At 51.9% G+C, this 65,866-nt stretch overlaps 9 protein-coding genes across 9 annotated transcripts; 4 read left to right on the forward strand and 5 right to left on the reverse strand.

The window, feature by feature from the left end:
• Positions 1-18,115: 18,115 nt before the first annotated feature.
• MIND_00928700 (uncharacterized protein) lies at positions 18,116-18,945 on the reverse strand (the record flags this gene model as incomplete). The annotated part of the gene is made up of 4 exons (XM_037365913.1): positions 18,116-18,557; positions 18,602-18,718; positions 18,766-18,876; positions 18,923-18,945. The coding sequence occupies 4 exons, from the start codon at positions 18,943-18,945 to the stop codon at positions 18,116-18,118; spliced, it is 693 nt and encodes a 230-aa protein (XP_037217325.1).
• A 1,774-nt stretch (positions 18,946-20,719) lies between these two features.
• Positions 20,720-21,670, reverse strand: MIND_00928800 (Kinase-like protein; the record flags this gene model as incomplete). Its single annotated transcript, XM_037365914.1, has 1 exon — positions 20,720-21,670. Exon 1 carries the CDS (start codon positions 21,575-21,577, stop codon positions 20,720-20,722), a length of 858 nt encoding a protein of 285 aa, XP_037217326.1. The 5' UTR covers positions 21,578-21,670.
• An 11,725-nt stretch (positions 21,671-33,395) lies between these two features.
• Positions 33,396-34,276, forward strand: MIND_00928900 (uncharacterized protein; the record flags this gene model as incomplete). Its single annotated transcript, XM_037365915.1, has 4 exons — positions 33,396-33,490; positions 33,538-33,801; positions 33,855-34,178; positions 34,249-34,276. 4 exons carry the CDS (start codon positions 33,396-33,398, stop codon positions 34,274-34,276), a joined length of 711 nt encoding a protein of 236 aa, XP_037217327.1.
• A 1,170-nt stretch (positions 34,277-35,446) lies between these two features.
• Positions 35,447-36,117, forward strand: MIND_00929000 (MFS multidrug transporter; the record flags this gene model as incomplete). Its single annotated transcript, XM_037365916.1, has 5 exons — positions 35,447-35,638; positions 35,695-35,755; positions 35,802-35,889; positions 35,945-35,965; positions 36,015-36,117. Exons 1-5 carry the CDS (start codon positions 35,501-35,503, stop codon positions 36,115-36,117), a joined length of 411 nt encoding a protein of 136 aa, XP_037217328.1. The 5' UTR covers positions 35,447-35,500.
• A 154-nt stretch (positions 36,118-36,271) lies between these two features.
• MIND_00929100 (SWIM-type domain-containing protein) lies at positions 36,272-38,484 on the reverse strand (the record flags this gene model as incomplete). Its single annotated transcript, XM_037365917.1, has 5 exons — positions 36,272-36,535; positions 36,594-36,947; positions 36,996-37,841; positions 37,891-38,300; positions 38,346-38,484. 5 exons carry the CDS (start codon positions 38,482-38,484, stop codon positions 36,272-36,274), a joined length of 2,013 nt encoding a protein of 670 aa, XP_037217329.1.
• Positions 38,485-41,376: 2,892 nt separating this feature from the next.
• MIND_00929200 (Vacuolar membrane amino acid uptake transporter fnx2) lies at positions 41,377-42,900 on the forward strand (the record flags this gene model as incomplete). The annotated part of the gene is made up of 5 exons (XM_037365918.1): positions 41,377-41,480; positions 41,529-41,672; positions 41,725-42,392; positions 42,441-42,616; positions 42,676-42,900. The coding sequence occupies 5 exons, from the start codon at positions 41,377-41,379 to the stop codon at positions 42,898-42,900; spliced, it is 1,317 nt and encodes a 438-aa protein (XP_037217330.1).
• A 441-nt stretch (positions 42,901-43,341) lies between these two features.
• Positions 43,342-44,441, forward strand: MIND_00929300 (uncharacterized protein; the record flags this gene model as incomplete). Its single annotated transcript, XM_037365919.1, has 5 exons — positions 43,342-43,472; positions 43,523-43,639; positions 43,692-43,743; positions 43,805-43,884; positions 44,042-44,441. 5 exons carry the CDS (start codon positions 43,342-43,344, stop codon positions 44,439-44,441), a joined length of 780 nt encoding a protein of 259 aa, XP_037217331.1.
• A 7,428-nt stretch (positions 44,442-51,869) lies between these two features.
• On the reverse strand, positions 51,870-52,400 carry MIND_00929400 (uncharacterized protein; the record flags this gene model as incomplete). Its single annotated transcript, XM_037365920.1, has 3 exons — positions 51,870-52,049; positions 52,094-52,223; positions 52,270-52,400. The coding sequence occupies 3 exons, from the start codon at positions 52,398-52,400 to the stop codon at positions 51,870-51,872; spliced, it is 441 nt and encodes a 146-aa protein (XP_037217332.1).
• A 3,567-nt stretch (positions 52,401-55,967) lies between these two features.
• On the reverse strand, positions 55,968-56,750 carry MIND_00929500 (C2H2-type domain-containing protein; the record flags this gene model as incomplete). Its single annotated transcript, XM_037365921.1, has 2 exons — positions 55,968-56,440; positions 56,486-56,750. 2 exons carry the CDS (start codon positions 56,748-56,750, stop codon positions 55,968-55,970), a joined length of 738 nt encoding a protein of 245 aa, XP_037217333.1.
• Between the last annotated feature and the right edge of the window lie 9,116 nt (positions 56,751-65,866).

The following is a 65,866-nucleotide window of genomic DNA, read 5'->3' on the forward strand; positions in this document are numbered from 1 at the left end:
TGACGAAGAGCGACGCGCTCAATGTGATGCGACCAGAAGAGCCACCGTTCTTTATCGCCAATGCGGCCGAATTGGTCGGTCTGCAAGATGGCTTTATCGCGCGATTCGCGACTGAGCGCCTGCTTGCCCCTGGAGGGGGAGCAGAGGCAGGGAGGGAAGAGGAGGAGGGGAGCAGTGAGCGGCCGCTGCAGCAGAGAGCCGTGTTTGAGCGGTGAGGGGAGGTTTCGCTGTGGTGAACTTTGAGTCGCGTAAATTCGCGTTCCTTCCGCTTGTAAGCTCAGTAGGTCATATCTGCGCTCTTTCAAAGCGACATATTCACGTGAGGACAGAGTTGAAGTAGCTCTCGCAAGACAGCTAGCTGTCTCATATCGATTGAGTCGATCATGAGAGGCAATCCAAAACTCTGCGCGGTTGGGAAGAGCCTGGCACCCAGTCTGCGATTTAGACCGCTACAGCCCACGGCTGCTTATTTTGCGCACATCGCCGGCCCGGATCGCAAATCGCAGTAATCGGCCAGCGCTCCAATGGTTCGCCAGCAATTGCGACTGCCGTTGCGACGTAACATTCTCATGTCCTGAGTTGGTGACGAAGCCTAGTCCGGTACCAATACTCGAAGGCCCATCTGCAGTTCGCAAGGAACCAGATACTGCCGGCGCCGGCATGCGCACGACGGCCGACTCGGGGCGCGGCGTTTCGCTTTTCTCGAGGTTTTCATTTGCAAATCGTCTGCAATGATCCGTGGGTGTATCGGAATCGGGCTCAAATAGAGTCACGCGTCACACGTTACTGATCGTGATCTCTTCGTCTTCTGTGCCACGACGACCGTCAAACAAGGTCCTGAGCGGGCGTCAATAGGCGTCAATGGGCGTGTATACGCAGCAAAAGCGCTGAAGGCCTGAGGCCCTGGTCGATGAAACACAGGAGCAGGGAACCTTTCGTTCGTAACGCACATTATCCGAGATGCCTCATGCGGGCTGGCCCAAAGTCTTCCGTGGTGTAACGGGCCCGCCTGCGCGGATCGGATCAGTGGGCACGTCGGCGCGCTAAAGAGGCGTCGTGTGTCGCTCTGTTGCCGATCCGCTGGGCACTGACCAAGTAAGTAGTACACGGAAGTACTTACTAAGCCAGTATGGTGCAGGCCTGCAGGACGTCGGCGGCATCGGTGCGTCACATCGACGACACATCGTAGCGCGCGAGCGCACCCAAAGCTTACCATGCATCTTCAACCTTGCTCTAATGTCGTGCGCAATTGCTCAGGGCCTCCGGCTGGACGCTGGGCGAGACTCAAGTGGCTAGCCGAGCGAGCTACTAGTACCTTATTGACGACTTCACCGGGTCATCTGCCGGCATTCTCCCCTAAACGAACAAGTCCACACCGCACCCGGGCCCCCCGACCGCAGTATAAAGCAGTGGCCCCACTGTGGTCAAGTTGCAGCGAATTTTTCGACTCTCCACCATGTTCGCTGCTACCTTCCTCATCGCGCTCTCCTTTGCCGCGGGCCTCTCGGCCACGCTTGTCGACGGTGTAACCCCGGGCCCGTTCGTGAAGCGCGGGTCCGGAGACTGCCCAGCCCCCCCGGGCCCCCCATCCTGCGCACCGGCAGGCTCGTTTACGTTCCGGTCCTGCGACTGTCTAGAGCAAGAGCAGATCATTGCCGCCGCCGCTGCCGCCCAGAACTACGCCGACCAGGCCGTGGAATACATCCAGACCACCGGCGACACGCACCGCTACCTCGAGTGGTTCGGCGAGTTCACGCACCCGCGCCACACCGTCGTCTGGCACAACTTCCAGCGGATGGCCGCCAGCCGCTTCGACACGTACACGGTGCGTCGCCGTCCTCTGTAGAGAAAGGCATCGCTGACCGCCTACTACTAGTACGACTGCTCGTGCAAGATGCCGACCTTCGGGGATGTCGACCCGCAAAGGTTCCGCGAGGTCACGCTCTGCGCGGCCTTCTGGTTCGCCCCCGCCGCGGGCGCCAGATCGCAGGGCGGCGCGCTCGTGTACTTGTCCTCGCTGTTCACCGACATCGCCGGCACGCAGTCGAGCGTCAACGGCCTCGAGGATGTCCGGAACCTCGCGCGCGACGACCCGAACCAGGCGTACGTCCGCTCCACTGATAGTCTGCGCGTGTTCTGACCACTTCAATCCTACAGCGTCAACAACGCCGGCAATTACCAGTACTTTGTCGAAAACTAAGGAGCCTGAATTTGGCTGCAAACTTGAATGTTCGAGAGGCACTCTGTACATATAACTCGATCATTGTAGAGTTGAAAGCCCATAGGATACAAGAATGAACAAGACATTTGAATCTCGTCTCCTCAGTACCGGTACCTCTCCCCATGCCGTCGGCTTCGCCATCTCCGCGTCGTGATCGTGGTCGCGCATATCGACGTGCGAGTGTATGTCGACCGAAATACCCGAGAATGCGGGGGCAGCGGCAGACGACCCTTCAGATGGGCTGGACAGAGGGGCTGGATGCTAGTGGATCTGCTCACCTTGCGAAGAGGGAGTTGGTAAAGACTGGAAAGCGTACTAAGCAGGAGTGTATCTTATTGGTCAACAATAAAGCTCCGCACGAGTGTCAACACCCGCGGATGTTTGCACAGGTACCTGCAGGAAAACATCCGCAGGTTTGACATCCGCGGATACAGGTATCCGTTTCCCACGGATGCCAAGAGTACAGTGCAGGTATTGGTTTTGAAGCCTAAATTACCCGCAGGTAGAGTACAGGTATTTATCCGTGACACTCGTGAGAAGCCTTAGTCAACAACAACATTCAACGCACCAACCCAAAAACACATCCCGATGACGGACTTTGTAAGTTCGTATTAATCAGTGCTTCAGAACACTGGGCACAAAATACACTTCACGCACGATTGTTGGGCATCTAGTGGAACTAGCATCGAATATAAGAAAAGGAAAGCCGCAGGACAAACAGACACGCACACAAATGAGGATAACCCTGCACTGCTGCACTTTACGCCGCTGTCGCCATAGCAGGTACACGCAAGGGGGGTCAAGATCCGAATCACAGATATAGGGTCGGAAAGTTTTTTTCCGACCCTCCGGGGACCCCCCCCCTCCCCCCTCCTGCCATATAGGGTAATATGTTCCCACGATTAGCATCATGTGACCACTGATGCGATCAAAAATTGGCATAAAAAATTTAATCTTTCTGAAACTTTTTTTTTTCAAAAAAATTTATGTATTTGTATATGTATGTGTGTAGGTATCTATATACCTGGAACCCTTGAATACACATGGCAGGCCATATCACTGTTCAATATGTTCACCTCTCATCCATTACCTGATGATGGGCCTGTGATAGGGTGTGCTATCCAGGCTCATGGGCCCGAAAGTATATAGATATAAGTATGGGGGTTGTGAACTATAGAAATAAGAGTGTATGCACTATATTTTCAGTGTCTTTACACCCGTATAAGGCCCAAATCTTTTATATATAAAAAGCTTTTTTTACCCCCTGGGGCCCCCTCCCCCCTACCCCATGTGCCTGATAAGGATCTTGAACCCCCCTTGGGTACACGAGCGCGAACGTGATCCTGAGATCGCAGGCCGCCATGAGGCCCCACATCGTGGGCAGCAAGCGCGCGTTGAACTCGGCGATGCTAGGCACCTGCCCGTGCAGCGCGCGCCGAGCGCCGAGCGCCGAGCCGACTCGGAAGCCGAAGCGCACGTAGGTCAGGTACGCAACGAGCCGGCACCGCGAGAGGACGTGGATGCGCCACGAGAAGAAGCCTGCACTGTGGTGTGTTGTAACTTGTCAGGAGCCAGAGGCGGCGGGCAGAGCAGGAGGGATTGACGCACAGAGGCAGGAAACTTGAACGGCGGTCGTGACGATGATCGCAGCGCCGAGCGAGACCGGGCCTTAGCGAGGAGGCGCTCAGGTTGGCCCTAGTCAGTCACACGCCCGGTATACAGGTTGTGGCTGATCTTGTGTGCTTAGATGTAGACTTGGACGGTGGAGAATATTGTCCGTGATACGGTTCCGGAAGAGACAGAGGCCCGGCAGCACGTAGTGTTCCTGAGGACCTGACGCAGTAGACTTCCGGTGAGTATCTGATGGATTGCGGCGTCATGGGGAGCAGAGAGAAGTGTGAGTCCACATCACTGATGGTCTTGATTGCTGATCGGCGGGCCGGTGTCCGCCGGGCCGCAGCAGAATGAGGCTCAAGGACAATAAATATCCCTCTCGGCTCTTGTGCGCAGGTTTTTGTGCCTACAACGGACTTGAGGAGAGTGCGCTGGGGTTAGCATGTGCACCAAACACACATGATGACTAAGTAGTGCTGGCCACAAATAAATATCTTTCAATAAATATTGAATGTATTCTAAAGATTATGGGTATAATATGATTTCAGTGCAGACTTTGAATATTAATATACTTGATTATAATTCAATATATCATAAATACATTATGTTACTGCTGAGCAATATTGGAGCAATATTCAATTATACTCAACTATTCAACCAGTCCTGGTTTTAGTGCATCTATAGAATACCTACTGTACTGTTGCAATTAATCTTATCATGGTCACAGTGTCAGGGGATCTTCCATCCTCGGCAAGGACTCGGACTTGATCTCTGGCCGCCGTGGTGCGGCACACTGCGGTACATGCTGCAAGGAATGTCCTGGCTCCAGTGCATGCGGCTGGGGGCAGCGTTGCCATAGATACAACCCAGCCCATCTGCTCCAGCGCTCTTGTCTGTAAGGGCAACCCCAGAGGCCTGAGATCAAGGTCCTAGCATGGGAGGATCCAAACAGAAGAAACTCTAAGGGTCGGCCTGCTAGGTAGCTGACTATATACTGAGTATATACGAGAATAGTAGGACTGAGACTCGCACAGTAGGACTCAGTCCTACTTTGATGGGTCCCAGTCCTACTCCCGCGGCCCCGGAATGGGACTCGCTTCCCGCAAATCAACCACACGTTGATGGATCGACAACTGTTGCATCAATAGGGTTGCGGCGGCCGGGGTTTTCCACCCCGGACCCCGACCAGGGGCTTCGCCCTGGACCCACCCTGCCAGGGGCTTTCGCTCGCCCGCGGGGCCCGCTGCGTGGAGCGTGGGACCTCCTTCCGGCGACTTGTTTGCTGTTTCAATGTCATAAGCACCTTTTTTAACGGGGTGGTGGCGCCGGCCGCGACGGCCGGGGTTTTCCATTTGCCCCGGACCCCACGCTGCCGCGGGCTGCCGTTCGCCATGGAGGCCCGCTGCGCGGAGCATCATTCATTTGTGTTTGAGTGATTTTGTGATCTTGAGTGTCGTTTTATCACTTGGATATGCACTGTTGGCAGCGTCCACATGCCATCTATCATATCAAAGTAGGACTGGGCTCATCAAAGTAGGATTCAGTCCTACTTGGTGAGTCCCACTCCTACTATTCTCGTTACTGCTCCTATATACTGCTCGTCTGTAGCTAAGGCTTCTCACGAGTGTCACGGATAAATACCTGTACTCTACCTGCGGGTAATTTAGGCTTCAAAACCAATACCTGCATTTGCAGCATCCGTGGGAAACGGGTACCTGTACTCACGGATACGGGTACCTGCACGGGTTATCCACGGGTATTTTGAATAAAATATTGGGATACTGAGGTATATTGACAATATTAAGAGCTTATATAGGATATAGTCTCAATGTTATATCCGTGCCGACTCCGGCATCCGTCTCCGATATCCGTCTCCGGTATTTGGTTTTTACGCAATGAAGATTTACTGAGCGTTTCCAATTACTCCGACTTATGATCTATGCAATCATCTATGCCTTGTTCCTCGTATGCAACTCCTCTTCTACTTTACTTGACTTTGTTCTAATCTTGTTACTTACTTTGTTATACCTTATTCCGTTTCCGTTACTTCTCGTACTATAAATACTTTGATGTATTATCACGTACTTCAGTTTGTAAATTAACGTTGCTGGTCTCTATCTCCCAGCGTCGTCTCGACTCCGCTCTTCCCTTCTTGTCTTGTCTTGGTCAACTGGAAGCCCCGGTCACCCAAACATCCTTCTGTGGTGTTCCGCCCCAAGTGCTCTACGACTTCGATTCCGTTTCCGACTTCGACTCCGTCTCCGTCTCCGTCTCCGTCTCCGTCTCCGTCCCTCTGGTCGACACGGCACTTAACAGTATTTACAAACTCACTTCCTTTTGACCATGTCAAACGTACGCCTCTCTTCTGGCAACATAGACCCCGCCAATACTGGTCAACGGCGTTCATCCCGCTTCTACGAACAAATGGTTCCTCTCACTTCGCCTATGGCGAACTTCACCACCAACGCTGGCGCTCCCGTCACCGGTTCCTGTTCCCGTTCCTCGGACACCTACTGGCACGACCAACCCTTTCCGGCCTGGTTTTGTCATGTCTCCGCAGGATCCTGATCCAAGTACTATCCCTATGCCAACGACTCCGCATCCAAACACGGGTCGTTTTTCTAACGTCAGTTCCCCTCCCGTCTCTCCTACCTTACGTTACCGACCCCTCACTCCCACACGCCTTCATGACATCGAAGAAGAAAGCGAGCCAGTCCCGATGTATCGGCACGCTTTTAGCAGGCCCATGAGCCCTGCTCAAGGTCGCTCCCGGAAACGGAAACGATTCCGGTCAAGGTCAACCAAACCGCAACCCCTCTCCGACTTTTAGCGGCAAGCCGAGTCCATTCTTGACTTCGCCCTCTGGCTCCCCTCCTGGCTCTCCCAGAGGCGGACCTCCTGGTGGTGGTGGACCTGGCGGACCTGGTGGTGGTGGACCTGGTGGTCCTGGTGGCGGCCCTGGTGGATCTGGAAATCCATTCTGGGGTCCCCCTAGAGGTGGTGGTGGCGGAGGAGGCGGAGGAGGTGGAGGTGGAGGTGGTGGGCCACCTGGTGGAGGTGGTGGTGCCGGAGTCCCTCGAGCTGGCTCTCCGGGCCGTGATCTTCAACGCGCTATGATTGGCGCTCTCCAAAATTTCCAACATTTCCTCACCAACTTTCCTCAGCGCAACAACGCTGCGCCCGTTCCAATCGGAGTCTTCTCCGGGCACCGGACACGTTCGACGGTTCCGAGCCCATGGCTTCGTCCCTTTCCTCACCCAGTGCTATATGCACTTTGCCGGCGTGAGCAAGATTTCTCTACTGATGACGAGAAAATAATCTACATCACCTCGTATCTGCGCGGAAACGCATTGGCGTATTTTACGCCTAACCTGTATGCCATGAATCAGGGCCAGGCTATTGCGATTCCGGCTTGGGACGGCAATTTTCCTTTGTTCATCAAGGAACTCCAGGACAACTTTGGTCCTCAGGACCCGGTTGGCGGCGGAGGACAAAATCCGGAATGTGACGATGAAGTCCGGTGATAAGATCACCACTTACATTATCCAATTCGACACCCTCGCTCTCATCACCAATTGGGGTGATTCCGCTCTCCGACACACCTTCTATTCCGGTCTTCCTAAACGTATCAAGGACGACATGATGCACTACGTCTACGCTAATACGCTGGACGGAGTCAAGCAAACTGCCCGTCTCATCGACGGCAAGTATTGGAAGCGTGAAGTGGAGAAGCAGAGGGAGCGGGAGTTAAGAGATTCTCATGGTGGTGGATCTGGTTCTGGTTCGGGCTCTGGCCATTCCGGTGGCCATTCCGGTGGCTCGAATTCTGGGTCTGGGGGTTCTAAAAAGGACTCCTCTTCGAAAAAATCGTCTGGCTCTTCTGGCTCCTCTGGCAACAACTCCGGAAACGGAAACGTCTCCGGTGGTAATTCAATTCTGGCAACAAGGGCTCCAACAGCTCTCAGCAACAGGCTTCCTCGTCGTCTTCCAACAATAACGACAAGACGAAGACAGCCAAAGCGCACGCTTCCCTTCTTGGTCCTGATGGGAAGTTGAAGCCAGAAATACGCGAGTTCAGAATCAAGAACAAGCTTTGCCTCTTCTGTGGCAAGTCTGGGCATATGGCCAACGAATGTCGAAAGAAGAAGGCTATGTTGGACGCACGCGCCACTACCATCACTCCGGTGGCTGCGTCTCCGACGGTCGCCACTCCGGTCGACAACACTGAGTCAAAAAAATAGTCAGCGACTCGGTCCCTCTTGCAGCCGAACCGAGCCGCGTTGACTCCAGGTTGCTACCGGAGGTACGTCTCAACGCGTCCGCTCTTTCTTCTCATGCCCTCTTCCTCGATCTTCACGTTTCCGCTCTCGTCCCGTCTCCGGGGGTCCCGGACTCGATCCTGTCAGGAATAGAGTCTGGTTCAACCCCAACTCTTTCCGTCGTACAACGCATAGCGGCGGGATTCAACTCCCGCTTGAGGACTCTTATCGACTCTGGATCATCTCATTGTTTTATATCTGCCTCTATCTGTAAAATGAAGAATCTTTTTGCCCTATGCTGTTTCGCCTGTCAAGCTACGGTACCTCGACGGCTCCTCATCAACCATCAACCAACAAATCCGTCTTCTCATCCGCTTTCCGTCTGGCGAAGTCCACCTTGTGGAATTCTATGTTACCCATCTGGACTCTCCTTGCGAAATGGTTCTTGGATATAGTTGGCTCAACCGCTTTAATCCGTTGATTAACTGGTCTGAAGCCACCGTCTCTTTCCGTTCCAACACGTCTAGGGAGTCTTTGTCGACAAAACTGGCTACTATCACGCCTGCTCCTGTTGCGATCAGCTCCTCTACGGCGAGGACATTCCGGAATCGGAATCGATTCCGCCCTCTCCGGTTGCTCCTATATCGCCCCCTTCGCCAACAAATCTTGGTCCTGTATTGGACGATCCGTCTCCGGTTGACACTCCGTCTCCGGCCATAACTCTCACGCGCAAGACTCCTCTTGTCGCGCCCCAAATCTCTCTTGTTTCTGCTGCGGCTTATCGCTGTGTTATTGCGGATAAAGATACGTATCAGTACACTCTTCGTGCAGTCCCTTCTGACGAAGCCTTTGCTCGAGCAGCTCAAGCCGAGCCTGAGGTTAATCGTCTCCCACCCGAGTACCAAGACTATGCCGATGTGTTCTCGGAAACAGAAGCCTTCAACCTTCCGCCCCATCGCGAATTTGATCTCAAGATCGAGACCGTTGATGGTGAAGAACCACCCATCGGACACGTCTATTCTCTGTCTCAGAACGAGCTGGAAGCTCTCCGCAAGTTCATCGACGAGAATCTCCGCTCCGGGTTCATTTATCCTTCGCGCTCTAGTCATGGCGCGCCTATTCTCTTCGCCAAGAAGAAAGATGGCAGCCTTCGCCTTTGTGTTGACTATCGCGGACTCAATCGCATCACGAAGAAGGACCGCTACCCGCTTCCGCTGATCTCGGACTTGCTTGACGCACCGGGAAAGGCACGTATCTATACGAAACTTCGATCTGCGCCACGCCTATCATCTTCTCCGCATCGCACCCGGAGACGAACCAAAAACGGCATTCCGCACTTCGCTATGGCTCTTACGAGTTCAGGGTTGTACCTGAAGGTCTTACCAATGCTCCTGCTGCGTTTCAAAGATTTCTCAATAGTCTTTTCGCCGACTTACTGGATGTTACAGTTATCGTCTATCTTGACGACATCCTAGTCTATTCAGACGACAAGTCGAAGCATGTCGAGCATGTTCGGGAAGTCCTACGGCGTCTCCCTGGCCGGACTCTACTGTAAGTTGCCAAAGTGCGAATTTGGCGTCACGACTACCAGTATCTGGGCTACATTCTCTCCCCTGACGGCTTTCGCATGTCTCCGGAGAAGGTCTCCGCGATCACGGACTGGCCTACGCCTAGAAAGGTTAAGGATATTCAATCCTTCCTCGGTTTCTGTAACTTCTATCGACGTTTCATTTTCAACTACTCCGACATCACGATTCCGCTCACTCGTCTCACTCGTGCCAACGTCCGCTGGAACTGGTCCACTGAGTGTCAAGAGGCTTTCGACTACCTCAAGAAAGCCTTTGTCGAGGCTCCGATCCTTCATCACTGGGTCCCAGACCGCCAAATCACCCTAGAAACGGACGCCTCCGACTATGCTATCGCCGCGATCCTTTCCGTCTCCGGCGATGATGGTGAAATCCATCCTGTGGCTTTCCGGAGTCGCTCTCTGGGGCCATCAGAGCTCAACTATGACACACACGATAAGGAATTACTCGCTATCTTCGATGCGTTTACTCACTGGCGTCAATATCTTGAAGGCGCCCCGATTCCGGTCGATGTGGTCACTGATCACAAGAACCTTGAGTATTTCTCTACTACCAAGGTTCTAACTCGGCGCCAGGTCCGCTGGTCCGAGTATCTTTGTCGTTTCAACATGACAATCCGATTCCGCCCAGGTAAACTTGGGGGTAAGCCTGATGCGTTAACTAGACGATGGGACGTCTACCCAAAAGAGGGAGATAAGTCCTATGGAAAATTGAATCCGCAAAATTTTCGCCCTATTTTCACGTCTGAACAACTCAACGCCTCTCTCGCGCTACCTTCCTTGAAGAACCTGTGCTTCGCGCCTCCGTCATTCTGGATGTCAAGAAGCTTCACGACGACATCCGCTCATATCAATGACGATCCCGCTGCCGTCTCCGGCCTCTCCGCCGCGAAATCTGGCAACTCATCGCGCTGGAAACTTCGATGACACTGGTCTCTTACGCTATGACGATCGAATCTGGGTACCACTCGTCTCCGGTACGTCTCCGGAGTTGCGACTTACTGTACTCCGACACCATCACGACCATATCCTCTCCGGTCACTTTGGCCAAAACCGTACTCTCGCTCTTGTCCGACGCGAATACACTTGGCCAGAACTCAGAACCTTCGTCAAGGACTACTGTGCATCTTGTATCACATGCAAGCGCAGCAAGAAGCCAAGGCATCGACCTTATGGTCTGCTAAAGCCTCTCCCCGTTCCTCTCCGTCCCTGGGATTCTATCTCTATGGACTTCATTGAGCAGCTCCCCACATCCGGTGAATTCGATACCATTCTAGTCATCGTTGATCGTGCCTCCAAACAGGTCATTTTGATTCCGTGCGACACTCACATTTCGTCTCCGGAGCTCGCTCGACTTTTTCTCATTCACGTCTTCTCAAAACACGGAGTCCCTTCCCACGTCACTTCTGACCGCGGAAAGGAATTCGTGTCCTCTTTCTTCCGTTCCCTTGGAGAACTACTCAACATGGAACTCCATTACACTTCGGGTTATCATCCTTCAGCTGATGGGCAAACGGAGCGCATGAACCAAACTGTTGAGCAATATATTCGCATCTATTGTTCTTACCAACAGGATGATTGGCACGAGTTACTGCCGATCGCAGAGTTCGCACTCAATAATGCTCCTAACGCTTCTACTGGCATATCACCCTTCTTCGCGAACAAAGGCTACGATCCCTCTATTACGATTCATCCAGAGCGTGATGTGGCTAATGTTTATGCTAAGGACTACGTCGTCGATCTCCAAGAGCTGCACGAGTTCCTCAAGGAACAGATCAAGTACGCTCAGGAGCAATACAAAGAGACTGCGGACCGGAAACGCATTCCGGATCCGTCTCCGTCTATTGGTGATGAAGTCTTTATCTCGACCAAGTACATCAAGACCAAGCGTCCGACTCCGAAGTTCTCGGAAACGCATTTTGGTCCCTTCGAGATCATCGGAAAGCCCAGTGCTGCGTCCTATCAAGTCCGTCTCCGAAATCCCTTTCTCAAGTTCATCCCGTCTTTCACGTTTCCCAAATCGAAATCCACACACCCAACAAATTCCCTGGTCGTGAAGAGCCACCACCTGCGGCAATTGAAGTCGATGGAGAAGAACACTTCGAAATCAAACAGATTGTTGACTCCAAGATTGATCGCCGTTTCAAGGGTCCGGCTCGACTCCGCTACCTGGTCGAATGGCTTGGTTACGAAAACACTGATGAACAATTCACTTGGGTTGGTGCACCTGACTTGGAAGCTGAGGAGTATATCGAATCCTTCCATCGTCAATACCCCAACAAACCCAAACTGGATTAACGTCACACCGGATTGCGAGATAAGGAAAATTATATTCTATTTTACATTAACGACTCTAATCTTCGTCGTTTTCTCGATTCCGTCTCCGAGGCGTCTCCGTCTCCGCTACTCGGCTCTTCCTTTCCCTTTGTCAACCCTCGCCGGGGGCTCCTCGTCGACATCCATTGCATCCTCTTCTTCAACCTCCTCCTGTTCCTCCTCGTATGGCTCACCCTCTGCATCCTCCGACTCCGACTCATCCGCGTCTCGGCACAACTGACCTTCCCGCTGAATGAACACATCCCAGTGTTTCAGGGTCTTGTCGATCCCCTGGATGCGTTCGTCCAGCTGTTCGGGTGTGGTCGCCGAATTGATTGCGCCAACATTGAATCGCAGCTCGCGACCAAGGTTTTGTAAACCCATGATCACGCGGTTGAGTTGCCGGTGATCAGTTCGCTGACGCATCAGCAGATTGCCGATTGTGGCGGCAACCCCCGCGTTGCTGAGCATCAGGCCTGACGACTCCGCTGGTGTTTCCGCTGGCGTCTCCGCTGACGTCTCCGCAGGAGCCTTCTTCGCAACCACTCTGGGCACCACGATCCGTGGCCCCGCAATCTTCTTCTTGCCCTTCTCTTTGACCATCCCCGCTTCCTTCTCGTCTTTGCGGAATCGCAGGGGCGGGTTTCCGTCCTCGCAGCGGATCTTGAGCTTGCGGCAATTCTCGCAAGACAGCCTCCCGTGCCAAGTCGTATTGGGTTTGGGCTCGACCCACACGCAGTCTTTCCCCGACCTGATGCATTTGCGACATTTCTCTGCCAAATCGGGTTAGGTGTTTAACTCAAATCAAAATCTTTGCACTTACTTTCGCCTTCTTCATCGCCTCCCGCATCGGACTTGGCAGCCTGGGCCTTATCGGCGCTCTCGGCGTTTTCGGGTCTTCCCGCCTTCTTGGGTTCTTCGGCTACATCAGCCGGCTCGGGCTCCGCGGATGACTCAACGCGTTGCACGACCCGGCGGCCAACCCGGGCATTTGCCTCGGCCGTCTCGGCAAGGGTCAGCGGTGCGAGTCCGCGTTCCCGGCGAGCCCTGACCCGCGCTCTGGCCAACTCGGCCTTTCGCCTCTGCTCATCGGCCTTGCGCTCGGCCTTTTCTGCTTCTTTCCGCTTGGCCTCGGCCTCCTCCTCTTGTTCCTTGAGCACCCTGGCTCGCTGCTGCTCGGCGCGGCTCCGATGGTACTCGGCCGCTCGTTCGATGAGCTCCGCTTCATCGTCCGGGACCACTGCCAATGGGGCTATGACGGAACCGTGCTCGGACTCCTCTTCGTTGATTGGCTCGTTGTCAACCGGGTCTTCGGGATCGTACGACTCCGACCGACCACCCGGTGACGGTGCCCTTGGAGCCATCTCCCGCGAGCTCAGCACGCAGCCTCTCCGCTCTCCGCTCCAACTCCTCCAACTCCCTCCGCATGTCTACGCGTCGGTTGCTACCCGACGGTAACGCGTCAGCCAAGGGGTCTCTGTCTGTCCCCCCAACCCAGCCACCGACCCTCTCCGTCTCCGACAACTCCTCGACCTGCTCCACCGCGTTGGTGTACAGGTTCTTGGTCTTCTTCGTGTTTTTGGCGTTTTGGCGTTTAGGTGGCATGGTGGGAAGAGGAGAAGTTAGAGAGATTGATGTCAAGCGGTGACGTGCTTCTTGTCACCCCTTTCCTTTTTCGTCCTCCTTGCTATTATCACGTTCTCACCGGCTTCCTCGGTGATCTCGGCCTCTCCGGCTTTCGACTCAAAATTTTCACAAGTCCAACTCTGACTCCGACACATTTCGATTCCGACTCCTACCTCTACGACCATTGCTCCTGTTTCTTGTGGGCAAGAAAGCGCAAGAGGGGGATACTGTTATATCCGTGCCGACTCCGGCATCCGTCTCCGATATCCGTCTCCGGTATTTGGTTTTTACGCAATGAAGATTTACTGAGCGTTTCCAATTACTCCGACTTATGATCTATGCAATCATCTATGCCTTGTTCCTCGTATGCAACTCCTCTTCTACTTTACTTGACTTTGTTCTAATCTTGTTACTTACTTTGTTATACCTTATTCCGTTTCCGTTACTTCTCGTACTATAAATACTTTGATGTATTATCACGTACTTCAGTTTGTAAATTAACGTTGCTGGTCTCTATCTCCCAGCGTCGTCTCGACTCCGCTCTTCCCTTCTTGTCTTGTCTTGGTCAACTGGAAGCCCCGGTCACCCAAACATCCTTCTGTGGTGTTCCGCCCCAAGTGCTCTACGACTTCGATTCCGTTTCCGACTTCGACTCCGTCTCCGTCTCCGTCTCCGTCTCCGTCTCCGTCCCTCTGGTCGACACGGCACTTAACACTCAAGTAATATACTAATATGGACACCACAGGGCATAAGAAGACTGTAGTGACTGGAATATATGGAAGATAATGAAAATTGAGATCTTCCAGAGTCATACCTGTACTCTTGGCATCCGTGGGAAACGGATACCTGTATCCGCGGATGTCAAACCTGCGGATGTTTTCCTGCAGGTACCTGTGCACTCATCCGCGGGTGTTGACACTCGTGCGGAGCTTTATCTGTAGCTGCTGCTGTCAGGCACAGAAGAAGGCCTGGGCGGCGTCATAGGCAAGGTCCCAGGGCGACCGTTGGGAGGGCGTTGACAGATCGGTCATTGTGCGGGCGAGATAGAGGGCCGGTGTAAGGGCAACCCTGGAGACTCCGACGAAAACCTAGCAGGGGAGGATCCAAAGCGTGAATAAAAGCTACGGGAAATACACGGAGGGACCGACCTAGATCCAAAGAGAAGAAACTCTAAGGGTCCGCCTGCTAGGGCGCCAACTATATACTGGTCGTCCGTAACTGCCGATGTAGAGCGCAGAAGGCCTGAGCGGCGTCGCAGGCTCTGTCCCAAGGTGATCGTTGGGAGGGTCTTGACAGATCGGTGATTGTGCGGGCGAAGGAGGCCGTGGACGATGGTCGGGGTGGGTCGGAGCGTCCGAGGGGGCGCCGGTCGGATGCGCCTCGGATGCGTTCGGAGGGTCCGAAGGAGGCCGGAAGCGGGGGTTCCCCTGACAGCCAGACTGGAGTTGGAACAAGAATCAGGCCGGAATTCCAAGGGGCCGAAAGGGAGGTTCCCCTGACAGTGTCGGGCCACCGAGGGCCTGCAACACACAGTATGTTTCGACAGGAAACAGGCGCACCCATAGGAGGAACACACACATGGGAACACATGACTGAGAATGATGTGTAAAATATTTTCTACTCCTGGCAGACTGAAATCAATATTAACAGTGCGGCTCAAGTATTTCTGGGCTTTAGAACGCCTTTGGTATGGTATTGAAAATCCCATTTCATGTCTCCAAAGCTCAAATGAGATCTTCTTACTACTTGACAAAATTTTGTGATTCCTGATTTGGTAATGTTAAATGTCATCAACAGGAAGCATATTTTGACATTGGCATTGGATTGAAAAGGCTATTATGATCATGTTTCCCCTTTGTTAACATACACTAGGTCACAAAGGCATATGGAACAACTTGACAACAGACTGCCCAAGTTGTGTCTGATTTACCAGAACCATTTATAAATACTGTTTATGTTTGTGTTTCTATTTATTTAATATTTTCACCAACAGAAATAAAAATGGCTGGAGCCCTAGAGCCAGGTGCTGTGCTGTGCGCAACAAGAAAAAGACAAGAAAGCGGGGGTGTTCATATGGCTTCGGGCTGTAATTTGACAATGTCATTTGTTGACAATTCTTTGGAAAATCTTGGGAAAATCCCCGTTGATGAGAATTATGGCAATTTACACCGGGACAAGGTGAAAGCAAGGTAATGTATCCGTAGTAACATTATCAAAAGTCTGCGGCAAGTAGCCCATTCAAGTTAGTTTTCGACGAAGAACTGGTAATTGCCGGCGTTGCCGATGCTGAAGGGTTGAAGTCAGGACACGTGCACGGGAGGGGGGGCACACGTACGCCTGGTCAGGGTCGTTGCGGGCGACGTTGCGGGCCGCGTCGATGCCGGCGAAGCGCACGTCGGTGCTGGCGACCGCGGTGAACTGCGACGCCATGTGCACGAGCGCGCCGCCCTGCGAGTTGGCGCCCGCGGGGGGCGCGTCCCAGAAGCCCGCGCAGAGCGTGACCTCGCGGAACCTCCCGGGGTCGACCTGCCCGAAGTACGGCATCGTGCACGAGCAGTCGTACTGCGCCGCGGTCAGCGACGCCTCTAAATACTCGCAGAGCAAAAGCGGACGACGCACCGTGTACGAGTCGAAGCGGCTGCCGGCCATCCGCTTGAAGTTGTCCCACACGGTCGTGTGGCGCGGATGGGTGAACTCGCCGAACCACGTGCGGTAGCGGTCCGTGTCGCCGGTGGTCTGGATGTATTCCACCGCCTGGTCCGCGTAGCTCTGCGCGGCGCCGGCGGCGCGGTTCACCGCGTCTTGCTGGGCGCCGGAGCAAGCCCGGAACGACGCGCGCTTCGCGAGCGGGCCCGGGGCCACACCGGCGACGGGCGTGGCGGAGCTCAGGCCCGCGGCGAAGGAGAGTGCGATGAGGAAGGTAGCAGCAAACATGTTGAGTCGAAGGGTTCGATGGACCTTGACCGCAGCGGGGACTCCGCTTTTATAAGTACTGGATTTGTTTGTTTAGCCGGTCAAGTCGTCAGTAAGGTGGAGCTCGCCCGCGCTACATAGCCACTCGGGTCTCGCCAGGTCCTAAGCAACAACTGCACACAACATCAGGGCAAAGAACTGCGAGGGGTGAAGGCGCAGGGTGGGTCTTCAGCGGCTTCGTCGCACACGAAGAGCGCGCTACGATAGTGGTACAATGCACCGAGTCGTCGATGACGCACCGATGCCGCCGAATATACTTCTGTCTGCCGGGTGCCCAGCGGATCCGCAACAGACGCGACGCACACCGCCGACTTAGCGCGCCGATGTCCCCGCTGATCCGCGTCCCGTCGTTAGCGCCCCCGTTTCACCAAGGAGGACCCTCTCGGAGATAGTCATCGCTTTCGGCGAGCCTTTCGCTGCGCATGCAAGCCCATTGGCGCCCGCGCACTGCGCAGGACAAGCGCAGGACCTTGTTTGACCGTCGTCGTGGCACAGAAGAAGAACCGATCACGATTGGTCACGCGTGACGCCGGCATTACTGTAGTATTTTACTCAATCCGAATGCCATTTTTGGCGTGACATCGCATACGAAATTCGCAATTCGTATGATGGCATCAAATTGCCTAATTAGGCAACTTTCGGCGCCGCAGGCGCGGAAAATTGGGATAAATTACCATTTGGGGAAGGGATTTTGGAAGATTTGGTGTGACATACGAAAAAATTTCGCATAAATTGACAGGTGTGACATGTGACATGCGAATTGAGTAAAATACTACAGTAGTTAGCCGATCGCCTGCCCACGCTTCTCACCCCCACAACTCAGAAGAAACTGGAGGACTTTTCAAATGTTAATGAAGGTAATAATGGCTGAAAAATGGTGACTTTTATTGATTAAAAACAAGGTTTAAACAATGTCAACTACTTAGATAGAAAGGAAATGTTTATTCGGGCCACCCACCCGGCTGCGCCAAGCACCCGACAGCTGCCATCACAATGCAATCGGCACCAAAAAGCCCTACCGTGCGCCGCATCGGCAGCCGTGCTCCGCGGGTTGTGCGCCGCACGCTGCAGCGCCCGGCAAGCATCCGGGCCCGCGTGCGTCCTCCCGAAGACGGCGTGGAGCCTGGCCGTGGGGCGGTGCGCTGCAGCCACGCCGGCACACTACGGCTGGGCTGCCGGCTGTACATGCTGCAAGGAATGTTGTCCCTTGGATGTGTGCGGCTGGGGGCGCGTGGGGCGTGTACCGTGCTGTGGATACCTGTCAGACCGACATTAATATTCACGGGATGGGGAAACCAAAAAAAAAAAAACTCGTCCCGGGCCGGCGCATACAGCAGTCTCGAGATAACCAGCAAAAAGAAGGACATGGACTGTAAGTGTGGGATGGCCTTGGACTGTCGCGAACAGGCCCATTGGCCGCAGGCTGAGTGACTACCAGTTGCACGTAGTAGTAGTCGTAATTTTCACCCTCTTCCTAGTCCTACTGTCCATACATATAAGTCCATTTATCATACTACGACCCTACAACAACGCCGCGCCAGCGAGCACCCCGCCGAGCACCGCCATAATCGCGACGCCCACACCCGGGCCGACGAGCCTTACCGCGGTCGCGGCGTTCCCCGAGCCGGACCCGCTCTGGCTCGCGAGCACGCTGCTGAGCGACGCGGCGACGGAGCTCGAGTGCGACAGCGCGGTGGAGAGGTTCGACTGCGCCGCGGACTGCGCGGAGGAGAGGGAGGCGAGCGCGGAGGACGCGGCGGCGGAGATGCTCGACTGCGCGGCGGAGACGCTCGCGGAGAGCGAGGAGGCCGTGCGCGACAGCGGCGGGAGGGTGCTGCTGCGCGAGGAGGACGGGGCTTGGCGCGCGGCGAGGTGGAACGGCGGCGAGGCGGCGAGCGCGGCCCGGGGGAGGGGGCTGCGCGAGAAGCGCGAGGGGACGGGGAGCAGCGAGATTATGTACGCGCTGCGGGGGGTCAGGTCAGCTGGAAGGGGGGAGGGCAGACGCACCCCGGGAGGACGTCGGGCAGCGGGACCGTGACGGCGTTGGCCTTCGGGTGCACGTTCTCCGCGACAATGTAGCTTTCACTCCCCGCGGCGCTCATCAGCGCGACGTTCATCGGGGCCCTACTCCTTCGTCAGCTCGTCTCCAGCAGCAAGTAAACGCGACGCACGAGTCAGCCGCGTCCGACGTCCAGCTCACGGCCATCGTGTGGCCCGTCACCGGCGCACAGCGGACGTTCGCGACAGCCACGACGGAGGTCGTCAGCGACGCGAGGATGGTACTGCTCCAAATAAGCCCACGACAACGGAAACGAGCAGGACACGTACGCGAGTGCGAAGAAGGGTGCCATGGGTGGGATTTCAGCAGCAAACACTCTCGGGGCCGCGTATTTAACGCCCACGACGCGTACGCGATGACGTCCGAAATCGTGTCAACAGCACCCGCGTTCACTCCAAAATTGCGACGCCAGGACGCACATGCATTGGCGTCATGTGCACGAGGCCGGGCAGGCGTCTAGCGCAGGGTGCCCGTCGCGGTGGCGTCAAGTCTGTGGAGCAGCGCACGGGTCCAGCGGCGATCGTGTGGGAGGAGAGAAGAGAGCAGGAGGTGATGTCACAGGTGATGCGGTGGCGTGATGCCGATGGCGTGATTTGATTTCCAGTCATGATGCACGAGATTAGATTAGATACACATTCGTACGGTACTCAGGCATGCAGGGACATCGTGACGCGTGACGCGTGAAGCATGCAGAAAGAGCTAAGAAAGAAAAATCATGAGTGGAAGCTAGCTCATGCACTAGCAGTCTGGCAGTGCCAGCGAAACTGGAACCGCGCGCGCGCCTCCGAGTCCGCCCGGGCGAGCGCGAGGAGGACGCAGCGTGCGGCCGACTCGGAAAGCGCGTCGATGTCGTGGTCCTCATGCGTGCGTTTGGGTTGCGGGATGCCTCGGGCCGGCGCATTCGCCGGCCCGCGGCCGGAGTAGCACAGCTCTTCTGCTTCCTCTTTCAGAAACGCGGACAGCGGCGGCAGCGCGCACGCCGGCGGGGCCGCGCTGGCGTGCGGCGTACATGGGTCCTCCTCAGGGAGCGGCGGGAGCGCAGAGGGCGGCGGCGAGAGGCTCGGGATCTCCAGCACCGAGGTCGGCGCGCGGTAGGAATGCTCCGCCGTCGGCCGCGGCAGGGGCGGGAGCGCACGCGCGGGCGGCGCCAGACTCGGTATCTCCAGCACAGCCGCGCCGGCGCATTCGAGTGGGAGCGACAGGGGCAGCGGCGGGAGCGCCGACGGCGGCGGCGCGAGGCTCGGGATCTCGAGCACGGACATCGTTGGGGTGGCAGTGGCAAGGGTATGGGAATGGGGCCTCCCCGGTGCCCCTGCAGGCCCTTTATATATACCGGCCGCACAAAGAGCCAAAGACGCTCTTTGTCGCTTTCACGTCGCCGGCCGGCGGGGTGTGCCGTGATCATGATGTGCTTTGATCATGGTGGCCTTTGTCCTGCCAGCGGGGCGGGCCGCAGACGTCCGAGTCGCCGGCGCATATGCATCGCAGTCCCCGTTCTATGTGACATGGTGCCCGTAGATCTCTGACTTATAATGCTTTGAAGCAATTTTTGCGGCCGGTTTCCGCTGCCATCTCTTTCGGCGCCAACGTTTTGCACACGTGTTTTGAAACCGGTTTCGAAACCACGCTTACTCACAGCACCCTAATGCAAAGTTCATGTCTTGCTCTGGGCATTCTTTTATGCTTGCCTTCAAACCTCTGAGGGACAGCTGAGGCTGAGGAATTTACAATTCCTTTCCAAGCTGTTTGCAGCTGCAACATCCGACCTGGTGGGAAGGAGATGGAGATGGCACGCCGCGACTCGGACTTCAATTGGACTTCAAGGCTCAAGCACAATGGTTGAGGTCATTGAATCTGGGGGAGCGGCCGAGGCGCAGCGCTGAGAGCTCATTAGCAGCCTATATACCATTATTCACCTGTAAAACATCAATATACACTAATATGCAGCATGCAACGAAAAATTGCCCGGGCCCGGCCTCGAAGAGCACTACTCAGAATCAAGCCGCGTGAATGTCACTGAATGAAAAGCATAGGATGACCAAGTACTAGTCTAACAGCAGAGTTATCTAATACCGAGTACACAGCGCAGACATACAGCATTCAACATCAAACTCAGCGGGATACTGCTCAGGAAACCCATGCTCCTTCATCATGTCCCAGAATGTCGGTATGCTGCTGTTCGTGAACGCGGCGGTCGTGTACTCCCAGTACTCGGGCATCCACGCGGCCATCTCCCAGTCCAGGACCGCCACAATGGTAGAGCCGCGGACGATGATATTGCGCGGCGCCAAATCACAGTGTGTGAAGACGGTGCGATACGCGCCGGCCGCTGCGCGTTGCTCGCAGAGCCGGAGCGACGCCTCGTGCTGTGGGAACTGCCCCCGGTGCGTCGTCATCAGCGAGCGGTAGCCCAAGAACTCCTGGTACTCCGTAACGGAGGGGAAGGGTCCGAAGCCCGTGCTGTTCGGCCGGATATGGAAGTCCTTGCAGGCCGTGCCGTCCACAGCCTCGACGGCCCCGGGATGCGGCGGCGGTAGCGCACGGAGCTGCGCGAGGAAGCCGCGCAGCTGGCGGACGACGTCGTGCTGCTGGTCCGGCGTCATCTGGTCCCAGACCTTCTCCAGCTCATCGCCCGCGACGTAGTCCATCAGGATTCGGAGGCGGCCATCACGGTTCTGGAAAACACTGTGGACGCGTGGGACCGGAATCGTCGTCTTGGCGGCGATGTATTGCATTGTAAGCGCCTCAGAGTGGCGGATTTCGGGCCCACATTTGAGCACCAGCTTGGGGCTGATCCGGGTAATGGATTCATAACTCCCGTAGATGCGTTCCCCCAATCCCAAGCGCATAGACAGGTACAGGGAGGCCAGAGGACCAGATTCGATATTCGACTGAGAGTTGGAGTCTGTTTTGCGAAGGGCCATTGTCTACGAAGGCCAATCTCAAAGCTTTCGGTGAGTGACACTGGACGAGCCCACCTTACCACGTTGAATGACGGTGGTGTTAAATAGCTGGGAGAGACAGCCACGTCACCGTCACAACGTTTCTCTGCCGTTGCCGTCACAGTGGTGGCACACGACAGATTGAAATCACCCACATTTGATTGTTCTTTTGTATTGACCAATAACTATCGAGCTCCTTGTCTTGAACAAGCCCTGAGTGGCCCAGAATGGATCGTTGTTGCCACACAGACAATAAACCCAAATAGAGCACATGGACATTTCTATTGTAGTTATTCTTCATGACCTTCTGTTCTCGGAGAGTAACCTGATAATCATGCTGATTGTGTGTACCGGTTGTCAGGCAGTGACCCACATTGAAGAACAAGGCATAAAAGTATAAAAGCGGGGGCAGGGGCTTTCACCAAGTTCTCACCAGTACTATCCGACAGCCAGCCAGCGCCACTTTCTTGGACTCCTACTACGAAAGATCCACCACTCCCAACATGAATATCTTCGGAGAAAACAAACCACGCCTCTATCTTGCATTCTATGAGCGATCCATGCACGATCATCTCCCACCGGTACACACCACATTGCTCCTGGCACCGAAGAATCCCAAGGCAAATCCGGCTGACAAGAACTCCACCCTCTACCATGTTGTCGATTATGAACGCGCCGGGACCAACCGAAAGGTCTGGGAGTACGAGCCAAAACCGATCGCATACCGGAGCAACAGACTCGTGTCCCTTGCATTTCTGGGGAAAATTGCACACTCAGATGTCGAGAAGCTGGGGCAAATTGCACTAGCCACTCCAATCATTCAGGATGATCCACAATGGCGCTGCCGGAACTGGGTCGATGCAGTGATCCAGGTGTGTAAATTTCATTCCTGTATAGAATACAGGCTTAAAAATACACTTTTCAGGGTTTGGTGGAAGGACAAGTGCTTCCCGATCTGGGAGCCCCTGCCACAGTCATACGTACTGCTTGCATGGAGTTTGCAATCACAAAGAGGATCCTTCCGGCTTCACAGAGGATAAATCTATACTGTGATCTTGAGGGGAGGGAGCTCACTGGCGATCAACACTACTAGTAGTTAGTAACAATTAGTGCCAAATATGAATATGTCTCAAGTCACGGGTAAGGGTACGGGTAGGCCCTTGGATACCCGGGGGTATACCCGTGCCATTCCCTACTCAAGTGCTGTGCAAGGACTGAAGAGAACACCTATAGTGCACCCTAATATGGTAGTAATACCCTCTAGTTAGAGGGAGAGAGTACCCCACTCTCTCCCTCTAACTAGAGGGGGTTGAGCCAGTAGCGGGCACCCCTGCTAAATACGGCTACTAATGCCGGTCTTGGTAGCGGAAAAAGAGCCCCGGAGGCTGCCATCACCCTCCCGACTGCCTCCCCGCTCCCCGCCCACTGTGCGCACTGCCCGCCGCCGCCCCCAGGCCTTGATGTCGCCGTCACGATTGTGACTTATGTCACTGATCGCTGATTGATGTCGCCAATCGCCGCCCACTGTCGTCGGCCACGGAGCTTCTTGCCCGCCGGTGTCAGGCACCCCCTGTCAAATAGTCTGCCGACGTCGTCCTCGATGGTGAGCCCAATTCTTCATCATTTTCCATTAAATAAATTGATTTCTGATCAAACTTGATGATCCCAACACAATGGCAGTGTCATTGATGGGCTGAAAGGGAGGTTCCCCTTTGATCACCCCCCCTTTTTGAATGCGGTGTCCCGACGCATAGACTGGAACAGAATCGAGTCGAAGGTCGCGGAGGCGATGTGTCGTGGCTTGCCAGGGTACTTACAATAGAACTCCGCAATTTTCTCCGGGGCGAAGACGCGGTCGAAGCGGACCCACTGGTCGTGCGATGCGTCGTAGCCTTTCCATCTGACGAAGTAGTTCAGCCGTTTATACCTCACTCTTGCATCCAAGATTTCCTCTACTTCCCACTCCGGGACTCTGTTCTCGAGGTCCGTAGCCGGGGCTGGTCGTAGCCAGGGCGTCCGTCAAAGGGGTCGTCCTGGGCGAGCTCGAGCTTGACGATGGGGAAGACCGGGTGGAGCTTCGAGTAGCGCAGAGGGAGGTCGAGCTTGTAGGCACCTTTGCTGATCTCTGTGACTATCTTGAACGGTCCCAGGCGGCGGTGGGAGAACTTCTCCGAGGGGCGAGTTGTCCTCACCTCAGGCTACCACCCCCCTAAACCTCTTAGGGTTAAATACCCCCCCCTGACTTCTAACCTAAGAGGTTCCCCTGCATGGGTTTAACCCACAGGCTATGGCTGTTCCCATCACCATGGGTGTTTCCACCTCCTGTCACATCACACTAGCTGTTTAGTGCCCGTGGTTCACCCATCCTGAGCAAATGGTATTCAATTCATTTTGAGCTATATACTCATCGGAAAAATATATGAAAATTATACATATGCTCTGACTAGTCTAAGGTAATATATTATGGTCATTAGGCGACGGGAAAAGACTTTGCTTGGTGTGGGGGGGGGGTATGGTATGTAGGGGGGTTTAGGGCTCTGGGCTAGAGGGGGGGGTCCAGATGGCTATAGAGTGACTAGCATAAGTAGATAGAAAGGTATTCTCTGCTCTATTATAGTCTAGGGCAAGGAAAAGAACTACAGGTATGTGGGTTGGCTTGCAGGGCTTCTATACATGATATTATCTTATATATTTATCCAAAAGAATAATAAAAGGGGGATGGAGAACAAGTCTGAGTCTAGAAAGTAACTAGTCTAGAGGTGGAAGGCAACAAGTTATGCTATAAAGGTCCAGACACTACTGACTACACTGGGTGCAGATGCCGAGCATCGACACATATGCTGCATGATGCTGATGGCATGTTCAACCTAGGCAACACCCAAGGCTTGATTGGGTATACCCAAACACCTCCTTTGAACCCGCCATGGTGTACCCAATCATGCCTTACAGGACAGGTGTGGGTGTATCCACCCATTAATGTGGGCACACCCTGGAACGCCCACCTGAAGTGGAGGGCATCACCCATATCTGATGGGATCACCCGGACGGTTTCTGGCCAGCGCCCATGGGTGATCCCATCATCAGGCATATGGTCATGCCCACACCTGCCTAAAAAGGCAAGGTAGCACCCACCACAGGTGGCTACACCCAGCATGCTTCCCGACAGGGTATGTGGAACACCCACCCCACTGTGGGTGAAGTCTAAGGCCAAATTTTTGCTAAGTCTAGTATATAGGGGTGAATAAAGGTGAATAATATGACATAGCCTATAGGTTATCTAGGCCAAGTCTCCCGGAGTCATACTATGTGACATGTTACACAGTGTCTCAAAAAGAAACTTTCATCAATAGACACTAGAGCAGGTAGTTTCAGTGACTGTATCATGTGGTTATATACTGTAATATAATATGATACACATGATACGTTTCCAAGACAGGAAATTTCCGTGATTTGAGAATGCAATCATTACAGAATGTCACAACACCAAAGTTGTCTATATAAACAACTTTCATTAAGTAACCTATAGTGGCATTTGATTAGCTGTGTCCACACTAGCCAATCACTAGCTGATCTATCACTGATAAAATGATATCTCAACAACTAGCGTGGCTTAAAGTTCTACTAAGGACACCTGACTGGTAGGGTCAATATCCCTGTCAATATGATCTTATCAGTATATCCATACTATCCAATAATTGTGCATCAGACTTATTAATCTAGCTATATCTCTGCTAGTTCTCCATGGATTCAGATGATTGTTACATTAGTAGGCAGGTAGTCATATTGTCTTGATATGGTCCTATATGACCATAGTCTCATACCTTTGAAATATACTGTTATATCATGTTTCTGTGGGTTTTTCTGTTTTGAATTTTATCCAGCACAATGAGGCCCTGACATCTGGGTGAGGAATGCATGGATAACCATGATTTAAGTTGTGTTACAGTCAGTTGGACATCCATTATGGCTCTGAAAGACACACATATTTTTAGACACCCTACACACCTGTATATATGGCAAATATCCTGTTATTCAATCTCCCAATAACTCACCTCTAAGTCAGTTATTGACTGGCGGTCCAGGGTTTGGCTAAAAGGGGCCAAGAACCGGACCGAACCGGACTTAGCCATCACTACTTAGAGGTACAGGATTACTGATGAGATGAAAGTAGGAAGCATACAGAGGGGTCCACCTAAAAGGTGGTATGCTCCCCATGATCCTTTATTTATGTAATTGCTTGTTCTTCTCCATTATACATATGACTACTGTTACACATGATATTGACAATACAGCCATGATGTGGTAGGTGATTATGGATCAAAATATGTCAAGTTCAGTCAATAAGGTATATGCAGATCCCCCCATCCTTTGATTGATCTCTAAATGCTGATGGAGGATGAATTTGGATGGACATTCAAAGACCAGTTAGGTATGAAACTGGTTTACATGAATAGTGGGGTATATAGACTGAGTACTGGACATTGAGATGCATGTATGGGGGTATCTGGATATCTACTAGGACCCTGTACTGTAATTAGTTGTGGTTCTGGCATGCGTTATAGAAGGTAGCTGAAGAGGGGGTAGGTACCCATAGAGCAGAAAAGAGTGTCTTCGCTATTACAACTGGTTAGAAATTAATTTCAAGTATGATACAAGACTTGGACATAAGATAGTATAGACCTTCAAATAAACCTATCTCGCACTTGAATCAACCTTATAGCTATTCTAGATCTTTCACAGTACTATTATCAGTGTTATTTATTGCAAAGATGATGAGTTCACCATGCCATGGTCTTTTTGAATCTGAGAAATCAAAGTATATAGACCAGTAAGAGTATGGTCCACATCTGAGAAAGTGGTGCCCCTGCCCCTCTGGCATCCTGAGTTATATAACACCAAGAGTCTCTAGGAATTGACTGACTCTAACACTTGCTACATGGTTGCCTATGGGTAGGATTATAGTAGACCATTATGTGGAACTATATCAACTTGGATCATGAGATTCAATGCATGGGGGCCCAAGACATCAGCAAAATGCTCCTCAACTCTAAATTCAGTGATACTTGGCAGTCAATAGATTAATGTGATGGTACATGATGAGTGAGGTAGATTAGGATGATATACCCTTGAAATGAGCTCCCTCCCAGCCTTATCCACCCAGGCTAACTAAATATCCATGGTTATCTTTCAGAGTTGATGGAGATCAAATACTACTGATGAGTGAATGCCTTGCCTTCTCAGTGTTAAATTCACTTGGGACTGTAAGTGGACACACTAAAGTCTTACTTTGGAGTCTCTGGAAATATAGGTCATCTACCTTATAATGTTGGAGTACCAGATATTCCCTTTTATATGACTAAACAGTAATTACAGTGGTCATATCATATGATGGTGATCAGGAGCCATGGACTATTGAAAATACTCTTGAGAATCTTCCTAACAGTACTTAAATCATATATTTCCATTAAGTAGTTATGAATATAGAAGCTCATCAGTTATAGATCTGCTAGTAAAAGGCTAGTACTGGCATTACTATTCAGCTACCACTATAGATCACTGAATGGAAGTTGTCAGTATACAACATTAGTTTTGTGACACATCACGATCTGTGACATTGTGTGATGAGTGTATCCTCATATGGCAATAATTTCCGTTTTGGATATTCTGTCATATGTATACCTCTATGTTACAGTATATAATCACATCACATAGGCACTAAAACTACCAGCTTCAGTATCTATTGGGAGGCACATGGGCATGCCCATCCTGACTAATAAGCACGTGGGTGTACCTGGCGGGTTCCGTGGGAAGGCGGGGAGGACCCACAGTGGGGTGGGTGTTCCACATACCCTGTCGGGAAGCATGCTGGGTGTAGCCACCTGTGGTGGGTGCTACCTTGCCTTTTTAGGCAGGTGTGGGCATGACCATATGCCTGATGATGGGATCACCCATGGGCGCTGGCCAGAAACCGTCTGGGTGATCCCATCAGATATGGGTGATGCCCTTTGCTTTAGGTGGGTGTTCCGGGGTGTGCCCACATTGATGGGTGGATACACCCACACCTGTCCCATCAGGCATGATTGGGTACACCACAGGGGGGTTCAAAAGAGGTGTTTGGGTGTACTCAATCAAGCCTTGGGTATTGTCCAGGTTGAATATGCCGTCGGCATGGCGTGGCATATGTGTCGATGCTCGGCATCTGCACCCGGTATAGTCAGTAGTGTCTGGACCTTTATAGGATACCTTGTGGGCTGCATAGCGTGATATAAGGGCACTGACTGTGCGCAACAAGGGCCTGCAAACTTTATTATTATTATTATTTGATGTGGTCGACCAGTAGGCGGACTAGCTGCCAGCCTTTCAATGCTTTGTTGACCGAATTGGTTCTATTCTTCTTTTTACTATTCTTTTCCAAAAGAAAATATGTAATAGTATGAACCTACCTTTAGTGCTTCTTCTTGCCCTCCATTACATAGCAGAGAATGACTCCCAATACCCCTGCATACCATACCCCACATGCTATTCAAAGTCCTTTCCCCGTCCCCTAATTACCATAATATATTACTCTAGACTAGTCTGAGCATTCACATAATTTTTTTATAATTCTCCCATGAGTATACAGCTTAAAATGAATTTAATACTATTTGCCCAGGATGGGTGAACCACGGGCACTAAACAGCTAGTATAATGTGACAGGGGGTGGAAACACCCATGGTGATGGGAACAGCCATAGCCTGTGGGTTAAACCCATGCAGGGGAACCTCTTAGGTTAGAAGTCAGGGGGGGGTATTTAACCCTAAGAGGTTTAGGGGGGCGGTAGCCTGAGGTGTTGTCCTGACATCAGAGGCATCCAGCCAAACACGGTCGCCAACCTTAAACTCCGGAGACAGAGTGCGTCTCTGGTCGTAGTAGCGCTTGTGCTCCTCCTTGGCTTTTGTGAGCGTGGCCTTGGCTTCAGCAACACCAGTGGTGATCCGGTCGCGGAACTCGTTCACTGACTCCATAGCGGAGCGGACTCCGGGTTCAAAGCACATGCGCGGGAGCCGGCCTGAGTCCATCATGAACGGGACTTGTTGTGTGGAGGAGTGAACATGGTTGTTATAGGCAAACTCCATGGCCGGAATCAGCTCATCCCAGTCATCCTGCTGATAGTTGGTGAAGATCCGCAGGTACTACTCCAGCTCCTGGTTGACGCGCTCTTTCTGCCCATCCGTCTGCGGGTGATACACGGTGGATGTGGCGGGCTTGATGCCAATCAGGCACCAGAGTTCGAGGCATTTCCGTGGGGTGCAGCTCTCCGTGGGGCAGTCTCCGGAGTGCCTTAATGCAACAGCACAAGTCACGGGTTGCAACGTACCGGCCAATATGGCGAGACATCTGGGGCCACCAGTAGTTCCAGGAGACCAACTCCAAGGTCTTGAAGTGACCTGCATGTCTGGCAACTCAAGTGTCATGGCAGAGCTCAATGATGTTTCTCCGAAGGTCCTTATCCTTTGGTACAACGATCTTCCCTCGGAAATGGAGAAGACTGCCGGAGACGGCCCACTCGTCAGACCGTGAGGAGCGGGGGCCTCGAGCTTGACCTTGAACCTTAAGAAGTTGCCGGGCCGCTAGTGCGACGGGCTCCTCCAGGTCAGGCTCACCGGAGAGGGCATCACAGATGTCGCGGAGGAGTTCAGAGCCAGGACTGTCAGGGGAACCCCCGCTTCGGCCTCCTTCGGACCCTCCGAACGCATCCGAGGCGCATCCGACCGGCGCCCCCTTGGACGCTCCGACCCACCCCGACCATCGTCCACGGCCTCCTTCGCCCGCACAATCACCGATCCGTCAAGACCCTCCCAACGATCACCTTGGGACAGAGCCTGCGACGCCGCTCAGGCCTTCTGCACTCTACGTCGGCAGTTACGGACGACCAGTATATAGTTGGCGCCCTAGCAGGCGGACCCTTAGAGTTTCTTCTCTTTGGATCCTCTCCGTGGGGTAGTCTCCGGAGTGCCTTGGTGCGACAGCACAAGTCACAGGTCGCAACATACCGGCCGATATGGCGAGACATCTGAGGCCACCAGTAGTTCCGGGAGACCAACTCCAAGGTCTTGAAACGACCTGCGTGTCCGGCAACTCGGGTGTCATGGCAGAGCTCGATGATGCGTCTCCGGAGGTCCCTGTCCTTTGGTACGACGATCTTCCCTCGGAAATGAAGAAGACCACCGGAGACGGCCCACTTGTCAGAATGTGAGGAGCGGGGGCCTCGAGCTTGACCTTGAACCTTAAGGAGTTGCCGGGCCGCTAGTGCGACGGGTTCCTCCAAGTCAGGCTCACCGGATAGGGCATCATGAATGTCGCGAAGGAGCTTTGAACCGGGGCCTGAAACAGAGACGCCCGCGAGTGCGCGGACGTGGAAGAGTTCAGGTCGCAGAAGGACGACGTCGGAGTTGTCGGAATCAACTCCGTGATTGGGTCTCCAGGAGAGGGTGTCAGGTCGACCCATGTTGCAACCAGGCTTGTGGTGCAGCGTGAAGTCGAACCGGGAGAGGTACAGGGACCACCGGGCCTGTCTCCGGTTGAGGTGCTGTGTCTTCCTGAAATACTCCGGATTCTTATGGTCAGTCCAAATCTCGACAGGGTGCGTGGCACCCTCAAGGAAGTGTCTATTACTCCTCGAGTGCGCGGATGATTGCGAGCATCTCCTTGTCATGGACTTCGTAGTTGCACTGGACATCATTTAAGCTTTTGGAACAGAATGCTACAGGGTGCCACTTCCCGTCTGGGGCGGATTGTGAAAGGACCGCCCCCATCACATAATTAGAGCTGTCTGCCTCAAGTCGGAAAGGCTGTGCGTCGTCCGGAATTGCCAAAACCGGTTCTGAGGTGACCACCTCCTTGATAGCCGGGTGTCTACGGTGGGAGTGACTCCGGACAGCATGACGGGTGCGGGGACCACAGGAGTGGAGGAGGACAAGTGGCAGAGGCGGTGACAAGGATGGAACAGACTCATACTCTGAGCCTGAGTCAGTGCCGAACCTGGCAATCCTGTCTGGTTGATCCCATAGAGAGTTTCTTCTGCTGTAAGGGCAACCCCGGAGGCCTGAGATCAAGGCCTAGCAGGGGAGGATCCAAAGAGTGAACATTTGTAAGCAAATACAAAGGAGGCTGACCTAGCAGGGGAGGATCCAAATTATATTAGCATTGGGGTGATGGCTGAGTCTTACCATAGCTCTGCTCGCAGTCTGAGCAGAGGCATCAGTTGGGATAGAAAGCACATACTGACCCATTTCGATCAATTCAGCGGGCCCGTGACCCATGACCATTTGGCCGAAATGTCCAATTCGGCCTGCAGCCGAATTTCGCGTGACATATTACCCGATTAGGAAGTTCGGCGCGCTGCAGGCGCCGAAAATTTGAAAATCTTCCCGATTGGGACAGTTTGGGACCAAAAGATTTAGCTGTGACCTGTGACCCGCCGAAATATTTCGGCCAAAAAATCTGATGTGACCGTGACCCGCCTAATTGAATGAAATAGGTCAGTACTATATCTAAGCCAAATTACTCTTATATTAAGCAGATGTTGTGTGAGTGTACACACATGTTTGATACTGGCCTTAGCAATTTATTTGCTCCAAATTTCCATTGTTGGGGTCACTGCTGTTAAAGCCACAAATTGGTAACAAAAGCTGTAAAATGTGATCCTAATTGGGATACAAAGCCATACATGATATCTTGCACTCAGTACTGTACAAAAATTAAAGCTTGCTTCCCCATTCCCATGTCACTCCCCTACCCTCTAATTTGTGATGGAGCGTTGATGGGGCGGAGCCTCGCTTACAAAGCGATTTGTCAGCGACCACGAAGCGGTTGCGCGAGCTTCTCCCCTATATGTGGCTGACAAGCCGCATCAATAAATCATATTGTCTAGGGCTATTAACCATGCTAACACCTAAGTGTGTGTACTAAGTATTCTGAATTTGCACAAATCAATAAATAAATATATAAAGTTTACTGACTTGGGTTGCAATCTATGTAGATAATAATAGACCAGATATTTAAGAGGCTTGTTGTGCACCTGTGTGTTATTCTAGAATTAATGTCATTTTTTGTTATTCAGGAATTCACTCGCTGAAGGCCTTTCTTAAGGCCTTTGCCTTCCGGCAAACACTGGTTTGAGATTCTCATTAGTTTTGAAGTCAACTCTTGAGAGGCTTCAAGTTGGGAGGCAATAATCATCCCTATCATGTGTTCCATCAACAAGGAACCCGGTTTAAAAATACTGTGAGAGTGAAGCCCGGAACAGCCCATCAACTTCGGATGCGCTCTGGGAAATAATAACATTCAAATCCGCATCAACCATCATCAGCGGAGATTAAAATACATCCGTCTTCGCCGACGCCCGCCGACGCATGTCCACGGTCTGGAATTTATTCGTCGCTTTTCCGCCCCAATTTGTGCTCTAGAGGCGCTTCTAGCCCCCCAGAACCTCCGCAAGCGGGATGCGCGCGGCATAGATCGAAGCGGCCATGCGGAAGCCACGCGATTCTCGAGGATCTGCGCCACGTCCGCTTGGCGACGTCAAGCCGCTAAGACGGACAGACGGGTCTCGGCAGAATGAATTTTTCGCTGAGTCGCCGGAACGGCTGCGGTTTGAGTTGCCGTGCCTCTGGGTGCGCGTGTGATATCGATTCAGTTCGTGATTTCAGGCTGAGCCTCACCTCCAATGAGATAAAACATTGTGGAAGTACGTGTGTATTCCAAGATTGCAATATTCATGGCGCCACATGCAGCAATCGCGCAAGTCTGGTTGGGTTGGCGCCACCAGTGGCCAAGTGACCTTGGAATCCTTGATCCCCGTCGATACAGATGAAGGACGTTCGACGACCACCGGCCCGGTGCCACAGATTCTCCAACGAAGCGCTGGTGCGTGTGTGCGGAATGCGGGACCCTTGGGAATGCAGAGAGCCTGAGAGAGGGTGACAAGTCGCCGAAGGAGTTGCATGCATATACTTAGCGCATCCTCTGGGAGATAGAGAATCGTCGGCCAGATCGGCGAACTAGTGCGGGGAAAACTTCGCCCACGGCGTGTTCCCGGGGAGACGCGAGACGGGGCCCGACGGAAGATCTGGCGTGGGCTCACCTGTCCCAGAATGGCAAAAGAAACTGCATACCAAGAAGAGACGTGATACCAGTTGTGAAAACGAAACGCCACAATGAAACAACAAGAGAATGGATATTGAGTCTGGACCGCAGAGAAGGAGAGACAGCGGACATCAGGAGCCGCGCAAGGAATTCGGACATTTCCAATTTGCAAGTCTAGGGAGGGAGCCGCGGTGACGACTTGGATGAAGAAACTGGTAGCGGATGAACTAGGAGTATCGGGCGGGCACATTCTATCTGAGTCGTTGGCCAAGGACTGCATAACCGAGAGTCTTCAAAAATGAAGGAAGGAATGCCTTCCGCGTCGGAAATGAATCGGCGATTGTGCCTTGCCAGTGCTCGGGTACAAGTAATTCGAATTTCGTTGAGAGCGTCGTTTTGGAGGATGCTATGGGGGGTAGTCGATTCAGTGCTGGGCGCCGTGTCGGAAGAGCGCTCGTCAGAACGGTAAGAGGCGCCTTTCCACGAGGCGGCAGTTCTGATCGAACGACGGCCGGCGTCTCACACATCACCGGCCTTGTGCACCTGCCACGAAGTGTGATGCTCTGCTTCTGCCGTCATCGTCAGAACGAGAAATTTGCGCTTTTACCCATGTAGCACCCACTAGCGAAGGTATAAAGCCCGCCGCCCACTAGGAGATAGAAGCATAATCGTCATGGCCTCCCCACCCACCCCCTCCGGCTCCCGCCCCGCACTTGGCCACGTCAACCTCATGGCGGACACACTCATCGCAAATGCGACCCCAGACGAGTGCGTCATTACTCTTCGCTTTCTCAGACACTGACGCAAGAGGGCAGTCTTCGTGCTATCATACGAAGTATGGTCTCCTCCGCCACACCTGGAATCGCCGCAGCTCTAAACGCTGCTGCTCGGGAACGTCTGTCGCAAACAGCCTACACGGGCATCCCTACACCCCCCTCCTCCGCGGGCTCATCCCCTCGAGAAGCCGATATCTCCGCATTCCCATTACTTACGCCGTATGGGCCGACACCGCATATGCAAGAACTTCTTCGACGAGCGAGGGCACTGTACGGGTCGGGAATGGGCTTTGCTTCCCTTGGGTGCGTATATGCCTGTTCATCCAACCATTTGCGGGTATTGACAGCCAGAGTAGGCTCCTTGCCCATGCGGCCCGCTCAACCCTCGGTCTACGTTGGGATGCCGAAGGAGAAGAGCAACTTACAGACATTCTTGCCCTGCTTGACGCCGATATGGCGCAAGCAGTCCAGAGTTGCAAAGAAGAGGTGGATTCGGGCCGCGTCCATTCATGGGAAGAGGCCAGTTTTGCTGTCAGTGACCTGCGCGCTGCTCTTCGAGAATGTGAAGCCGACTGTGCTTCTCGCGCCAGAAGACAGATGGTTTGCAGCGGCGAAAAGGAGTTCGCGTTTGAGCGCGCAATGATCAGTTTAAACTACTGGGAGGTCCCCGTCCTAAGGTCGTGAGTGCCGTGGCGATACCTCGCGTGTATTTTTTTCCCGAGTAGATTCTATATTCTCACCTGTACACAGTCGATGTAACGAGATTAAAACGAGATAGAACTCTGCCGCTCGACGGTCCGCGGCCATAGTTAAGCGTTGTACATATCAAGACTCCGAATCCGTCCGGGTCCGGGTCCGTCTCTCGTGACACCCAAAATAGAATCATCGGCGCATCAAATCGGAACACCATCGAAGCTTTCATGAAATTGAAGAATTTTCTTCTCTCCAAACCTGCACTGTTCTGCTCTGCTTTGGTCGACCAGGAGCTCAGGTACGTGGCCATACACGTTTGCCAAAAGTCTATGTAATAACATTAGTACAGATACGTTAAATTTAACCCGAAACTCGCCAATACTCCGAGTCCGACAAGTGCGCAATGTCCTGGGTGGTACACATAGGTGGCTTCAGGGCTAGGAACGTTCAGCACGTCTCTGAGTGCATTGAGCACGCTGGTATATGCACAATCTACCCTGCTTAGCCCGACTCAGACTCCCTCGGTCCACAGCCTGAGGAGCAGTACTAGTATAAAAGCTGGCAATTCTGCAGGCAACAACTAAACCGTTGTCGAGTTCCTTTCCCTTGGTCATATCCTTAATCTCTCCACCCTAATATGCGCAACATCTCTCTTATCGTTGTGGCCGCTGCTGCCACCATAGTAGCATCTGCTCCCGTTGACAAGTTGTAAGTCCACTCATTTATTCCTCAGTGCATGGAATGCTTATGCAATCAAAAGAAGACGCATGTGAACAGCGCAGAGGTCGGCGCGCCGACCGTCGCAGCTACTACCTCTGCGGATGTCTTCCAGACCGTTGAGATTTCGATTCCTGCCCCTGTCTCTCCTGCGGCAGTGAGTTCAGATGATAGCAAAAAGACACATTGTAGTTGCTAATGAGTTATATTTCAAAAGGACAAGCCTCAACCTAAAGCATCCGCAGCAGACAACGAAACGCCTTGCGTTATAGCTTGATCAAACGGATTCAAGCCGGGGTTTACCATTATTAGATTTTGTACATCTCGAACGCGGAACCACATTATGAGTACAGAATTTATTTGTTTGATAATGTCATGTCTTCCTCAACTTTCTATCTGAGGGAGAACGATAAATCAGTCAAGTCTTGTCTCTATATTAGAGGAGTGGTATATTTGGCGCTGTGGAAAGCATCCGGCGGAGACGCCTTCTCTTCTTGATCTCGTAATCTTAACTTCGTCATTCATATGTGCTTACTCTTTTTTCCCTTCGCCTCCCTTCTTCTTCTGCACCCACAACTCAAACCATATCTCAATGCCACACGAAGACTCGGCGTCGGAGACGTCGCGGCTGCTTCCTTCTGAAGCTTCCACACAATATGGAATGACGGATACCGAATCCGCGGCCCAAAAAGCTGGAGAAGAGAAGACGACCGCCGCGTTGCTCTCGGTGGTGCGTGGCTCGCGAGCATTGGAACGGGCGATCTCTGGGGCTGAAACTGGACCCAGCTCCTGCCAATGGGCATAGGGGTGTTCTTCTGCGCGATGGACCAGACAATTGTCGTGTCTTGTGGGTTGCCCCGGTTCTGTGCGAGGAAACTGACGCCGTTGGGCAGCTTACGCGGCCATCGGAAATGAGCTTGAGCAGCTGCAGATGACGAGTTGGATTGCGACGGCGTATATGCTTACGCTCACAAGTTTTCAGTGCGTCTCAGTCTCGCGTTATTGTCCCCTTCTTCTCAGCATGATGCCCTGACAGACCTTTGTACGGAAAAATGAGGTGAGTTTCACCATAACAATAACACAATAACCTCATCGGCCCTTCTCAGCGATATATTTGGCCGAAAAGCCTGTCTACTGTTTGCATACACGGTTTTCGCGTTTGGGACACTGTGTTGTGGTCTAGCGAGGACAATGCCTGAGCTCAACTAGCCCTTATACGCCCACCAGTGTCGCAGCGTCCGATGATCGGACATCAGCGGACATCAGAGCCGATTGCCGATGACACGACAATATTGTGTCAGCGCTCGTCGTCGTCGCCAGCGCCAAGTCATAACATAGGTCGTGTACGGTAAATGTTCTTATATTAGATGTCACATCCCATCGTATTTGCTGTATATTTTGCAGCTTTCCCACGTCCCCATGTAGAAGGTCGTCGATGACCAGTTGATGTCGAGTGTCGAACGTCGGCGACCATCCGGGCAACATCGGCCCCGATGTTTTGGCGCTTGACTGACCGGAGCCAGACTTTGGCTTGCCCAGGATGGGCAGCTCGCTCTCGCATGACTTCGATGGCAGATTCCAGTGTTGCAATGCGCTCGTGTACCCAGTCAACGGCCTCTGCTGTTTCCTGTAGATAGATAATCAGTACTTGGAATGTCGAGAGGAGTATGAGGTACTGTGCGCACATCATCATATTCATCTTCTGCAACAGGGGAGGATGAACGAGAGGACACACTGGCAGTCAGCAGATCCGTCACCGCGTTCTCCTCCATGACCTCATCAGAGGCTGACACGCAAGACGGCTGAGCGCGAGACGGAGATGGGCGACGTTTGCGTTTGATTCCGCGAGTGGCCGCTGCCAGTGGCTCAGCAGGAAGATCGCCATCCGTGATACTGCCGGGTTCCAGATCATCAGTATCGATGCTGAATGATCCGTCCTTGGCTATGAGCAGTGGATGGCGGTAGAATGGAATGACCCGACGGCGCACAACCTGACGGAAGAAGTTGCCGTGTGGAGGCTGGACTGCCTGCACCAGATGCTTGCATAGAATATAAGGGTTGTACTTTTGTTGGCCACAAGTACAAACCCAGCGCTCGATGTTGGTGTCGTAGGCCTGAGTGCCCAGCGTACGTTTTGACAGCATCTTGAAGTTCTTTTTGTAAGCCTTCTGAAATGGCGTCAGTGGCTTGACACGACCACGGAGATGATTGGGGTCAAAGAGTTGCATCTTTGCCTCTGTTGTGGGAATGACATTGGTTGTGATAAGGAAAACGAGTTGGTCGAGACGTGGATGGAGGAGGTGATGGAGGATTCCGTGCTTGAGATTGCGCCAGAAATTTTCGACAGCCATCGTTGTTCGCCAGTGACCAATGAAATTAGGCTGTGTCGATCGCGCCCAGAGCTTGTACTTTGCGGGACAATACCATGCACCCCACATATATGCCCACAACTCGCGCAAGCCCCGTTGCTTACAGAAGGTGTACATCTCATGTACAGCATCCTCGCGTATCTTCGCCGCGGTCCGAGTTTTTCCACGCCGATCGGGGAGCAACGGGTGCTCGCAAAAGTGCCGGATGAACATGTGGAGCACCTGCTTGCGATGCGGCGCACCACAGAAGACATAGGACTTGTCTTCTGCAAACGCTGTTTCCCCCGGCTCAAACCAAGTTGCCGGACCGTCAAAACGATCGATGCCGTCGCGGTCATCAATATCGACGTCCAGGCTGTCGGGGTCATCCTCGTCAAAGGAATCCAAGACACGCTGGAGGGCGGAAGGCCCGTTGGACTCGCGCTCAGGGTCCACTGGGGCTGCCGATTTTGCAAGTCCATTAAGATTGATCACAATCTTTGGCCGCGAGGGGGCGACAACAGTTTGCCCGTTGAAATGGACCTTGAAGATCGGGAGAACAGACTGAGCAACTTGAAGATTTTCCTAATCGTTCAATGAGATACAATGCATTGGATAAAAAGAGGAGACCTACCGGTGTGCGAAGCTTTGGGTCCATTTGCGCAATCGGAAGAAACCCGCGGTCGATCCAGTCAAACTCGCGAAATGCTTCCTCGGCGTCATAAAATGCGGGCCGGCGGGCCAGAACACATAAGCGCCCTTTTACGATTCGGATAGCGTGCCAAAAGCAGACTTGATATTTGGTGTCCTTCGGGAGCTCAGCCAGCAACGCATTGATCTCGGTAATGTCTTTGTCGGTCAGACACTGATGAACGCGAAGACGATGTCGCTCGAAAAAGTGGCGGATGAAGGCGCGCAGATACCGCTCTTTTGCTCCTGGATCAGGACTTGTTGACTTGAGCAACAGGAAGCCCAATGGTACGCCAGAGCCCGATACCTCCCCAAGGAGGGCATAGCACTCATACCCTGAGCGCGTTGTTTTGACTGATGGATATTAGTTGGTTCTGTACTGTTGGTATAATCACGTACAAGTCGAGTCAAGACCAATCTCACGGATAACACCAGACCATCTGTTGATAAACTTTGGGATTGCGAAAGCGAGCGCAACACAGCCATCGTCGGGGACATCTGGGAGATCAATTGGTTCCAGCTCTGGCCGTGATTCCATGAAAAGCCTTGCTGATTTGAGCTCATCGGGGTCATTCTGCCATTGATGTCGATGTTCTTTTGCGTAGAAGTTATAGACTGTGTGATATTTGAAGTTAGGTAAGGGATGCAAGTTCTTCACAATATCGGCCCAGAGCTATAAACCAGTTGAATACAGTATAAGACAAAGACAAAGCAACATTACCTGAGGAACACTCAGACTAGGATTTTTCTTGATATACTCCTTCACATCCTCCGGTAACTCGAGCGACGCGTATGGCAGATGGCAGTCACGATGGCGCAGACGTACATAACATCAGGAAAATAACAAATCCTTGTAGGAGTCTTGTACAAGGAGCCCTCAGCCTTGTGAGAACTTGTGAGAATTTGTGGGCCTTGTAGATTCTTGTGGAACCTTGTAGGTAGTCCTTGGAGGGGATCCTTGTACAAGGTCACCTATAATGATATATAAACACCTTCTATTAGCACTCAGGCATCAGAACTCCCAAGAAAAGACAAACTGTATAAGGTACCAGAGTAATGCATAACTACCCAGTAGTACCTGGAGCTAAGAAGGATATCTTTTTCAAACTGTAGTCATGTAGTACTGTACAGTAACACCGCGGCGGAGATGCTTGTGGACAACTCGCGGAAGGCGAGACGTAGTGCGCGAGGGGGCGGGAGAGTGCTGCTGCGCGAGGAGGCGGGGCCTGCCGCACGGTCAGCTGGAATGGTGCGGAGGCGGTGAGATTTTCCTCAGTCTAGCCGACAAGCTGACAGAATCAGGCTGACGAAGTGGTCGGCTATGATCCGTAACAGCACGGAAGACTTTCTCCGGTGTGACGAAGCCTGTCACATCCCTCTTTTTTCTTCTTCTCCCCCCATTTTCGCCATTCGCCTGGCCGCCGCCGGTGTCCGCCCTGACCAAGGTTTTCGAAGTGCTGCCGCGCCACCTGAGTCGACAAAGTGGTGGAGAACAAGGTGCGTCTTGTGTCCACCATCGTCCGCCGCTAACAACACACGCTACCTCCCTGTTACCCCAAGCTGTCGGCCTGCTGGCCAGCTGAACGCGCCACCGTCAGATTCGTTTGGCGTCGCTGCATGTACGTTGTATTCGTGTCTGCAGACCACACTATCATTGACGGTCACCACCACTCAATAGCGCTTTCGACGCATGACTGCGGATAGAAGAGTATGGCGTGGTTGTGGGGCAAAATCTACCCCTGGTAAGTAATTAGAAGCACCCGACCTACATGTTCCTTACCCCTTACAGCTTGTGCTCGCCGACACTATCAGCGGCGGCGAGCTGACGCGTGTCGTCGGCTCTCTTACGGCCGGCCTATTTTCCCTATATTCTTCCCTTCTTTCCTGACTCCCCCACACCGCATCCCACACACCGATTTCGACTCCGTAGCTACGCCCGTCGCACCAACCAGCAAGCTTGGCCGCCACCACGCGTCCTTTCTGGACAACGCGGACCCCGCCGGCCTTGCGCTTGGGGCTCCAAAACGGCGACCCCCGACGACCCCACGCGGATCAACGCCAATCCGCAGGGCCACGCGCTTGCTCCGGCCGGCGTGCCGTTCGACATACCGCCAGTTCTTGGTGTTCCGGGTCATACTGCCCAGCGCGGGGGCGGGGGTGAGTGCTGCATTGGAGTTCCGCCCCAGCATTGCACGCATCGGCGGCGGCCGTACCGTGAGCGTGCGTTCGCCCCAGTCGGGGTCGCTACAAGCTGGGGTGAGTGTTAGGAAGCAGTGGTGGTTGATCTGGTGTATAGCTACATACTATGTACTCCTTGTACCATGCAATTGATCAGGTTTCTGTCATTTTTCTGCTTGTTCCCTACACTGAGAAGTCCTTGTGAATGACCTTGTGGCCCAGCCTTGTGTAGCCTTGTAGGCCTTGTGAGCCTTGTACAAGGAGGGGACATAGCTTGTACAAGGCCTTCTACAAGGCCGGCCTTGTGAGACCTTGTAGACCTTGTAGACCTTGTACAAGGCCTACAAGGCCTCTACAAGGATTTGTGATTTTCCTGATGAAACAATGGTCTCGTCCAACGATGCCCAGATATCAAGCCAGCCATCACAGTTGAAAACATCCATCTGTCCCTTATCACGCTGTTTTGCTGGTTCGGCGGTCTTCTTTGACTTGAGTTGGCGGTCGGATGATTGCGCGCAGTGATATGCATACCGTGCGTAGCTGCCATCACCTTTCTTGTACTTGTGTATGCCGTGGTAGCTATTGAAGATTGGTGAGAATCTAGTTGTACCAGTCCAACAGAATGACCAACTGGAATCGATATTGGGTATTCTCCCATACGCGCTGTGAGAGCGCGTCACAGTATTCTTTTGCGTCCGTCACCTCCAAGTCCAAATCCGACATGTCGATGATTGCTGAGAGCTGGTGTATCTCGTCAGCTGTCGAGAGAGCCTCGGAAAACGCGTCCGGTGTGAGTACTGGTAAGTCCAAAAACTCGGTAGCTTCCGAGTCGATGCCGCCGTTCCCCCGAGGCTTCTCGTTCACGGCATTCTCCTTATCAGAGTCTTCATCAAGCCCGTTATCATTTCCACCAGATTTCTGTGCTGCGCGTTTGGCTCGTTTGGCATTTTTGTCGCGGTCGGCGCAAGCACGGCAGCTGCCAGTGATTCCCAGTCCTGACGCGTCGAATTTGCCCTTCCAGTTTTGGGCTGAAACTGCCTTTTGCTTACGACACCTAGTACAGCGTCGCAGTTCTTCTCCCATAGCTGGCAGAGAAGCTTGATGTAGAGGAGGGGTGACCGTGATGCGGCACATGATGTGACTCAACGTGGGTGCTACCTAAACAAGACAACTATCGACTTGGCGCCGACGACGACGACGAGCGCTGACACAACGTTGTCGTGTCATCGGTAATCGGCTCTGATGTCCGCTGATGTCCGATCATCGGACGCTGCGACACTGGTGGGCGTATAGGGTTCACTCTGAGCTCATTGTGGCGCGTGGTTTGACGGGTATTGGTGGAGGCGGGATGAGTACGTGCGTCGTTCTTCCACTGCGTCCTGCAGCTTTTAAAAAGACATCCAGCGTCGTAAGCATCATCATGTCGGATATCGTGCCCCTTCGTTCTCGGGGAACATGGCAAGGCGTTCTCAACATCATATACGCGGCTGGCTCAGCAACTGGAGCTCCTCTTGGTGGTTTTTTGTCTGATTCGATTGGGTGGAGATGGTGTGTCGTGCGGATTAGCCAATCCCTTTCATTTCTCTCATTCGTTTCCAAGGGGTTTCCTCGTTCAAGTGCCCGCCGTTGTCCTGGCATTCCTCAGCGTCTCCTTTGCCCTTCATCTTCCGCCTACCACAACTTCCAACCTACGCAACAAACTTGCCCGCGTCGACTTTTCTGGCGCCCTTTCCCTTGTGCTCACGGTCTTCCTCTTGTTATTTGGGTTAGACCGAGGAGGAAACATGTCCTGGTCGTCCCCGCTCACAATCACAACGCTCTCCCTCTCCGTCGCGTTCTTCATCACATTCGCTTCAATCGAGTTGTTCTATGCAGCGGAGCCCTTCGCTCCCCGCCGAATCATTGCCCACCCATCCCTGATTTATGCTTATTTCGTCAACTTTTTCGGGCTCATGGCTGGCTTTAGCGCAATTTTCCATATAGCGCTTTTCTACCAGGCGGTGATGAGGATGCCTCCCGCCGAGGTGGGCTGGTGGATGGTGCCCAGCGTTGTCGCCGGCGTCATTGGAAGTCTTGGTGGTGGATTGTGGATACAATCGACAGGGAAATATTACTGGGCTACCGTCTATGCGTATCTCGGTATGGTGGTGGGCATGGTGGGGACGACGATTTCTGCGGGGCTTGTGGCAAAGAGCGCCGTCGGAGTTGCAGTAGGCTCGTTTGTCGTTGCGGTGGGGAACGGTATGGGTGTAACCACCAGCTTGATCGGTATTTCTTTGCTCTCCGTCTCGACATTAGTATTCACGTTTTCGATAGCTTTGATCTCCAATGCTGGCGCCGCAGACCAAGCAATAGCGACAGCTGTGAGCTATCTCTTCCGCTCGTTAGGTTCTGTGGTCGGACTCTCGATCGGAAGTGCTATTCTGCAATTAACTCTGCGACGAATCCTCCATCGAACGCTGGGTGCGGATGGGGATATCGATGTCGATGAGGTCGGTCCAGATGTTAAAGCTTTCGGAGCTCAAGCCATAGAGCTGATTATATGCTTCAGATCACTGGCACCCGACAAGTCCGTGCCTCGCTCACCTATATCGACACCCTCCCGCCACATATTGCCCTCCTAGTAAGAGAAGCCTATGAACGCGCTGTGCTAAACACGATATTGTTCTCCACAACGATGTCGGTCGGTGCTCTGGTGGCGGCAGTCGGGATTCACGAGAAAAAGATTACGCCGGGAACCGTTAGCGCGCAGCCTACAGAAGAGGACGATGAGTAAAAATTGTACTTATAGCTCAGGCTACGCTTTCAAATGGCAATATTCTATTCGAGTAGCTTCTTAATCGTAGATACCTACGAAGTTAGGTGTCGGCTGACTAATGCCACGTCACAACCTTCTTTCTTCACCTTGACAACCAGCTGGCAATGCCAATGGACTACATAGCCTGCAACTAACCCGCGACATCGAAGACGTCGTCTGCCCCTCCGACTGTACAACTCTCCGCCGCCCTCTAAAACTTGCAGCAACGACCTTGAACCTTCGAGCGAAACTTGGAGTTTAAACGGGGACCAGTGACTCGACAAACTTAGACGCTCGGGAAATGGACCAAGCCGTTCACGCAGGAGGAAATCGATGTGAACCTCGCTCAAGTGGGAGCCGCGTGGCATCGTTGCGGATGCATTTGACATCAGTGGACGTCATTAGACTACACTCGCAATAATGTGGGAAGCGAATTGCGGCTGGGCGGCAGGAAAAGGAAGCAGGCGAGCCTTTTTTCGGCAAGTGTTCTTTTCTTTGAACCACCACCACCACTTCCTCCTCTCGTCTTCAATGGCACGCCTCGCCGTCTCGTGCGTGCTTTAGCCCTTGCCAGCTATCTCGCTGACCTTCTCCTCTCCAGCATACTCCTCGCCTCGCTCCTCGCGTCCACGCTCGCCATTTCCAACGTTCAGGCCCCGTCGTCACCCACGGCAGCCAAGAACACCACCATTACCTGGTCGTCTGACTCGTCCGATTCGTACGTATTTTTCTATACCTCGCCATTCATGTCCTGACGCCTCTTCTCACAGCAACCCGGTGACTCTCGCCCTGTTCAGTGCGGACTCGCCAGACGTTACCTATGTGAGTCGTGTTTTACCTCGACCTCGTTTTTCTCGCTTAACGACTTCCTCGTTGCATGCAGCCTGGTGGCCTCGCGCTCGTTAACAACGTCAACCCCAAGGATAACTCCATAACTGTTTTGTGGCCCGCAATCGAGCCTGGGTGAGTTATTTTTGCTTGCTTTCTTTCTCCCAGAAGACGCCGTCCCTCCCACGATCATCGCACGCATCTTCATCTTCCTTCAAGTTGCCCATCGCCGCCACATTCAATCTTCTATCCAATGACGTCCGCCTGTCTATAAACTGATCACTTCTCACAGATCGTACATCGTGTCATTCCTCTCCAGCTCGAATACGTCTGACGTTCTCGCGTCCTCCTCGTCATTCAGCGTCAGCCCCTCGCCCGCTGTCTCCAGCACCACCCATGGCTCCACCGCTAGTGGTGGCCCCAGTGCCTCCCATTCTGCTGTTGCCAGCAGCCTTTCTGGTGCCGCTTCTTCGATCTCTTCCGTTGCGTCGAGCGCTCTGAGGTCCCTTTCATCTGCCGCCTCGTCTCAAGCTTCGCAACATTCTTCCGCTGCTTCTTCCGCCGCAAGCGGGAGCACTAGTCCCAGTGGCAGCGGAAATGCAGCTGTTCCTGTCCGCCTTTTCGGTCCTGGTGTTGGAGCGGCGCTGGGTACCGTCTTGGCTGGGCTCGCCATTGGTATCTTTGTGGTTTAGGCGAATGGGACCCGTCTATCGGAAGCTAGGACTCGAAAACGCCTCCCTCTTTTACATTCTTCCTTTGCGTCTTCTTGTCCTCTTGTTGCAAACCTACCCACTTTACTCCACGGACACCTTCACGTACATACCCCGACATTGGCAGGCACATACTACTCTATTTTTCTTGTACCCATGATACCACTGTACGTACTAAGTACTTAGGCTGTACCCAGGGTAACCCATTGTTGTTGTGATTGTATACACATTGCTGGTGGATGATGATGCCAAAATTCTCTTGTATAATTTGGCAGCCAAATTATACAAGAGTGAATAGTTGACTTGCTTATGGTGAATGTCCGCTCTTGTGATAAAACCACATTGCGCCGACTGTACCTGCTTGATATGATTGTTCCGATATGGTAAGTGTTGCCCCATGGCCCTGGGAAGCATTCCTTCAAGTTGTCTCCAACGCCCATGCCCCCTCGCAAGAAAATTCCGGGCAAAGGCCGCAATATCTCAGGGCTCAAAAATCAAGGCCCTAAGCCGCAATCCGCACAGGTTTCTGCAGACACGCATATGCAGCCAGCCGTGGAGGCGGTTCAAGTCTCTCCGATTGCGCCAGATAACAGTCCTCATCCGTAGGTGTAAGATTTAGCCTGGGCTCTAGGAATAGCTAGAATAGCGATAGCCTAAAACTTAGGAAGAATTTTCCCAGTCAAAAAAAGACTTTAGAAATGGGTTATTAATACATCAAATTGATAGACATGATGCTAAAAATACTATATATAGTAATGCTAACTCCTTTTCTTCAGGCCGATGACCCGGTATATAGTGGGGAAGGCCTGTGTCCAGGATTATCCTAATTGGGACTAAAATGATGTAGCTTGACACAGTGATCAAAACTACTGATGGCCATCAAAAATCGTTCCACATCAATAATATATATCAAGGACCACAATCCCCATCCAAATTGAGGCAATATAAAGGCAGAAAATGCATAAATAAAGAATAATAGTATAGTAATTACACCGCTAGAATATAGGGACTAGGAATACCTAGATGTCTAGGCTACCGCTATTCTAGCTATTCCTAGAAGCTTTTTAGGCTAAATATTACCACTACAGCTCCTGTCATATCCATGCATCCGTCAAGAGCCGCGGCCCGCGGGCCGGTCACGGTCCGCCGGGCTCCGGCCCGATCCGGTCGCTCCGGCAACCTTGTACTCTGTATGTCTTTCGCCTTGTTACTTATACCTCCGTATGTCCTTATGCTTGTTACTTTCCATATGCACTCCGTACCTTGTACTTACTTATGGTCTTCCCTTTCTACTTACTTGTAGTATTTAAACAGCTAAAGTAGCTACGGTACTTTAGCTTGATTATAAACATTACTTGCACTCCTCCTCTGTGCGGAACGACTCTGATAACTCTCCTCTCTTCTCTTGTCCTTCAACCGGACTTCTCTCCGCTCACGGATATTGTCCGCTCCGACTCTGCTCCGGTCCGGTTGGTCTTGTGTTTATTCGTGTCAGGCAGCTACTGGCTTGTTAGCTATAGTAGAAACCCCCTCTGTTCTGCACGGCACTTGACAATAGAGTACATGGTACGCTATCGCGCATTTATATATGCGGGCCTGCAAAGGGGTGATCGGACACCCTGGTCTCCTACTTCTCCTTGCCCCCGTTCCTGGCCGCAGAGGGGACGATCGTACATCCCTTGCAGGCCAGGCACTACTCCTAACTTCCATTCGTTTGTACTCAATGTTTGCCTACCCACATCAGGAAAATGACAAGTGCTTTTTTGGTAGCTTGGGTAGTCCTTTTTTCAGTTTTAGCTTTTTTGTGAACTTGTGCCAACCTTATGGACAGCTTGAATGACTTGTGATACAAAGCTTTGAAACTTTTTTAGCTTCAGATATTCCTGAAAATAATATAATATCTGAAAATAATATTTTTTAAAAAATTAAAATAATATTTCATGTGCATGGTAGTCTGCATACTTGTTTACGTAAAATACTTTAAATGCATCTAAAGAGTCTGAAAAGCTCAGGTCTTTGTCATCAGGAGGTAGAAAGTCCTTCCCAGCCACACCAATCAAATTTACTCCCCATAAGATTGCATCAAGATGGACAACTGCTAGCAGGGGTTGTGTGCGGGCAGAACCCCGAACCCAGTCTGGCTTCACAATCCACATCCTGGTACCCAGACAAGGGGGTGTCGCCATGAGCTGAGAACCAATGAACCAAGGCGCAGGGATATTGAATACCACGGAATGTGAACTTCATCAAAAGTCGAACACGGACAGTGTTAAGGCCACGGAAGCCCTGAGCTTCCGTGTCATGCTCGATGAGAGCACAGTCGTATCGAGGTGGACCACAGCACCATGACTTGGTGGCTCGAATTCGTTCATGACGCATCCCACCAATTCCGCAGATGTTGCTAGGAGCATAAAACACTGCCCGGGCGGAGGTGTAGATATAGACATGTTTGGCGAAGTCTGGACAGTTGTCAAGAGGGATAATGTCCTCAGTTGCTGCTCGCTCAGGATTGAGCTGTTCGAAGAGAAAGTGTCGAATGAGTTTATGAAGACGTGGCTGGTGTATATAATGTGCCAGCTGGTGTACGTTGCGGGGCACCTTTCAAACTAGGAAGGCTTTATCAAATGCTGTAGTAAAGGATGGGAGGAAGACAGTACCACAGCTTTTCGCAAGGGTTACCTCCCCTAGGCAGGTAGGGCCCGGAACATCCCCTTCTTCCACATCATCATCAACAGTGGTCTCTACTGGTCGAGTTTCGTCCTCTACGGGCGCCAGTGGTGATGCAAATAGCGACCCAGATAGCATACCACGGGCAGCGAAATCAGCCTGTGCAGCGGCAAGTTTGTTGAGTTGTTGGTTCGAGAGAAGCATTTGACCAAGGGGTTTATTTCGATTAGACCGGCGGTATGGCCGCTTTACAGCCCGAATATGCTTCGACTCCGTGATTGAGCTGCAAAGTCCATTTGAAATACCAAAGTCCATGATGCGATGATGAGTGCGGAGTGCGGACAGCAAATGAGCTCTCTAACCAACAAAAACAACCAAACTCCACTTTTCGTAGAGAGAAAGATGTATAATGTCAAGTAGGAAAAGTCACAAAACCCAAAAATCGTCAACTCCTTGTGCAAGAACAGGCCCCTGTGAACAGAGCCTTTGTGTAAGGTTGTAGGGTAGATACAAGTTTCTTGCAAAAAACGTTGATTTTGTGTGCCCTAAAGCGTACTATTGACGAAACTCCGCAATAGAGAAGCGCCAATACGATGCCCGGAGAGTTTATACTCGTTGGATCAGGACTAACTGCCTTAAACCCTCTGAGTTGTCTCGAGTCAGGAACTAACTGCCTTAAACTCTTGACCAGCAACCGAAACCCAATAAACAGCAACCGGAACTCTTGTATTCAGCAACCGAAACCCTCAACCAATAATCCTTCTGACGCGATGATACTATTTCGAAAGAGCTAGCAAGATAGATTGACGAGCTAGATCCCCAGATGCACCTAGTAAAGCAGGGCAATCCGTGAATCTGCCAAATACAAAACGGAGATATAAATACTAAACAGAAATTTGATAAAATTAGGTAGATCATGAGTAAGAAAAGTAGTCCATGCGCATAATTGTATAGGTATTGTTTCGCCATACGGCCCAGAGTCGAAAATCCAGGTCCAGATGACTGGTATCGCGTGTATTGGTGTCACACTGGGGGCAATGACAATGGCGGTTGGCATATGGCAGCCTGATGACAGGCTGTCTGGGAGACCTCATGGCGGACCCAACGGGCGGTTCCACTGGCGGCCAGTTCAACAAAGCAAAGAACAAAGAACTTCTCTTTGTCTGAATGTACTTGTGCAATCAACTTTCTTACCCAGACCCTAAGTTATAATTACTGGAGAAACTTGCGGCACATGACACGTGTCTATTTTCCTTTCACACCACCACCATCAGCAACACCACCCACCCGCCCTCTTGATCGTAATTCTGGGCGGAAAGGTCTCGAATTCCACATGCGACACCGCGCGCATGCACTCTTGCGGCCCTCACCTTTCTGCGCTAGTACAACGGCGCGTTGTTGCTCGACGTTGAAATATAAAGTCAAGGTGTGCATTTCAAGTTTAACTTAATGTTGTTATTCTATGCTAATGGTCTTGCTCTTGGTTCCCAGCGCGACCAACTGCTCCCATTCCCACATCCTTCACCGCCACTACCCCCACTCACTCACTACCATCTCTGGCGACACATTCCGCTCTATGACTCTCTTCTGCCCAATTTTCCTCAGGCTCCCTCCGACTTGAAAGTTGCTAGGCAATGCCGCGTCATTCATCTCCCACGGTCCTCAAGATTCCTTGGCATTCTGAAGGCTGCGTGGTGGCTGAAGTGCTTTGCGGTCAAGCCCATTCGGGCAAAATCCCGCCATCGGCACAAAAAAGGCCCCTCAAATTCCGACCAGCGCTCGGAACTCTGAGTCCCAGCCAACAGAGCTCATAACTCGGCGCCTCGGTCCACACAGAGGCTGCGCCAGCGCGTGAAGCGTGTGATGACGTGCCTGGGTCAGCCACGCTGTACTTCCCGGCTGGCCAGCGCCCTGCTTGGAGATTCTGCGTGTCGTCTGCGCATGTCACAGCTCAAGATAGGAATTCTGGGGCATCGGGTGGGACTTGGCTGGCGCATCGAATATGTTGGCGCACCATCCTAGACATGGCCGCATACGAAACTGGCGGGTTCCAACCACTTTCGACCTAGGGCGAGTTGCGGCATCATGTGCATGTGCTGCTCAGGATCCGGTGGTCGGATCGGTGTCAGGTTGGTGCGATGGAGGACGGCGGCTGCGAGACGTCGTCAAACTGAATTAATTCGGCGGTCATGTTTACATTACATGTGTAATCACTTTTGTCCGCCATAGGTACTGCAGTAAGATAAGCCATGGTATAAGCCATTTACAACAAACCACGGACCTTGACTTTGCGCTATGACCGAGCGGCGGGAGACAACCGCTGGCCCGTTCACTCTGAAATTTTCAGCGTTTGGATAGACACCTTGTTTGCGCCAAGCGCTGCAGTTTGGCGCGAAACGGCAAAGGATTCGGCGCGGGGGAAGTCGCTTACTAAGCGAGAGAAGTCGGACATGGTAAGTGGCTGCCCGCGGGAACGCGCGGGACGATGACCACCGTTTGCGCGGTAATGGAGGCACCTGGAGGGCCCAGTAGAAGGGCGCTGTTTGGAGGCATTCGGCTGGGAAATGCACCCGGGGTGGCCGAGGCAATTTTAAGCCTTCCCCGGACATTGTGTCTGCCGACGAGTGTTAACAGAGGCGTCTAGCGGTCTCGGTCGTCGAGATGTGGGAAGGGGAGGGGCGTCCCGGACGCTCCTCCAAAGATGGAGTGGAACGGCCGGGAATTGGCTATAGGAGAGCAGGGACAGTGTTTGGCTGAAACTGGGCTGTTTTCACCACTCACCTTCCGTCCCCAGCTTTCTCTCCCCCTCTTCTACGCTCCCCCATATCATTACCCAGCATTCCTCCTCACAACACAACCCTTCCCGCGAGTCTCGCATGCCGAGATCACTGACACCTAGAGGCTAGAGCAGCAAAAGATCCAGACAGCAGCTGCAGGCCCGGCAAGCTGTGGCCGCGCATCACAGTTGGAGCGGGCGGCTGTTTTGGTGGTGCCAGCGCCAGGGCTGGGCCAATATGGCCTTGAAGCGCAGTAGGGGAGGTGAGGGAGCTGGAGGGCTGGCTGGCTTGGTGGTGGGAGTGGGCAAGCGGGACACATCACTGATGTCCGTGATTTCCGCAAGATAGGCAGATGACGCACATCGCGTTTGAGGCCAGGTTCTTGAGCGCGATGCTCAGCCCCGTCGCAGGCAATGGCGCCCATGCCACTGATTCTAGTGACAGGAAGCGCTCTGCGCGACAAGCGCAAGTGCCTTCCTGGCTGATGGGTGCTTCGGCGACAGTGTCGGATATTGACATGTACAATATTATGCAATTGGACAAAGCATTTAACAAAGAAATCTGGCCGCCTATGGAACCGCCGTTGGGTCTGCCATGTGGCCCGTCAGAGATGCTGCCTATCATTCTGTCATCTGGCAGCCGCCAATGACATTGTGCCCGGTGTCAATGACCTGTGTAAATCTTCCGTGTTCACAACCATCTAGTTTTGCTTGTGAAGTATCCCTCGATCTTGAGTAGGATAAGTTGATAGCTCTGCTTCCCAGCTTTCGATTGACACCCATAACTCGTATCTTGTGCGTATGGCCTCAGCGGTAGTTGTCCCAACTCTCCTGGCGCATTTCCAGTGTTCAGATGTCCAGTTCCTCGACAGTGTTTTAGAGTCGCCATTGATCGCAGGTCCAGGCCCCAATCTATTGAGTTGGTTTCTCCCGTTTAACCGTCCCTTGGCACTCTCGATCCTCCAGCAAGATCCGAAACCACGTTCCAATGATGTCAGTCGTCGATACCAACAGAGATAGGGGTGTCCCTTATCTAGGAGAAGTCGACTTTGAGTCTCCACTGCCTTTTAATATACACTCCCTTTGGGTATTTTGCATAGAATTGGATAGATTCTAGCAAGAAACGGGCTCTGCGAACTTTTCCTAGTCAAGATTTCGGTATCACCGAGAGCAATTTGATATATTTTGACTGGATTTTGACTGGTTCTTGTGCAGATAACTCCCTAGTTGACCATTTGGGACTCATGTCAACTCTGAGACGTGCACTGAGCAACAAAATCGACAAAATAGTCATTTCCTGGTCTGTCCCAGACTGCGGCTTATCAGCGAGCAATATAATGCTTCAGCGCATGCTGCGAAAATCCTTGCGGACGTATAACTCGGAAGGCCTTGCGGTAGTGATGATAGCGCCAAATCATCTCGTCAATTATCTGAAGGGTATCTTCATCAATCGCTGAGCGGCGAACCAGGTAGCAGAATTCGATTAGCGCTGTGACCGCCTGAACCATTTCACTTGGAACATGGCCAATGATCGCTGGAAGATAGACCTTACTGTAGCATTTTATTCAGTTCGTATGTCACGTGTCACAGTAGCTATAAAATTCGAAATTTTTTCGTATGTCACACCATTTTGCTCAAAATCCTCTCCCAAAAAGGGAATTTATGACATTTCCGGGCGCCTCCGGCGCCAAGAGTTTCCTAATTAGGAAATAATTCAAATTGATATTTTCGTATTGAATGTCACACCACTTTTGGCATTCGAATTGAATAAAATACAACAGTATATTCCTTTCAGTCCTGAATATAGCTCTGGATCTTGACTTACCTTCATTAAACCCTTTGAGTCATATCCCGTCCACTGCTTGAAGCCTCGCCCGATAGGAAAACGACGTAGTCTTGGAAATGGTGGGGCAACAGCAATTCTAATATCATTATTAGCTGACAACAAATGAATCAGATGAAGGGCATTACCATCGGTCAATGTCCGCCAGAATACACTCAGCTTCTGCAGGCTCATTCACTTGCTTGATATACAATTCAACCCAGTCAACAATATGGTCTTTGAATGTCCCCTTGATAATTTGGTGCAAAAGGTCAACTGAAATGAGTTCATGAATATCGGCTCGAGGGAAGTCTGCCGTAAATGGCTATACCAAATGAGTAGAAGTACAGGCAAATACATAGGACAAACAATTATATCCCCCACAACACCATAGTTATCCCACATCTCCTTCAGCGTCAATGTCTCCAGTAGAGCAGCAGTATGTTGGCAAGACCGCAGTGGGCTGTCACGGTGCAGGTCGTCTGCCAGAGAGAGACAACTGAAACAACAGTGAGCTATTAAGAACAAAAATCAAAGTTACTTACATGGGACAGTAGCCCTGGACGATACCTGTAAGAAGCGCCTGCTCCGGAAAATCCACAATATCAGGGTCAAAGCCGTAGATGGCCCGACGAAAATATCGGTCAGTGCAACGAGTAACATGTGGGGTCGTCATGTAGGGCCGCACAGAGTTAAAGACTCGGCGGATAGACGAATGGAATAGCTGACACCGGAATTTGCGGAATTCATTGCTGTTACAGTCGAAATGCTCATATGGAATAATGTCGGGCGACAGGTCTAGTTGATTCCAGAGTAGAATTATTCCACCTCGCAGACATGGGAAAAAATTTCCTGTTTTAGTAATTCTACTCTATCACTCATTTCTGCATGAAATAACCATTGAGTGTTGTCTGTACCTTTATTTCATCCATCTATTTCGCCACCTCTCGACAAAATGCCCTTAAAATACTCCCTAGACTGATTGATGCTTCAAAATCTGGCCGGCCCTTGACAATTGTTTCCAGAAACTTTGCTGCAGTGACTGCAGCTTGATGGTCAAAGGTAAATGGTGCCTCTTCATCTTCATCTTCTGGCTCATTTTCAGGCCCCTTCATTGACTCCAATATCTCCTGTACACCCGCATCTCCATCGGCAAACAAACGAGAGTCGGCATCTTCACGTTCACGAAGGGGATCAAGAACATCTCCAAGTTCCGGCAAATCTCCTCGCAAACACTTCTCCTTCACCATCTCTTTCATCGTCATGTCCAACTCCTCTTCGGCATGCACTAAACCTCGATCTGCCGCAAGAACCTTCGGTGATGACACGGTTGTTGGTGAAACTGAGGACACCGGCATCAACTGACGAACAGCTGCCTCCGCGACAGTGTGGTTATTCTCGGCATCCATCACAGCTTTCAAAGCCAAGGCCCACTCTGAAGCCTTGAAGCGACTGCCGAGTGCTGATTCCAGCTGCTGTTCAGCCATTGGCAGAGTGATGATGAGCGTGCAAAGTTGAGGACGACTTGCCAGCCTTTGTCCAGAGTAGGTTCGATAGGCAACGGTGTTGTAACATGAACAACATCTTCCATCTTATCCTCAGAGTCCGAGCAATCAGATGGCGCGTTAGGATCGACAAAGATGTCGTCCCATTCAGCATCGGCAGGTGGACATGTCTTCGTATGTTTAAAGCAGTTGGCAACCGTCTCTCTCGTCACTCCATCCCACGCAGTCTTGCGCATTTTCATGCCCGTGAGGATGTCGATTTTGAATGGCTGGGAAGAGCCAGACTCGTAAAGATCGAGGGCACGGACACAGAGAGCACGTCGGTAATGGGCCTTGAGGCAGTGTATAATGCCGGCGTCACATGGCTGGACGTATGGGGTCATGTTGGGCTCATAGTAAATCAATTCAATGTTTTTTTGGCTCCTATCCAATGTAATGGCCAGAGAAATTGTCAAGTGTACGCATAATGTGATATTTTCCCTTCTTCATCTTCAGGTCAAGCTTCCGAATACGTCTTTGAATTGTTAGACAAGCTACAACACTTGGAACGAAGGCAATGTACTCCTCAAACAGCTCGGCAGTCATCCAAGCCTTCTTGTTGTTGCGGTAATAGATTAAGGGATGCATTTTTGCTGGATCTTTTTTGTTGAATGTCCTAGGGCTCTTGAACTTCCCAATAAACATCAAGTCCTCCTTTTCTGACCCCGCTGAGTTACAAATAACAAGCACTGAGATTCGGAATTTGTCTGTTTTTTTCACCAGAGACCGGCTGGGAGCATAGCGTGCGATCGGGCGGCAAGAAGCTCATCTCATCAGCGTTCCAGATATCGTCAGGCGCATATTGAGCAAGAAGCTGCATCACTCGTCTATGTTCCTTTTCAACTGCGGCCATGTCCACCGATCCTGCCTCTCCATGTCAACACCGCTCACAAATCCCATACCTAATCAGAGTCAATAGTGCAAAAAAGGGAGAGGAATGCTACACACACGCGTTTGAATGACTCTAACCAGCCATTGCCCTGCAATCTCCGTTCCTCTGGGATATTCAATGCAACCTCGAACGGATGGCGCATCTCAATCAACATTCGGCCCGAAACCGTCTGCTGCTTCTTTTCTTTGTCTTGAAACCAGATGGCCAAGGCCTTGTCAACCTCGGGCAATGTCACAACTCGGTCTCGCTTTCGCGATTCAGCAATGGGATTGGCGGAAACTTTGTCTCTGATTTCTTCTTTCTTCTTGAGCTTCTTCGAGAGTGCAGATTGTTTGAAGAGCAATTTCCCACCTAGCCGGTCCAGTCGAGTTGCAAAGTACCAACAGACAGCTGCTTGTGTCTCATTTGGATGTGAATCAACATAGTCAAAGACTTCAATCCAGTCGCCATTCGTGAGATCTCGTTGCTTTTCATCAGCAGCCAATCGTGCCGAGGTTTTGTGTCCCACTGGCTTACGGCCTGGCTTTTCATGCGGCTTTGATGATGGTTTTCTCGTTTGCTGAGCTCGTATAGCCCGTCTTTTGGGGGAGCTACCAGCAGCCATGAGGGCTCGGATGAAAATTTTGAGCCGTCGGGCTTCTGGGTATGTCAAATAAGCTCAAATTAACTAATGGACCATTATATTCCGCCTACAAGGCATATTCTAGTAAGGAATAATCGGCATAATTCTCTATTCTATATTCCACATGAGTTTGGCTGGAATCCAGTTCTCCCAACCCCGTAGACCCAAAAACTGATTCCAGACTACGGTTATTCCACGTGATGATATTACGCATGAGCATCAACTGTAGCATATTGTCGTGTCGCTAGCATGCATTAGTATTCATAAACTAGATGAAAGAATGACGTACTCTTGGGAATAGCCAGGAATTCAAGTAAGGCAATGCCATCACCATGGCTGCGTCGTGGGCCATTCTTCTCGTTACCAACTCCGTCATACATTGGCCAGAAGTCGACATTCCTAGGGTAGAGCACGGGTCAGGGTCGACCCGCAGGGTTTCAGGGTAGGGTCTGTCAGGGTCAGGGTCAGGGTATGACAATTTCTAAAGCCCGGCCAAACCCGGACCCTTTCAGGGTCAACCCGGAGGGTCCAATGAGCTGTTGTGATTTAACAATTCCCTATCTAAACTTGATTTTTGTGAGTTTTTAAGAGACAAAAAAAAATCATATGTCACTTATGTCACTCATGTGACATGTGACATATGAGTGCACTGTATTAAATATGCTTGACATATTGAGGAATAGGCTCGATATGCTATATCTGAGCCAATATCATACAGAAAAATGTATCTTATGTTGAAATTATTGTCCCAAATACATCTTCTACTTCTATGTCTCCAACCCGTGGGTCAACCCGGACCCGGTTGGACCCGTACCCGGAAGGGTCAGGGTGTAAGGGGAGCATGTGATGTGACAGCTGTGACTGATCACGTGACTGGTCCGTGCGCAGATAGCCCTGATCACGTGACTGGTCCGTGCGCAGATAGCCCTGTACTTAAGTAGTTGGCCGTGGGGCTGTTCCCCCGGCTTTGGTATCAACTAGGCACCTGGACCCTCATCCCCTGACACAGGGTTAGTCAGGGTCAGGGTCAGGGTCGGCCTTCTGAGACCCGGACCCGGACCCGTGCTCAACCCTAGACATTCCCAGTCCCAATTGAGGCTGTGGTCTTGTCGCTGCCAACGACAATGGGGATGAACATGGCGCCATGAGTCTTCTCGTCTTTGGCAATAATATCCTAGGAAAACATTAGCTTAGATCATAAAATGAAGCAGAAGTACTTGCCGCCTGTCTCCAGGCCCAGTTCCCTGACATCAAGTCGGTAAACTGCCTCTTGCCATCCTTGAAACCATGTTTCGGGGCCCAGACCTCGTAGGTTTGGGTCATCCATGAGGGGATTTTGCCTGTCTCGGGACACGGGCCAGTGTACTGGACAGAGAACGACTGCCAGGGAATGTCGCCCTGCTGGATTTCATCGATCATTGCATAGAGGTGGTGATGGTTGTTGAAGAAAGGGTCTTCCGGTAGGTACAGTGCAGCCAAGAATTGCGCCAGTTGGTCGATAGAGTCACCTGCCATCTCTTGCCGCTTGTAAATGAATTCAGCAAACTTGAATTGCACACGAGTATTGAACGAGCCCCAGTCGTTCTTGGCATGTTCATCCAACGGTGGTGGTGGAGCCCCAGGAGGTAAGTCGTATCCATTGGCATCACAGCGCATGCCTGTGAAGTGGTCAGAATGGTTTCCAGGAATATTGACAGACACACTGTCAAGCACAGGATGGAGCTCAATTCGCACACGATCGTGCGCGGTTGGTTCAGTAGCTGAAGCGGGAGGTGTATCGGGCGGCGGCGGCGGCAACGAGGGAGGTGGGAATGGAAGAGCATTGTCGATGGGGTCCAGCTGTGGAGAGATTTGCTGTGGGTTGGCAGCTGAGGGCTGGCGGGGAGCAGTGGGAAGTGATGGATGGCTGCTGGTGGTCACGGCCGAGCACCTCTTCACTCCTCCCATCACCTCCACCCCGTCCCGCATGCCAGTGCAGCAAAGTTGCCACGTTGGCCGCCATTTGTTGGGTTGCTGACTCCGTTGGCAGGCTCAAATACTGCGCGAATTGGATTCGCGCAGTATACTCACCCTGCTCAACAAACACGGCGAAGACATTCAGCAGCATTAGAAAAGGTGATTTCTATTGCCATATATGGTATTAGCTAAGTCATATCTATCAATTTGGCTCTTTAATTTAACATTTACTTTCCAGGCTTGTGACTCCTGGACAACTGTCCACATCTTTTGCATTACAGCTGTGGACAACTGTTGAAAGATGGGGTATATGGGGTGAATGTGTCTAGCCCGCAAACACCTGTGTAGCCCAATACCCACTGTATACTATCTAGTCCACCCCAGCGGGGTGTCGCAGATAAGCCATGCTGCTCTCAGCATTGCCATAGAACTGAATAAACCCTGGAAAGGGAACTGAATAATTCTGAGCAGTTCTTATATTTTCAACAGTTTTCGCACCAAGTCCACACAACTGGCTGTTATCACCTCACTCATAGTATGAATAATGTTCAATAGACCTGGTAATCCAGGCTACTAAGAGTAGTAGTATTATATATATAGTTTATGTAGCTTATTAGTATATCTACAGCTATTGTACAAGTATATTATGCTATGAATAATAATGAATAATTCAAGACTTCGGTTGAACTTAGCGTCTGGGTCACGGTGTTACATGTATCACATACTATCATATCTTTCCTAAAAAGGAAATTTCTGCCATTTGACTCTACACTCATCAGGGAATGTTACAGATGGGAAATGTCACATATTGTCACATATTGTCACAAATAAGGTCATTGAGATTAATATTGTATACTGGTATGAATAAGTATATTGAATTATAAGCCATCAGTATACATATCTCCCTGCTCCAAATTCCCACGGTCAACATAATCAAAGCCTAGCATAGATATTTGGTAAGCCAAACTTGACGCTGCTGAAAAAACCTGATGTTCATCACATCGGATATTTTTGCCGAAATATTTTGGTCGGTCACAGGTCACAGCCCATTCTTTTGGTCCCAAAGCATCCCGATTTGGAAGAATTTCAAAATTTTCGCACCTTCGACGCGCTGAATTTCCTATTTAGGTAAGAGGTCACACACAAAATTCGGCCTCTGGCCGAATTGGACATATCGGCCAAACGGTCATGGGTCACAGGCCCGCTGAATTGAACAAAATGGGTCAGTATCTACAGGTATGAATAGTTTTAGTTATTTATATGTAATAGTAAGTAAGTCTGAGATAATCAAGAACAAAGAGGTGTGGTGTAATTAGTGCAGTAGTAAGGTAAGATAAGGATGTGGGAAAAAATGAAAAAAGCATTATGTGATATGACTAGACAATAAGGTGAGCAATATGATGTTGTAGTCCATTTGTGGTCAAAGCAGTGCAAATAGCGTGAAATGGGTATCTCAAGTTAATGAAGTGGGCTGCTTACTCGAACTCCTCGCCCCGCTGCCCTGGTGGTCCACCTTTCTTCCCCTTGACCACATTAGCTCTGGCCTTTGAGCTTGCAAAAAGAGGCTTTGGCTTTGGCCGAGGCACTGCAACTGCATCCGGCTTTGCCTTCGACTTGCCCATTTGCTTCAGTAGCTGTTTGTAGGCGCGGTTTGAGCCCCGTTTCTTCCTTGGTTTCGTTTGATCATCTTCAGAATCGTCCTCGACAGCCGACTGGGTATGACGCTTGCGTTTGCGGGTCGGCACTCTACCATCGCCTTGCTGCTCAGTTTCATGATGTTTTTGGGCAGAGCGACGTGGTCTGTCCCTTGCAATACTCTCGCCTTCTCCACCTGCGCGGGTATCAGACCGAGATTTCGTTGCAACTTGGCGACCCTTCTTGCCCCCCCGACTCTTGCCCTTATCAGACCGCGTCCTCCGGTCAGCTGGTTGTGGCCGCTCGCCTGCGTCCACGAGCGCCATGTACTCGGCCTCGATCTCCTTCTTCTCCTCCTCTGTCGAAACGGCAGCCCAGTAGCATTCACGAGTTTCAATGGCTTTTTTGCGAGCGCACGAAGCGGAGCCACCTTCTTGATTGCAGCAGGTGATTTCCATGGACAGTTGGATGGCCACCCATGAAGATGGACACGGTAGTTGTCGAGTATGGCCGTTAGATAGTTTTCATAGTTCATGCGTGTCCCCGGTTTGGCAAGATGAGCTAGAAGTACAGTAAGAACTCATTATATCGTATGGTAGCGCAGCAAACCTAGTCCCCGGGAAAGGAAGTTTTGACAGTAAACTCGAAGATTTGGTACGCTCATATGTTCCACTCCTGCACAGACATAAGTTATATTCCATGACAAAATAACAAAATTACCTTTTCCAGTCGCCTGCGCCCAGTTCGCGAAGTCGGATGCGAACTCCGTCTCGGTCAGACCAAACCGCTCATACATATACCGAGCACCCCCAGCATCAAGGACTGCTGGCAGGACGAGGGTATTATCCTTTGCCACTGGTGCCACAACACCAAAGGAGACGCTCTTGGTGCGTTTACGAAGATCAGACATCTGAGAAGAGGTAAGCAGACAGTATCTGAATCTTCGCACACTGACCATCTTCGTGAGCTTGACTGCAGCTCCAGAAACATCTTTCGCTTCTCCGAGCGCCGTTGCCGCGCTTTCCTGTTGACTTGAGCTTCTTGCGAGCCTGATATTCGGCAATAATTTCAGCCTTCTTCTCTGGCGAGAACGCAATAAGGTCTGGGTTTTGCTTAACGCGAGCCTGGGCAACAACGTAGGTGATGGGTCTCTTTCCTTGGGCCTTGCGCTCTGGCCAAGCTATTAGTAAGAGCTGGAGTCAGATAAAAAAAAGAGCACACCTTCATTTGTTTGCCGGCAGTAATAGCCCGTTAAGGCGCTGCGCGCAGACGTTGCTCGTTTCATCTTCCATTGTGCCGAGCCGCCCATTCTCTGCTCGACAAGACCAACTCTGAATTCGTACTTTTTGGCAAGGCGTTGAATTAACTTCTTCTCCTTCTTCTTGTTCTTCATATGAAACTCCGCCAGCTCTTGAGTCATCTCCTGCATCTTCATCCTTCGTACACGTTGTTGCTGGCCTGACTTGGCCCCGAAGGATGGTCATCTTGCAGCGGCCATTGGTCTTCGTCCTCACTGTCGGTAACTTGATGATGTTTGGGATTTTGAGTGTTGAGCTCAGGGTCACTATCGTCCTCCTCGCTACTGCTTTGACTCGAAGCGTCGGTGTCAGGCCCCTCAGGCTTGTCGTCTTCATTTTCCACAGGAAGTGGCCTCGGTGGCCCATGAGCAACCTCTCATCGTACTCGACTCCAGGGACTTCATCAGTGAACACAGTTTGGAGACTGTTGTCATTGGGGTGGCAGTCGAGAGACATCAGTAGTTTCTGAAAGAGGGTGCGTTTAATGAGCTGTAAAGCCTTCAGTAAATGCCACAAGGTGAGAGTCGTTGAAGAGACACACTGGAATGGATAGCTACACAGCTATTCAAAGGTTGATACTTGCTAGATCTCTTGGCGTGGCTGGCGCCAGAGTTAACAAGTGGCAGAAATGAGCGGCAAAAGAAAGGGAAGGGTCACGTGCCACTCAGGGCTGTCCGTATCTTCGACTTCAGCCTCGATTGCAATTCATAACTGATCGAAAAGACCAAAGTCAAGGCCTCAGAAAGCGCCCTTGTCAGTGTTGGAAGAGCTTTGGAAAGTCTAGAGTGGCTATATATCAAACACTCTGTTCAAGGTATCGAGTCACTACTACAACACTGTAAAATGTCGAAGACCACTCGCCCACCGCTCCTGCATGCGCTGGCTGGCTGCCTCTAGCTCCTCGTTTGATGCCGCGGCCTCAAAATTAACTTTCGTCTGGCAACCTTGATCCACCCATCGGAAAAGTCCACCTGCGCTGTATTGCACGAAAGAACTCCGTGTTTCGCCGGCTTGGATCGGAGTGTTTGAATGCAGGAGTAGGGCAGAAGGGATAAGGATTGTTGCGCCGGGCGGGAAGCGTATAACAAGCCTCAAATCCCAGAGGATTAGATGCCCCCCTCTGTCTGGGTCGAAGTTTCCGAGCGCTGTGATTGCGCACCAGCCCCAGGCGAGATTTCCAAAGTCGACATGCGGGGCGCAGACGGCGTTTATGAAGTTCCATGTGCAAGCTGCAAAAACACCGTCAAAAGGCCAACGAAGATGCGGCGCCCAATTGCTGAGTGCGGCGTTGGCCGACTGATATGCGGCGAAAAGAAGGGGCATCCAGAGACAAAAAACGGCTGCGGAAGTTCAGCGTTCTGCAGCGGAGGTAAAAGCACGGTACAGTTTGTAAAGCCGACAATGCTCTTGAATGCGCTGTTGTTGAGCAGCTCGTCAGTGGCGAGTTGGTTATTCTCAGGGCGAATCACAAGTTCGCCAGGTGCCTGAAGTGCGATTAAAACCCCGCAGACAAAAGAAGGTTCGCACTGACGGTCTGTCCGCCGCCATGAGAGACTCCGCGGGCAAGTGCCGCAAAGCCATCAGCTGCGCGCCTGTGCTTGAGTTTCTCCTCGCCGAGCGATATCTTCTGGGAAGCCAACTCGACAGCCTCGTTTGCCTTGTTGCAGACGTCGTCCCAGTTCTGCCCTCGTGGACGTCCAGCAAGCAGAGCCACGAGTCGACGTTTGCGGTCGAGGATGGGCACTGAGTTCCTGGCAGTCAGTTATAAAACTGCCGGCTGCATTTGAAAATGGCACTCACCCGTCTCTCCAATCGACATAGCGCATGCCCTTCGCTTCCAACGCCGGCTTTAAGTCCTCCCTCTGCCAATTGAAGCCTTCCAGCGCTGAAGCGAGTGTTGAGTCGGGGCCGGAGACATGCGGATGTCCAGTCCAGGCAGGCTTCGTATGTGGGAGGTCTCCCATGTCGGCGTTGACCAGAATCGCGCTGGCTTTAGCTTCTCGGACGCGCTTTTCCGCCACGCGTTTTGTATACGGCGCGCTCTGTTGCCGCGCAAGCACGCGCTTTGCATTTTTCTTCTGCTTCCATCGCGGAATCGGCTCCTCTGTCGGCGCCTCACTGAACGCTGGCGTTGGCATTGGCGCTGTCTCCGATTGAGCCTGGGGCGACGGCCCCTGGAATGTAGAGACCCGCTGCGTGCAGACGGCGGGGTCACAGTCAGGAACCCTCCCGCCTGGAAGCACCTCGACCTCGGGGTCTTCTTGGTCCCGCTGTTCGGCTAGCCGTTGTGAAAGCAGCGGGGAGATGTCCACCTCGGCGAGGAAAACCTCAGCATAAGTCGCGCCGGAACGCGTGCTACGCGTCAAAACTATCGCGTAGTCAGCTTTGTATCATGGGGTGGTAGGGGGGTGAGCGAGGAGCATCGCGCAGATGGCCAGGTTCGGCTTTCGTTGCGTGCTGGGGGGCGGCAATTCGGATGGCCAAGTGCGGCTTTCAGAATTGTGGAGGGGGCGGAATGGGGGGGGGAGGATAGGGGCGATAACGTACCTGGCGCGGGGGATGTGCCGTGTGCTGGGGCCTGTGATGACGGCAGTGGGTTTGTGGGCGACATTTTGGCGGTGACGCGACCGTGGGTCGTAAACAAGCTGGCGCGAGTCACGTTTTGATCCGATCCGAATCAACATGTGACCTGCCTTCCTGTCCGCATGAAACGCAAACGTCCAGCAGTCCGCATCCTCCGGGACTCTGAAACACCTGGAGTCAGCAATGTTCAGTCACTACGCTTGGGACCCATTGGCCAAATGGCACACTCTCATCGCACTCGAGAGGACCACCAGCGGAGCTTACTGAGCACGTTGTCCATTCAAGCCCTATGAACTTGCTGACTTGACATAGCTATGACCAAAAAACAGCGTCGATACTTGGACTCCTTTCCTGCTGGACACGAAGATGACGATGACGCCCGAGATTGGCAGGATGTTCATGCTGAAGACATGCTCGAAGGCAACGACGCTGTTGACGTCAGCCATGCTGGAGGAGAGCTATTGTCAGCGCTCGAGCATGACATTGCGCAGGACCTGTACTTGTAAGTCTTAGTTTTCTGCACCCCGTCTTCTCTGAACGCCGGAGAAGCACCAAGAGGCCTATTGACTACCGGACGCGGACCGACCGAACGCAGAAACTGGTCGACGCCTTTCGTGTCCAAATGGACTCTATGCTTACAGCGTACATGGCGTGGTGTGCGGATGATCAAGAGGAAAGAGAGAATAATCGTTGGGTGGATACTGAAGGCGGCGGCTCTCTTATTGTATGTGAAGTCGTAGGCTTATCTGGTAAGTGTGCCGTTGACCTATCGCTTTTTTATACTGATTCTTTGACTTAAGCAAGCAAAACGCTCTCTGTATTGGCCAGCGATGTCGATGGCAAATGCACCGCCCTCATCCGACGTGGCTTTTTTCCTTGCTCTCCCATCGCACCATCGGTAGTCATCTCGATTGAAGCATTGGAACACTTTCGCGTCGCCCACATGCGCTGTCCCCGCTTTGTCATTCAAAGCTTTGTCAAAACACTATGCGACATCCACAAAGTTCCCTACCGCCCATATCTCCGCATGCAATTCTCAATTGCCTACGACTTGTATCTTGATCTCCGCCGTCGTGCCGAAAACATGGTCTTGAAACACCTAGGACGGGATGGCGTGGGCTGGAGAATGCGACATGACTGCCCTGCCTGTGGATACAAGTTAGAAGGAGAGCCCACACTACCCTACGACCATCTCCTCACCATCGACGGCAATAACTCATTGAAGCGGGTGAATGGGAGCCTATCTGCGACACAACGTATTGACGACCGAGATGGCGGCGAAAATTACTTCATCCCTCGAGACAAGGTCGACATATGGGCAAAGAAGCCAAAGTCTCGTGTCCCCGTCGCATCGGTGGAGGCAGAACCAAACCCTTGTGAAGGCCGTTGGGACAATATGTCGGAACAGGTTACTGCGAAGATGTGGGGAGTCTTCGACCAAACCGGCATATTCCTCTGCCTTTGTCGCCATGGATTTGCGGTTGCGCTGGTGGAAATGGTCAAAAGCGGCGAGCTGTTCGTCTTTGCACGTTCTTTTCATACTACATACTGATATGAATTCCAGCTCCAAATATCCGCTTGCAGTTGTGGCGGCGCTACTTGCGGAGTATCAGAAGAAGAACGTGCTGGCCTACGACATCGGCTGCAGCCTCGAGAAGACGATTGCATCCAGTGACTTGAGTGAGGCTGCCAAGGAGAAGTTGCTCAAGTGCCTCGTTGGTACTTTTCATGGACACGCCCATAACCGGCGCTGTCAATTGGACCACCTCGCCACTTACATTCCGGGGATGGGCCTTGAAGATTTCGAAGGATGTGAACGGGCGTTTTCTCGCTCAAATGGGCTGGCAAATGCGTGTCGCTATGCAACCCCATTCCACTGGAAACAGGAGATAACGAGCTATTTCAAGTACACGGATAACGTCGACAGCTATGGCAATATCAGTACGTCCACATTACTAGTTGTCCTGGCGTTGCTTACAATAAACTAGGCACATTTCTCTGCAACAACTATTCGCAAGCATTGGACCTGTTGGCGAGCGAGAATGACCTTCGTGCGGCAATGGCGTTGCAGCGTATCGAGGGATACCATGAGTTCCAGGAGGCACTAGTCAAAGAGCGCGAGTATCTGACTCGGCTTCGAGACAATGCAAAATCAACGGAGGAGACTGGTGCAGTGGAGTATCTTCGGAAGCTGCGCAAGCTGCAGTCCAGCCAGTGGGTGCTTTATCATCCAATCAATTGTTCTCGTCCACTCACCACTCTGATAGATCAAAGCTACAAGACCTGACGAGGAGCAAGGCCAGCGCGAGTGCGCCAGATGCAGCATATCGTCCCTCTGCTGCAACATCCACTCTGAACATCAAGATTCGTCATGCAAGAGAGCAAGTCGGGAAGGATATGGAAGCGTTGCAGGTCATTGAAGAAGAGCTTCAAATTGAGGAGAGGTGGCGGGCAGGGTCGCCGCAGTGGGAGGCGGCTGTTGATGAAACCAACAAGTTTGAATATCGGAAATGTGTCGATGCGTTAGAGCTGCTTGTCGTTCAGCGGCTATTAGAGCTTACAAAGATAAATCAATCGGATACAGGTATGCGCAATGATTTACCATTCATCGATATTGGTCTGACTATTTTCCCCAAAGGCTACAAGCTTCGAAAACATATCTCAAGAGCTCTCCAAACCCGATCCATCGCTGTCAAAAATGCTATTGAGCGCTATAATCGCGCAGCTGAAACAATGAACCCTCCGCGAGCTGCTTTGACCTTTGCTACGGTCGTTGACTATGTATTCCTTTGTGACTTCGACCTACTGCGAGATGATACCAACAGTCTTCAAGGGGAGAAATGGGCAACACCGATGTTTCGCCTCCTTATGGATCGATTTTTCAAGATTGAACGGGCCCGAGAGGAATTACAACGGCTTGATGTCGAGATTCGACGTGTGATTACCTGGATTCGGGACGAGAGAAGACTTCTACGCCGACATGAAGCAGAGCTGGTCAAATCCGGCAATTCTCTCTTGGCCTTCCAAGTCAAGATGTACCGCGAACGACGAAGCATCTATGACAGGACGCACCTAAAGAAGTTTCGGGAACTTGCACGTAAGCGAGGGACGGCCTTCACTGGAAGCCTTTTACCAGGGGTTGTGTCTGGACACCAGAACGATGAAGTGATGGAGTCTATTGATGATGATGAATTGGGTGAAAATGATGGTGTTGATGATGGTATCACGCAGGAGGAGGTGGATGAGGCGGAGGATGAACATCAGGTTTTTTCAGCGTCAAGTTTGGCTTACCAAATATCTATGCTAGGCTTTGATTATGTTGACCGTGGGAATTTGGAGCAGGGAGATATGTATACTGATGGCTTATAATTCAATATACTTATTCATACCAGTATACAATATTAATCTCAATGACCTTATTTGTGACAATATGTGACAATATGTGACATTTCCCATCTGTAACATTCCCTGATGAGTGTAGAGTCAAATGGCAGAAATTTCCTTTTTAGGAAAGATATGATAGTATGTGATACATGTAACACCGTGACCCAGACGCTAAGTTCAACCGAAGTCTTGAATTATTCATTATTATTCATAGCATAATATACTTGT

The sequence above is a fragment of the Mycena indigotica genome (genome assembly GCF_014461135.1).
Source record: "Mycena indigotica strain 171206Taipei chromosome Unknown Mind.scaff0008, whole genome shotgun sequence".
NCBI classification, from domain to species: domain Eukaryota; kingdom Fungi; phylum Basidiomycota; class Agaricomycetes; order Agaricales; family Mycenaceae; genus Mycena; species Mycena indigotica.